The sequence below is a fragment of the Vigna radiata genome, chromosome 11 (assembly GCF_000741045.1).
Source record: "Vigna radiata var. radiata cultivar VC1973A chromosome 11, Vradiata_ver6, whole genome shotgun sequence".
NCBI classification, from domain to species: domain Eukaryota; kingdom Viridiplantae; phylum Streptophyta; class Magnoliopsida; order Fabales; family Fabaceae; genus Vigna; species Vigna radiata.
Window position 1 is genome coordinate 19,371,961 of NC_028361.1, and position 72,089 is coordinate 19,444,049.

The 72,089-nt window shown below is 31.9% G+C and overlaps 3 protein-coding genes across 5 annotated transcripts; 1 reads left to right on the forward strand and 2 right to left on the reverse strand.

Annotated features, from left to right (window-relative positions):
• Nucleotides 1-6,774: 6,774 nt before the first annotated feature.
• On the reverse strand, nucleotides 6,775-30,684 carry LOC106777739. 3 transcript variants are annotated; one of them, XM_022775944.1, is made up of 10 exons: nucleotides 30,286-30,684; nucleotides 28,896-29,246; nucleotides 28,595-28,810; nucleotides 27,112-27,761; nucleotides 21,499-21,595; nucleotides 21,344-21,397; nucleotides 21,137-21,231; nucleotides 20,813-21,009; nucleotides 8,378-8,440; nucleotides 7,525-7,658 (listed from the first exon to the last, which is right to left on the reverse strand). In XM_022775944.1, exons 1-9 carry the CDS (start codon nucleotides 30,472-30,474, stop codon nucleotides 8,379-8,381), a joined length of 1,911 nt encoding a protein of 636 aa, XP_022631665.1. In that variant the 5' UTR covers nucleotides 30,475-30,684; the 3' UTR covers nucleotides 7,525-7,658; nucleotide 8,378. The 3 variants fall into 3 exon arrangements, with proteins under 3 accessions (XP_022631664.1, XP_014520956.1, XP_022631665.1); XM_022775943.1 differs by lacking the exon at nucleotides 8,378-8,440 and having other exon boundaries at nucleotides 6,775-7,658; nucleotides 30,286-30,681; XM_014665470.2 differs by lacking the exon at nucleotides 8,378-8,440 and having other exon boundaries at nucleotides 6,775-7,658; nucleotides 21,179-21,231; nucleotides 30,286-30,680.
• An 11,524-nt stretch (nucleotides 30,685-42,208) lies between these two features.
• On the forward strand, nucleotides 42,209-49,534 carry LOC106776398 (nicotinate-nucleotide pyrophosphorylase [carboxylating], chloroplastic). Its single transcript, XM_014663846.2, has 10 exons — nucleotides 42,209-42,542; nucleotides 43,451-43,587; nucleotides 45,298-45,431; nucleotides 45,530-45,593; nucleotides 45,706-45,788; nucleotides 46,765-46,848; nucleotides 46,941-47,093; nucleotides 47,971-48,147; nucleotides 48,632-48,699; nucleotides 49,249-49,534. Exons 1-10 carry the CDS (start codon nucleotides 42,466-42,468, stop codon nucleotides 49,343-49,345), a joined length of 1,074 nt encoding a protein of 357 aa, XP_014519332.1. The 5' UTR covers nucleotides 42,209-42,465; the 3' UTR covers nucleotides 49,346-49,534.
• Nucleotides 49,535-53,349: 3,815 nt separating this feature from the next.
• Nucleotides 53,350-57,416, reverse strand: LOC106777372 (uncharacterized protein At1g66480). Its single transcript, XM_014664954.2, has 2 exons — nucleotides 56,832-57,416; nucleotides 53,350-53,583 (listed from the first exon to the last, which is right to left on the reverse strand). The coding sequence occupies exons 1-2, from the start codon at nucleotides 57,339-57,341 to the stop codon at nucleotides 53,524-53,526; spliced, it is 570 nt and encodes a 189-aa protein (XP_014520440.1). The 5' UTR covers nucleotides 57,342-57,416; the 3' UTR covers nucleotides 53,350-53,523.
• Between the last annotated feature and the right edge of the window lie 14,673 nt (nucleotides 57,417-72,089).

Below are 72,089 nucleotides of genomic sequence, written 5' to 3' on the forward strand. Positions count from 1 at the left end.
ACACATGACAACAATAATTTTTACAAAAAAAAAAAGTTAAATTGTTTTTAACAGAATTTAAAAAAATTGAAAAAAAAAATAAAGAAGCATATATTGACACGTGACATGCATTTATTTACTTTATTTTAAAAAAGAACATAATTGAGGAAAAAAGTTAAGATGTAACTGAAACTTCTTTCAAAGTGAGAACCAACTAGACACATACTAAAATGAGGACCATCTGACTAATTAATGTTGAGACAAAATCAAACAATACTCAACAAAATATTAATGTAAAAAGAAATGTCCAAATAATTATGTTAGTACATAACCAACAAAATCATCCATCTTAGGACAAAGTAAAAATAAGAGTAATTCTGATAGTGAAAATAGCATCTGATACAAATGCATATTCTAAACGTTATAGAAACTATAAATAGAACACAACATTATCAATAATCATCCCATTAAGCAAAACACTAGCTCAAAACCTGAGTTAAACGATCGATATAAAACTTTTGACAAGATATCTATACCCCATAGCGTCTGAACTAAAAGACATATATGTGACGTAGTATCCAAGCACTAGCCTCACCTAAACAAAGATACAAACGCTCTCATAAGACTAGTGTCCAATAAAGAAGCATATTATAACGTTTGAAGACAAGATATGAAGTAATGCCTTATAGACCAAAATGTTTAAATAAATTTAAAAATCATAAACAACATCTAAGAACAAGTGTCTCTCATTGAAATCCATTAATAGACTATATGAGCAAAATAAGCGAGCTTCTTATGGAAACAAAAGTTTGTTTCTTATATGACACTAAGAGTAAAAGAAATATTTTCATATAGTGTTATATCAAGCAAAGCCTTCTATAGAGAATATCGTTTGATTAGTGACCGCTAAACACTTTAGCTTTGAGAAAGCATATTATATTCATATCATCTGATGAATACACATTTGTCTTACAAAATGATGCACTTATTAATGAAATGAAAAATGATAAAATATCATGAACACGCTACCATACTTAACGTTTATTAACATTTAAATATTTAATGTGTGTACAAAAAAGTGTTTCGATACTTGTATACTTTATTTCTTGATATTTGTGCATATCAATAAAGGAGAAAGATATGATAAAAATCATGACACCCAAGAAAAATATGAATAAAATTCTAGGAATGTTTCCTTGAAACCATTTGTCCTATCACATCATACAAGCTCAAAAGGCTATGAGAAAAAAACTATGTTATCCTACAATATAGACCTAAAACTTACCAAGCTACTGGAAAGTATATCAAGCCTATTTTGATGGTCAACTTAATATCCAATGGCTATCCCACAAAGTAATATATAAAGAACAATAATCCAAGAGAAAGTGTTGTTGAAAAAAAAAATGTAGAAGAGAGAAAAAGTGAAACAAATGAAAAGAAAAGGGTGAATGTGTTCAAGAATAATCAATTCTACTTCACCTTAGTGCATATATAGCTTAATGTTCTTCAACCCAAGAAAAATGATGAAGATATGAAAAGCTGAAGATGAAAATGAAAAGAAGTAAGAGATGAGAAAGGAAGAAAGAGAATACATTCAAAGAAGATCACAAAACTTATGCTTTAAGCTATCACAATTCTTATGTCATCCGATGATTTTCAATTTAAAGGAAAGTGATGAAAGCAAGCTTGAGCAATAGAAGATATTAAGAAGAAGTTATCACTATAAAACTACGCTTCGAGAATAAATCATTTAATGCTCTTCAAGATCAAAGGAATAATCTCATCAGTTATTAGACTACGCCTCAATACTTTTATCCCTTCTTAGAGAGTTACTCAAGTTTGTAACTATACAAGTGTCAGATTGGAAATGTAAACATATCCTCTATATGAGAGTTAAACATCTTTACCTTGTAATATCTCGTAATGGATTCATTATATGTTTTGGAGAGAACTAAAACACTTAAAAATAGGAGTAGGTTATACTCCGTTGCCAAGAGTGGCTATAATACTTAATCAAGAGTGGATAAACTTGAACTAGATAGTTGTCTAGGGATAGATCCTAGAGAGACTAAACTCAGACTAGATATGTTGTCCCACGCCCAATGCCAGCGTGTTGATGCATCTTCACGTTTTCTTTCCTACTTTAACACGTGTTTAAACCTATAAAATGTGAACCTCCACATGGCTTTTGGTGATCAAAATCAAGGCTGATGATCAGCCATGTATGAGGCACAAGCAAGGGGTTAAATCTGATCCTATAATTTCAGCACCCTACACCATGTCAAATTCACTCTTAAGATTAATGAGTTGTTACTCTGTTAAGATTACTCTCCTTTTGAAAGTTAAGGTTATGGATTCCTAATAAGCCTCCTCTAGTCACCTTTTGGTCACTTTATTCGACAACACCTTGTCTTCCAAATCTCCCTTCATCCTTTCATAAACCTCATTAATTCCATTCTTCTTTGCTTCCTTTTATTTCAGCAACCTCAAATTTGTTTGTTTGCTCTCTACACCTCCTCATATAAGAATTTTAAAGGAGGATTTCCTAGTTGTAGTTGAAACGTCTAGTTCTTGATACTTTTATGACAGGAAAAGTGAAGTTTCCATCTTATACCAAGAACCTGGTAAGTATCAAAACTGGCCTTCACGCTCGATGATGAGTCCAAAGGATAATAAGGTTTTGACGATTCTTGGTAGGCTTCTCACAAGTTACTCACTCGAAAGATTCTCGGGCTATTGTTATCTATTCAATCTCATACTGATCTCTATGGTATGCAGAGTCTTCAATTTAATATTCTTGTTTATATTGGTTTTAATTTGGCTGAAAATTTTCATTTTCATAAGTATCATGGCAGTCTCTGAGAGTGACCTACCAAAAGAATCTATTTCCTCAAATTTGGTAATAAATGACTATCGAGGAGGAAGGGAATGTTAATCACATTCCCACGGAGAATCCAATTACAAAGGTGGTTGATTCAGTCTCAATTTGCAACCTCCTCCCATTGACAAGAAAAACACATTAGGAGCATCACTCTCCCAATAGGTCTCTAAAACGAGATCATTTGTACAAGTAGTAGTTTGGTTATGTTGATTTAAGATAAAGATGGGTATCGATGATTAAATCACATGAAGAGGAACTTTTGATGATGATGATGATTAGTAATGAAGAAATAGATTATGAAGAATACTTTAAATGCTAAAAACATTTTGAAGTCTTATAAAAAATTGTGTTAAAGTAGACAAACAATCATGAAGATGGAGAAAATTGTGTTCGACTCTTGAAAATATGATTTTTGTACTAAATAAGTGTAAACTAGAGTTTAAATGATGAGTGAAAGACACTCGTAGCACACCTACCACACTTCCGTATTAATGCCATGATGACTCTTGAAATTCTTTTAAAAAATGTTGTGAAACTAGAATAATTGATTACCCTATAAAAAATAGATTATCACAAAGGAATTTTTTTTTTAAGAACCTAAAAATATTATGAAATGATCGATAATTGTAAGTGATAATCAATTATGCTAACCTAATTTTGAAATCGGCTTTTTCTTAAATGGACAAAAACGTGTTTTTCTTTTATAAATTGAACAAAGCTCTATGTTTTGGAAAAAGAAAAAACAGAAGTTAGACTCTGAAAATTAGCTTTATGACAATATTTGGTTAACCTAGTTTTGAAAGAGTGATTTTTAAATTTCATTTAAAGTGTTCTTAAGTGATAAGGTATTGTTGTTGTTGTTACTGTTTTGAGGCTTAGTTCATCCCTTTAACGGGAAGTGTTCTTCATCTCTTGTGGTTTTCAAAAGAGGTATGGTTTCATTCCTTGTGATATTTCAAGGAATGTGTTTTCATCTCTTGTAGTTGTTCAAAGGAGGTAAGTTTCATCTCGTGAGATTTCAAGAGAAGTGTAGTTTATCATTTTTGTAAGACAAAATTATTAGGGCAGCAGAAGCATGGTGGGCCTATAACCCATAGGTTTCTGGATCAGAACCAGACTCTGATACCATGTTGAAAGACAAAATTTGTAGGGCAGTCGACGCCTCATCATAGCTCATAGATGCTCTTAACGCCTTTTGAAATTGTATATCTACTCTCTTTTCCGTCGTGTGTGATGGCACGTCTTGTCTCCTGATGGCATACCCCCTAGCCATGGTCAAGCACTTTCAAGGAGAGTTTGAGTCATTTATAAAAGATAGGCCTATACTCTTTCTCTTGGGTCATCTTGGACCACCATGGAGCTTCTAGAGTAGGAATAATTTTTGGGCCTTGTATTTTGGGCCAAGTAGTCTATGATTTATTTGGGCTTTATATCATAGGTCAAGTAGTGTAGGTTTTATTTTGGGTTTTGTATTTTGGGTGAAGTAGTGTAGATTTTATTTTAAGCCTTGTATTTTGGGCTAAGTAGTGAAGCATTTTAGACAACTTAAGTCAACAAAGGGCAAGGCCCAATGTTGACCAAGTGGGATGTCTAAGAACAAAGAGTGGACTGGCCAAACCCTTGTAAGAGTGGTCGTGTGTCATGTTCACATTGGAGAGGATTTCCTATAGATATGTCCACATGTTCTATTAAGACAAGATCGTCTATAAGATAGGATTGTTTAACACCTTCATGTTTTGAAGTTTAACAAACAACGATAAACTAAATGAGTATTCGACAAAGTATTTCACCCTTGCTCCTATGTGAGGATTCTTCCTTTTGTTTACCCTTATTTTGATTCTTCATGTATTGGGCAAATATGTCCTTAAGCTCACTCATTTTTATTCCTCTCTTAGTAACCATGATTTCCTCAGACATCTTTTAATTTCGAAAGTGGATTCCTAATTTGAAAAGGTTTAAGATTTCATCAAAAGACAATTCCCAAATAAAAAGGTGAGGCAAAAGTGACTTAAATACCAAGTTTTACTTGGCTAGAATGCGTAAAACTAATTACTTGACCAATTTCAAAAGATTAACTATTGAATTTAAAAGTGGACTCAAACACCCAAAAATGAAAATTAAAACACCTAAACTTCTAATTTTTGGACCTCTAATATAATTTAAGGCCTAGAGCTTAAACTCTTGTAGCCTAAATCAAGCCTATTTGCGTGAACATAAAGAAATAGAGCAAAAAAAATCCTAGAATAAGACTTATAGTTTTGCTATCAAAACACACTCACCAACTAAACTATGTGAAAAGCAAACAAACAAAGAAACTTGCCAAAAAGTTGAACTTTTATAAGAAAACTAAAAGGAAACTGAAACGTAGACAAGACTACGTCACCCTCAAAATATCTACTACATTACAAAACCATACACAAAGATAACAAATATCTCTTCATTTCTTTATCCTATCGACAATAATGTTTATTTCAAGTGACAAAAAAAGCGTTTATGATGAAAGGTGGTTACTTAAAGATCATATCAAGTATAAATAAAACGAATTTAAAGAATTTTAATTATATAAGTAAAGGAAATTTTATTTTATAAGATTGACTAACATTTTTTTGATATTTTTCTTCTGTATTTTATTGTTTCTTTATTTTGCACACAGCCTTTCTTGTGAAAATTGAAAAATGATTAAAACACAACAAATACTTCTATGGATGTCATGTTGAAGAAAAAATCACATTTCAAATTCATGTTTGTTCTTTGGTATGAATATCAGTCCTTATCACACCTTGTTTTTTTGACGAGAGTAAATTTCTAACGACGAGATTAGGTTGAAGATAGTAAACGAAAATCATACAAAAAAACATTGTTAGAGAAACACAAAATAGCAATTAGACTAGAAGGAGAATATTTTCGAGCATATTTTAAAACATAAAAGTTTTCCTTATATATAATTTTTTCCTTTTCTTTTCAAATACGTTGATTTTTAAAAATCTGCAATATTCTAAATTTTTCTAAAAGATATATTTTTTTTTTCTAAATAATTCTAGCATAACTAGGTCTAAAATTGATAACTACACCTTTTATATTCATGCATGAATAAGAAGTGCGAGAAGGTGACGTGAATATTTTTAATGACAAATTTATTTTGGATTATAGATGTAAATTTCCTAATATTTCTCACATTTTAATAATTTTTTTTTCTGAATTTCCTTACACAAACATATTATTATGAAACATAACCTTGTTATCACGTGAAAGTAATAAGAAATACTTTTATTAAACACAGATAGATAATGATTAGTTTTAACATTTATATACTTTACGCATTTTCTAACTTTTATCGTTCTATCATTATACTGATAATTTTTAATCACACGAAGTGTTAGGTAAAAATGAACTTTGTTTATAGAAAAGAGTTTTGAAAATTGCTCATGTCAAATTTATCTTTAGAAAATAACTTCAAAAATATCAGTTTTTTTTAAATAATAGTTTTAGTCGTGACTATAAAAGAGGTAATAAAATAAAACATTGTTACTCTCATTAAATTATTTAATGAGACAATGGTTTAAGATTTTAATAAAACTGAATATTACTTTTTAAATTTGAAAAAACTTATAAATATTTTTCAACAATATTTTTCGTCCACCAAACTATCATAGTTCTAAAATATTATAATATAAAAAATAACCATTTTTTTTTCAGATATGATCTAGTACCAAACTCCCTTATGATAACTATTACAAATAAATAAATAATTTATCACAAACTCATGGTTAAAAAGTATATATACTACATTATATATAGTATTTTTCAATAAAGTCTTTCAAATTTTGATTTCTTAATCATTATCTCAAAATGTCGTCTTTAAAACAATAATTAAAATACCAAATTAAACTTTCAAATAGGTTGTAAGTGGTCAACTTGTTTGATCTACTATGTGTATTAAATTAGGCATAAATAAAAGAATAAATACATTGTTTTTAAAAATAAAGACTACTGCACGCATTATCAAATTTAAGACTACTACTGCGCGCATTATGAAGAAAGTATAGAATTTTCTTTTACACATTTAAAGTATTAAATTATACAATTATACAAAAAAAAAAAAAAAAAGTTGATTATACTACGAGGAAAGTGTTTGAAGATTTGCAGCCTTGAATTCATCAGGGTTGCAAAATCCTGAGTAAAAGAAGTGCCCGTTCCCAGTGTGGTCTGTTTGCAAGAACAATTCTTTTTAAGACCTGCAGGGCTCCGGCAGTCACCAGTGCTGAGTGGTTCTCATTGTTCTTACTCAGATTGTACAGTATTGCCAAGCTTGCTTCAACAGCCCTTTCACTACCTTCTTCAATCAGCTTCACCAATGAACTTATTGCCCCCTCTGAAATAATAGCTTCGTCTGTGGAATCTACCACTCCTTCAGATATTATTCTATTAAGTTCTACAACAGCAGTTTCTTGTGCTTCTGGGGAGAATGAAGTTTTTATCTGTTCTACAAGTCGTGGGATTGTCTCGTAAAGTGTAACTTCCACGTTGATTGGATAGACACTGGTGATGGAGGCAGAGAAAGAACTCAGTTTAAGTAGGCATGCAACTACCGAATCTTTGCTGCGGAGAGGAATATTGGACTTGAGGATTTCGCGAAGCATATCAATGAAGTAGGGGGCATTTATTTTGTTGCGGAACTGCTCGCAATCGAGTAGTATAGTCAATAATCGTGATGCTGCAGATATTGCCAGACCAGCTTCTTCAAATTCAATTGCATATGCTTCATAAAACTGATCTTCTGCATCAGATTCCATGTCCTCTGCATAGGCGTAAGATATTGAGTTATTTTTTAACGTACAGAGAGTACAATCTGAAGAAGGATAATGACATACGTTTGCACAGACCTAGAACAACATATGTATATATGTGAAGAGCTGAACACATATGATACAGGAAGAAATAACCAAAAAGATTGTAATCAAGATCGAGGAGATCAAAGTTTAGAGGGAGACCACAGACAAAAGGACGGAATGATATCATTTGTTGGAATTGTCAAAAAATAAAGGGTAACTTTACAAATCAATGTTGGGCTTCAAAGAAGAAGAACAACAAAAGGAAACAAGATGATGATCAATCCGCAAATGCAACAACAAATGAAATTGCAAAGTGCATTATTATGTAGTTTAGATAGTTTCATTGACTCATGGATTATGAATTCAGGTGAGTCATTTTATACTAAACCTTCCTTAGAACTATTATCTAATTATGTTTTTGGAAAGTTTGGGAAGGTTTACTTTGCAGATGGAAAATCTCTTGATATTGTGGGAAGAGGTGATATTAACATCAAAACCTCTAATGGAAGCATGTGGACTTTGAATAATGTCAGAAACTTGGTGTGATCCAATTGACATTAGCCAAGAATGTTACGTTCAGCATAATGAATGAGAAAACAACCGCAAATTTGATCAAGCATTGTCAAATATGTATGAGAAGTCATCTACAGCCAACAAAGTGTATTTGATTTGTAGACTTGTCAACCTCATTTTGGATTCAGATCTCGTTGATGTTGTATCTCTCCAGTGAACCTCCTCCTCCATAAACCTAACAAATGATGTCAGAGTTAAGTTAGGCTCAAATGAATACAATGGTCCCTATATCGAAAGTCTTCTTGGCAAAATATTTCAGTAAGTGTATCCCGTTAAGATGAACAGCGATACGAAAATGGGTACTTGTATACTTTCGCTGGAGGGGATGTACCAATGTAGAAGGACTCACCCTTGAAGGGAGAGATTGTTAGAATTTCAAGTGAGTCTAAGTCCCATATTGAGTAGAAATGAAAAAGTAGAGCACCATATAAGGTTGAAGATCCATTGACTCATTGTCTTAAGGTTTTAGGTAGAAAGTGGTGTCAATCCCGTGGTTGGATTTAGATCTCATTGATATTGTATCTTCCCATTGAACCTCCTTGTCCATAAATCTAACAATATGTGCCTTTGAGTGCTTTTATTTTGTATTATTGAGTTCATACTTATTATTAGTTTATTAGCAAGTTCATAGATTTAAGTTTTGATTGTGTTTTGTTGAGTTACATATTCTACCTTTTTGCTTCAGTTAGGTTTATTTCCATTTTATGTTTCTTCTTGTTCAAGTGAAAAATATATATGAATATTGTGGAGTAGTGGTAATGTTGCTGCTGGAAAAAGTGCTAAAAGAGCTTCAAAAGAGTTAGAAGAAAAATAGAAAAAAAGTGCAAATAGAGCCAAGAAAAATACATGAAAAATATGTGCACACGACCACTACTACCAAGTGTATTGGTGTGATTTAATTGCTTGAGTTTGGAATCTGTTTTTGGTGCAGTAAAATATATTTTCCAGCAAGCATTGTGTCTCGGGTTTGAGCGAAAAGAGTTACTATATGCACCATTAGCAATCAACCAAAGAGAACAAGAAGCATGCCATTTAATTTCTAATTGTTTTTGGTTTTATTCATCTATTTGTGTGCTTAACCATTTAATTTCTTGATTATTCTTGGTTTTGTCATATCAAATTCCTTGAGCTTAGGTTTCATTCTTTTCAAACCTTTTCTTGATTTTAGTCTTCTATGGCTTCTCGGTTTTGGGGATTACTTTTGGTGTAGGCTCTCTTTGGAAGTGAACCAACCCTTGAGGTAGCATCTTAGGAGCTGGAAACCTTAAGTGGAGTTCCAAGCCTTAGTGAGAAGACAAGAAGAGGAGGAATGAAATGCTTGAAGGGGAAGAGCTAAGCTTGGGAGTTTTAATCTTTTGTTTGCTTTTCATCTTGTAATATTAGTCTAATTAAGTGTCTTGGGGAACCTTTGGCGTTCAATCCCATCTCCAAATTAGAACCTTATACTCTTTTAGTAAATCTGTTTTAGTTGGTGAGTGCTTTGGAGGTTCTAAGTTGTTTATTTTACTTTCCTTAAGTTGCTTTTATTTTTTTATAGTTTAGTGTGAGTCTAGCTTTCTTTTCAAATTTTTTTCTCTTTGAAAAATTTGGTGCAAGAGTACTTGAGGTAAATTTTGACAAGGAAAGACTTGATTTTTAAGTAGTTCTTAGTGATTCACCTCTTTTTCCTGTAAATGAAATTGAGTGCTCTTGCTCCTTAATTCTCTTGAAGAATTCTTTTCTAAAGAAATTTTTTTTGTTTATTTCTTAATCAAAAATCCAAAAATAGGATGTATTAACCATGTTTAAGGATCCTTATTACCAAATTGATAGTGACTCTCTAGTAAAAAAGCTCCACAAAGATTAAACCAAAATGATCAAGAGATAAAGTCACTAAAAATTTGGAGACAGCAAAAAGCTATACAAAAAGAAAAAGAAAAAATTAAAAGAGAGACCTAACTTACCATTCTAGAGGAGGTACATAAAATTTTAAGAGAAAAAGATGAGAGAATACAAGAGAAGATTAAGAGAAGAAAGAAAGAAAGTAAGAAGAGAGAAAGAACAAAAAGAGAAAGAGAAAAAAGGAGGGGGAAAAAAGAAAGAAAGAGAACATAATAGAGAAAAAAATAAGATATTGAAAGAAGAGAAAGAGAAGTGTTAGATATATTATTTTTATTTTATATTTACCTTTTATCTTTAGTTAATTTGTTATTATTTTTTATGTGTATTTTGGGCTTAACCCATATTTCTTATATTTCTTCTATTATAAAGAGAGGACCTTATATATTCAACATAAGGAAGATTAATCTCATACATAGTTTTTCACTATATTCAACATGGTATCTAGAGCATAAGGTTCTTTGTTCGTTGGCCTTGCCCACTATAACCGCCGCCGCTATTAGAGTTGCCATCACTGCCTTCAGAGTTGTTGTAGTCGTCATCGCCGTCACCAGAACATTAGTTTCAATCGATGACCACAATTTTTCTTGTCTCAGCCAAGCAACCACAACATCGTCAAGATCGCTACCATCGAAATCCATACACGCTCTCACGCACCAATCATAGTTTGCTTCTACTATACTTTCTAGCCGCTCGTGATAGCACGTGTGTCGTTGTCTTCGTCGTCAACCACCTTCATTGGACTCATCACAACCTCCCCTATTTGCATCTAGTTTGGTTGTGTTGATTGAGCCTCTTTTGAGTTATAGGTTTTCACTCTCTTGCTTGTTCATGGCTTTTGACCCGTCCATATATGCTAACTAATAACTATGTCAATGTGCATTTATCTATTGATAAGTTAGATGGTACTAATTATGCGACTTGGGCATCAGACATCAAAACTTTGACTTAAGAGTCAGGGGTATCTTGATCATATTACTCAGAACGTGACAATAATTGATTCCACTACGGTTATCCATTAGTTGAAAATTGATGCTCAATTATGCATTGTTCTCAACGGTACCCTTCATTCCTCTTTAAAAAAAAAAAATCGTTTTTTTCGTTCCTATGAAACATGTTTTGAAATCTGGGAACACGCTAAATTATTATACACCAATGATACTCAACGTCTTTATGGTGTTTCTCATAATCTTCTCAATGTTCTTGCTCCTCAGCGTCAGGACTATGGCTCATTATATGGGTAAAATTCATAATTTCTTTCATGAGTTTAATGAATTATTGTCTCCTACTTCTACTCCTACCAAAGAAATAGAGCAATGGTCAAAGTTCTTCATGTCAGATTTTGGATTCACCTGTTGTTCCCATTTTGACTTCTACTTGTCCCACTCTTTTGCGTGAACGTAGTAGACCCATCAATGATACATAGGTTTCCTCTACGTTGGCATCTCAACGTCATGAACTCAATCACTCTAACAAACTAAGAAAAGGACATCTCAAGTGTAACCATTGTGGCAAGGTAGGCCACACGATTGGCAGATGTTATGCATTACATGGTCGCCCTCCTAGATCTGCTGCTCCTCCCTCTCAAGCACCTACTGGGGATCCTCCTTCATCCGATATTACTGATGGCTCTATTATTTTCATTAAATTTCTCAAATGGTACAAGGATCAACAACATTCTAATTCCATTACATCTGTAGCACACATAGGTACATCTTTTGTTGGTCTGAGTCCATCTTCTTCTCTTGGCTCTTGGGTTCTTGACTTGGGAGCCACAAATCACATTACTAGTAACAAATCTTTGTTTTCCTCTTTGTCCTCCCCGAATCCTTTACCTTCTGGTACAATGGTTGATGGATCTAGAGTTTTAGCTCATGGTGTTGGGATTGTTAACATTTTTCCTTTTTTTGTCCATTGATAATGTTCTTTATGTTCTTAGTCTCCTTTTAACTTATTATTTTTTAGTCTTCTGACTTGTTCTCTTGATTGTGATGTTTCTTTTAACAAGGATTTTGTTTTTTACATGACCGGAGATCGAGACAAGTGATTGGCACCGGATGTGAGTCTCATGGTCTTTATCGTCTTCCCCCTTACACATATTGGCATAGTTATGGAGTCTCCATCTCTTTTTCATGCTCAGTTAGGTCATCCCATTCTTGCCAAATTGTAACAACTTCTTCTTAACTTATCCAAGTTGTCCAATTTGGTCTGTGAGTCGTTCAATTGTGAAAACATACTCGTAGTTCCTTTCCTCGTAGTGTGTCACAACGTGCATTGTCCCTTTTGCCTTAAGTCCAGTCTGACATTTCGGAACCTAGTCGTGTTAAGTCTAATTTAGGTTTTCAATATTTCATTACTTTTATTGATGATTATTCTAGATGTACTTGGTTATTTTTAATGAAAAATCATTATGATTTATTGTATCTTTTTGGTTTAAACCTCTTTTTGGTCCCTAAGTTATAAGTGGATGTTCAGTTTAGTTCCCGTTTTTAAAAATGTAAATCTTTGGTCCCTAAGTTATAAAAAATGTATCAAATGAGTCATCTTTTGACTTGAAATACTGTTTTTGGTTGTTTCTTAACAACTGCTACATCTTTAGATTGCTCTGATTTGTTTCTTAATAATAACAGCACTTTATATTGCTCTTTGTACTTTGACCATGAACATCAAAAAAGAACTCATTTGATACATTTTTTATAACTTAGGAATCAAAGGTTTACATTTTTAAAAACGGGGACTAAACTGAACATCCGCTCATAACTTAGGGACCAAAAAGAGGTTTAAACCTATCTTTTTCAAACCTTTTATAATGAAATTAGAACTCAATTTGGTGTTTTCATTCAAACTTTGCAAAGTGATAATGGTCATGAATATCTTTCCCATTCTTTTCAACAATTTATGGCTTCTAATGGTAGTCTCCATCAAACTTCATGTGTTTATACACCTCAACAAAATGGGGTGGTTGAACGCAAAAATAAACATCTTATTGAAATAACTTGTGTTCTTTTAATTCATGGTAACATTCCTCAATATTTTTGGGGTGATATCATTAATATCGCATGCCCTCTTCTGTTTTAGATAATAAAATACCTCATTCTATCTTACTTTCTCATGAACCCGTTCACCCCTTACCTCTAAGAGTTTTTGGATCTACATGTTTTGTTCATAATTTTAGTCCTGGTCTTGTAAGTTAGCTCCTTGATCACACAAATGTGTTTTTTAGGCTTTACTAGATCAAAGAAAGGATACAAGTGTTTTTCTCCTTCTCTTAATCGTTATTTTATATTTGCAAATGTCACCTTCAATGAGTCTTCCTTTTATTTTAATAATCATTCTTCTTCTGATATGTCTCTTAATACTATCAATATTCCTATTGTTTGCGCTCCTCCAATTGTGCCTAGTTCACCGGGTGTTTCTCAACAACCATCAAGTGACTCAATTCAAGTGTCAACTACCTTGTCTCCTCTAGCTCCGATAACTGGGTCTACCCTTCCAATTGTCCTTCGTAAAGGTATATGTTCTACTCGTAATCCCTCTCCACATTATATTACTTTAAGTTATCATAGACTGTCTTCACCTTTTTATACCTTGTTAGAAGTAGACTTTAAGCCTAACTCAACCCCACAAAACCGGCTTGTTAGGTGAGGTTTGCACCTCACTTATATATTATAATTTGACCTTATCTCTAGTCGATATGTGACTTCCAACACACACCCCTCACGACAAGGTATATACATCTCGAGCGTGGGACTAGACATTAATGGGTGGTCCGATAACGGGTGGAACAATATGCCCAACAACAACAAATATCGCTAGGATAGGCTTTTAACGATGACTCTAATACCAACTTGAGAATTAAACTATAAAATAATTCTAGAGGGTTTGATTGATCCCTCTCATAATCTTCTATTTATAAGAATAAATTGATACAAAAGTACATGATAATTAGAATAATCCTAGACACAATATAATCATGATAATTAGAGTAACCCTAAATATAATCATGATAATTAGAGTAACTCTAGACACAATATAGTCATGATAATTAGGGTAACCCTAGACACAATATAATTATGATAAATAGGATAAATATCCTAACATACTTGTCTTTCGTCTATTTCTTTTGTGATCATCCCAATGTCTGTTACTAATGTCTTAGCCCATCCTGGTTGGCATCGGGCCAAACTAAATGAATTAAGTGTTCTTCAAAGTAGTGGAACTTGGGAGCTTGTCCCATTAACGTCTGGAAAATTTGTTGTTGGTTGCAAGTGGGTTTTTGCTATCAAAGTTGATCATGATGGAACTAATGATCACCTTAAAGCTTGTCTTGTGACCAAAGGTTACACAAATTTTTGGGTTGGATTATGGTGATACTTTTTCTCTAGTGGCAAAGACGGCATTTGTTTTTTTATTTATAGTCATGGCGGCTCTTCAGCTATGGCCACTTTATCAACTGGATATTAAAAATGCATTCCTTAATGGAGATTTGCAAGAAGAGATTTATATGGAGTAACCTCTAGGATTTGTTGCTCAAGGAGAGTGTTCTAGGTTGGTATGTCGTCTTCGCATATCCTTATATTGCTTAAAACAATCTCCTAGGACCTGGTCTGGGAAGTTTAGTAATGTTGTTCAATAATTTGGTATGACTTGGTGTAAGGCAAATCATTTAATCTTTTATCGTCACTCAAGCGTTGGATCTGTCTACTTGATAGTATATGTTGATGACATTGTTCTTACAGGCAATGATAGTCATGGCATCTCTTAGATAAAACATCTTTGCAATCATTTCCAAACCAAAGATCTTGGCAAACTTAGGTATTTCTTGGGTATTGAGATATCACAATCCAACGATGGTATTGTTATATCTCAAAGGAAATATACACTGGATATTTTAGAGGAAACTAGGTTGGTGAATTCAAAACCTGTGGACACAACCATGGATCCTAGTACTAAACTTCTACCAAAACAGGGAGAGCTTATGTTAGATCCCTATTAATATAGAAGACTAGTTGGAAAATTGAATTATTTTACAATTACTCTTCCTGACATTTCCTTTGCAGTTAATGTGGTAAGCCAATTCCTTAATTCCTCATGTGAAGATCATTGGAATGCAATTATTCGTATAATAAAGTACATTAAAGGATCTCCTGAAAAAGGATTGTTATATGGTTCTAATAACCATACAAGAGTGGTTTGTTATTCTAATGCTGATTCGGCAGGATCTCCTTCTAATACAAGATTTACATCCGAATATTGTGTCTTCATTGGTGGTAACTTGATCTCTTGGAAAAACAAGAAACAGAGTGTTGTAGCAAGATCTAGTGCAGAAGCAAAATATAGAGTTATGGCTTCAACCACTTGTATGTGACTATCAGGTTGCTCTTCATATTAATTATAATCATGTCTTTTATGACAGGACCAAACACATTGAGATTGACTGTCATCTCATTCGAGAGAAGATTGTATCAGGAGATATTAAGACTGAGTTCGTAAATTTAAGCGATTGGTTAACAGATATTTTCACTAAGTCTTTAGAGGACCAAGAATTGATTATATTTGTAATAAGCTTGGTATATACCATTTGTATGCACCATCTTGAGAGGAAGTGTTAGATATATTATCTTTATTTTATATTTATCTTTTGTCTTTAGTCAGTTTGTTATTTTTTTTTATGTGTATTTCGGGCTTAGCCCATATTTCATCTATTATAAATAGAGGACCCTATGTGTATATTCAATACAAGGGAAATTAATTTCATACCTAGTTTTTCACTATATTCAACAAGAAAGGAAATCTTGTTCAAGGAGGAAGTGTTACTATGACTACCTCTCATCCCCTTCATTGAAACCTGTTAAGATTAAAACAAAGAAATATATTTCTAAAGGGCTTAATAGACCCTCCTCATGTCTATTATTTATATTGATAAAGAGTTGATACAATAGGGAGATGGAAGGTCAAGGAACTGTCCTAGACTGCTAGGTACAATCATTAGAGATAACCCAACACACTACTCCCTACTTTAGTCCTACTGACTGCACTAGCATAGGTAGACTTAGTAATTATTCTACCATTAAGCTCATACACACACAGCTCACACACAACTCACACACACTAACCAATAATTCTAACACTCCCCTCAAGCTGGAGCATGCAGATTACATGAACCAAGCTTGGAATAGATAAACTCAATTTTGAAACAGATGATTTTTCTTCAAGAGTGTGAGGCAGTGTGTTATCACATGTCAACGAACAACCAACAGCAGCTTGTGAAACTTCAACTTCAAAAGTGGATGACGGAGAGCAGTGGTGGACAATGACGGAAAGTAGTGGTAAACAATGACAAACTGCAAAGACGAAATTCCTCATCAAGTAAGGACGGGGGCCTAAAGTGGCTAAATGCGATAAAACTGCAGGGACTGTCATCTCTGAGACTGATGGGTGATGGGGCCTGTAGTGGCTGAAAGCTACAAATCTACAGGGACTACCATACTTATGTGGCTTGAACTGCCATACTTGACTTGCAGTGTCTTGGAAACATAAACATACTCCCCTCATCGTGAATGGTGGAAACAGTGAAATTGTTGATTGGAATTGGAAGCATCACAATTTCTTTGGATAAACACACATAAATGAAGTCGACAAAAGAGATTGACGACCTACAGCAACAAACAACAAATCTACAAGGACTTAATTGTCCTGATCAGCAACAAATCTGCAGGAAATAATTGTTTTGCAGAGGCTTAATAGTAACAGACCTGCAGGGACTACACTACCCTGAAGCAGCTTAAACTTTCTCCCCCTCACGACTGAACGACATAAACATGGAGGAAAAACTAGTGAGAACGGGTTTGTACAAATATGAAGATTTGTTGTTGTTGTCATAGCCTGACTAGCAATAACTGCAGCCACGTTGGCAATAAGGAAAACTGGCCAGAACGCACCATTCGAAAGACTTGACCAGCATCAGCATGGTTTTCCATAAGGTATGCAGCTAGACCCAAATAACCCAATAGTAGGCACGAGAACAAAACAAGCAGGTCCTACTGCAAGTCCCATTTTACTTGTTCCATACTTTTGCAAACTGAACAAAATGACAAGGCAGGCAACTGAAATCATCAACACTATATCTTTCTCGATAGCATCTACCCCAACTTTTAAACCACCAACAGATGACAGTACTGACATTGCCAGTGTAACAACACCATTAGCAATCACCATGGAAGTACCAGTAAGAACTAATATTAGTAGAATCTTCTTCAGAGTCAGAGGATTCTCAAGTCTTTCCTTGATTTTTAATGACCTTTCAAGCTCAGGGGATGGCACCTTAAGCCTAAAGCTTGATATACGGGCATCTGATGGCAACTGATTAGGGAGAAGATTAACCTTAGCATGACGGCAGATCAACGAGTACAAGGCAAACGTAACACCTTCACCATCATCATTGGCCCACAAAACCACTAGGACATACTTCAACAAAGGAATCAAGATTAATGTGTACAAGACAAGTGATAAAGCTCCAAGAATGTCTTCATTTCCATTAATAGGGGCCTTTCTAAACATAACACTGAAGGTATACAAGGGACTTGTTCCAACGTCACCAGAGAACACAACAAGCATCTGAATAGCTAATACAATTTTCTTACCCACACTGATGTCCTCATAGTCACTTCTGTGAGCACCAGGAACTTCAAGAGCCTCCACATCGAATGAATCGTTGCGAGGACCAGTGCAGATGAGTCTCTGCTCAAACCAGAATGCAGAAATGAGAGGTTCGGCGATGTGGAAGCTTGCGGCGAGAAGACAGCAATGGCTGCTACGGAGGGTCAGAATAGAGAGAGGAAGGTCTGGCGAGACGACTGACAGCGACGCGGTGTGATTCCGGCGCCGGGAAGGCGGTGCGTGACAAACACACGTCCGAGCTCAGCTGGAGACCAGCGGTGCGTGGAGGCGCATTGAGCGGATACAGAGACAGAGACCACCGGGGTTAGGTCGCGCTTGAAGAGACGATCCAGATTCGCGGGTCACCGGTCGAATCTATGACGGTGGCCGACGGCGGAAAGTGGTCGACGGCAGACTGATTTGGTGCTCGTGGCGGCGCGTTCGGAGGAGTCTGGTCCTGTCTCTGGCAGGATTGGCCGTCGCTCAAGGAGGCGGGCCAGATCCGCTGGTCACCGGTCGAAACTGCGACGGTGATCGACGACGGACGGTGATCGACGACGGTGGACGGTGGCTGGCGATGGTTGACAGCGAAGATCAATGGAGTTGCGGCTGGGACATCTGTTTCAATGGAGTTGCCTTTCTAGGGTTCCCTGGAGACTTTAGGTCTCTCTGATTCAGGGTGCAAATGAATGGAAGAATGCCAATGTTTGGGCATTAGAGAAGGATCCATTCTAATTTTACTGGGCCTGGAAGAATTCTTTAGCTGTTATCAGAGAAAACAAAGTGTTGGTGACGTTGGAGAAAGGCTAAGTCAGGCACTAGAAGCCTGAAGCCTAATCTTGTGGCTGAGAAAGACATAAGTCTTAAACAACTGTTCACAGAATCACAAAGGTTGAAAGACTAAACTTTTAGGGGGCCGCCGGCAGCCATAACGGCCGGCCGCCGGCAAACAGTAAAGACAACCGGTAGAGGATCAGAGAACCTGCTCTGATACCATGTTGAGATTGAAACAGAGAAATATATTTCTAAAGGGCTTAATAGACCCTTCTCATGTTCTATTATTTATATAGATAAAAAGTTGATACAATAGGGAGATGGAAGGTCAAGGAATAGTCCTAGACTACTAGGTACAATGATTATGGATAACCCAACACACTACTCCCTACTTTAGTCCTACTTACTACACTAACATAGGTAGACTTAGTAATTATTCTACCATTAAGGTCATACACACTGCTCACAACAACTCACACTAACCAATAATTCTACATCCACCTTGCTTGTGTTATATAGCTTGAAGGAGCTTATTCCATCAATACAAGAGAAATATAAAATAAATGATGAAAAACTACAAAGTAACTAATAGCGAATCTAACGAGAACTATTCTACAACAGTAGGCCTATGCCCACTAGATTTGGATCTAATGAGACTTACTCCTAGTAAATTGGACTGTAATGTAAACCATATTACAAATACAAAAAGTAGTACGTGATATTTACAAGCACAAGATAGTTCCAATATGCATTTTATTAACAATAGCAAGATAGAAGATGCCATTTCTTGTGTGTGCACGTCATTTGAATAGTTTGATTATAAAATGCTTCCCATTCACACTAAATAGTATGTTATCATGGGCTACCTCCATGGAACTTTGGTTCTTGAACCAAAGTTACCATGATCATCCAGAGAAGGAAGAATTTGAAGGATCAACATGAAGTTATGCTTAATGGAAGAAGGTTTTTCACTTGAGTGCCTTGCTATAGCAATGTATAGAACCCACCATCTTCTGGCTTCTCATATTGTTGAAGCTCAAACTGCAGTTGAAGAATTAAGGGTGCTCATGGATAATGACTCTTTAGAAGGAAAAAAGAAAAACTTGGTAGGTTGTACATGCTGTTGATTCTACAAATCTTTCAGTCAGGTCTTCGAAAATTTTCGTTAAACTATGATTTTGCTATTTTGTGTTCTTAAGAATCCTAAAAGAAAGCCTTAGCCCATCCTAGTTAATGTCAAGCCATGATTAATGAAATCATTGATATTTAGAATAGTGGAGCTTGGGAGCTTATCCTATTATCGTTTGGGAGTTCATTGTTGATTTTAGGTAGATCTTTGCTATCGAAGTTGGTCCTAGTAGTACTATTAATCGTCTCAAAGCTCGTCTTGTGACCAAAGGTCACACAAATGACGGTGATACTTTTTCTCAATAACAATGTTGATTTTTGTTTGTTTATTTATAGTCATTGTTGCTCTTCAACAATGACATTTTTACTAAGTGAATGTCAAAAATGTTGTTCTTAATGAAAATTTAAAGGAAGAAATTTATATGAAGCAACCTCCAGGTTTTGTTGCTCAAGGAAAGTCTCTTTGGATTGGTATATAGTCTCTGTATTAATGTTATATGTTTATTGTTTGTTTTTCCTTATTTAGTAATACAGTTGTATCTCTTTTTGAGTTTTTATTTTATTTTATTTTATTGTAATACACTAGTTTGTAACCATCCATAATTGGTCATAACTTCTTTCTTTCACTTTATAAGTTGTCAGATTGAACTGCAAAATGTATGGTAATCATTCAACACTTAATATTAAGTATTGCTTTTACACAATCACAAGATTGTTTGATCTATTTATTCTAAATCTATTTTGGTATCAAGAGTTGGTGATGATCGACCATGGTCAATCCCAGTTCTAGTTATGAGAACACAATGAGAACACAATGTGTGCAAAAGAACACAATATGAATCAAGCATAAAATAAAATGAGAACACAATGTGTGCAAAAGAAGAGTTAAAAATATACAATGGCAAATGCCCCTGGTTAGGCACCAGTTGATCAGATCGAACTTATGGTTGGTGATAATAAAAAGTGAGAGATCTAATTTCGTCTCTTAACCCTACCCTCACACCTCGCAAAAACCATACATTTTGAAACAGAAATAACGTTTGGTCATTGTGATGAACATGTTATAACAGAGTGCATGTACTTGTAAAAGAGTGCATGCAGATATTACCTGAAATTTTCAAAATCTTTTGTTGAAAAGCAGAACGGAGACCAGATTCAATATCCAAAAAACAAATTTGGGCTAGAGTTGGGTCACTCAATGCCACAAATTCAAGCACAGAAGCAGCTTTTCCTTGTAAATTGGGTGGAGAGGACTTCAGAATCTCAACAAGCTGTGCAATGAAAACAGAATCCAGTATATTATTCCTGAAAGATTTAACACAAAAAATCAGTGCTAACTACCACTAAGTAGAACACTTATGACTTGTTGCTGGATCAAACAATATAAAGATCAATGTTAAACTCAAAAATCTGGTTCAGTCCCTCTAATAACCATGAGAATGTTTTTGATACAGTTTGTTCAGTACTACTTAACCTGGTTGAAACAGTCATTTTTTCCTCCACCAAATGCCTTCTCAAATCCATTAACTGGTCCATCAAAATAGAAAGGAATCAATGTACTTGACAATCAACTAGAAAGAAAAAATAAATAAAAAAAAAAAAAAAACTCTAAAGTTCCTGCAAGACGTGCAATACAAACCTCCAGTTGCTTTTGTTTACTGAGGTCAAATATCCTTGCTAGTATACTCAAAGACTGTAGAGGAATATTAAATCATCAGAGAAACCTCATTCAGATTTTATCCTTATGTTCTAGAACCTTGCCAGACTTAATAAACACAAAAGAAATAACAATACCTTTTCCACAATAGTTCCCACTGTCCCCGAGCATTTCAAAATACTAACTAAAGGACCTAAAACCCCTTCAGCTTCAATTACCTGGCAAACAATATCGCTGCACCCAGAAAATCACAAAGCAATTATTACAATTTGTTAGAGATATGATTTGACTACTTTAGATATATGAATTGATAATAATAAATAGGAAGATATGACATGATTCAATAGAGAAATATCTTACCAAATATTTCCTATTATTATATATTTATTTTGTTCCTTATTATTGTATCATTTTTCTTCATCATAAATAAGAGGACTCACGTGTGCAGATCAAACAATTACAGCCAATCCTCTCAATATGATATTAGAATTCTACCTCTCTCTTACATTTCCCTCCACACAGTGTCTCAATACTGTCCCATGCACCACCATCTTCTCCAGCATGACTTACTATGACATGCTGATGAAACTTCATGTTTACCCTTGTCAATGACTCATACATTCTATGTAGAGTCTCCTAGATTTCTCATGCAAACTTAATGTCTGCCACTAAACTAATACCTTATCCTTGACAACCGTTAGTAACAGAAGAACCTCATTTTTTTATTGACCACATTTATAGATGTTTTAATTTATTTTATTTTATTTTGGCTACAAGGAGTGTGCTCTCTATGCCCTCTACAAGACGTGCTAAAATCTGTTCACTTTCACTTAGTCACCTAATATCTTTGAAACTTATTTGCATGCAGAGACAGGAATGCCTCTGAAAGAGTGTTCCAATGGGGTTCTTGCCCCTGGTCTTCACTGAATTATGGAAGAGGATAGTTGCCTTGAGTATAGATCTCTCTCGCGATGCTATATGGTCAAAACCATCATGGACACCTATGTTATTCCTTGGTATAGAAGTGGCACAATCAAAGGATGGTTTGGCCATATCTCAACGAAAATACACTATCAATATTCTACAAGAAAAAATGATGATAAATGTGAAGTCTCTATAGACACATCAACGGATCCAAGTTTCAGACATGTACTTGACCAAACAGAACCTTATTATGACCATAAGAGATCCTGATAGGTTTCCGATAATGAAACCTAGCCAAGAATGCTCTCTCTCACACAGAACAGGTAAAAACAAAGAGAAAAGAATCTGAATTCATATTACTCACCAAAGAATTGTCTGTACACCACAAATACAAAGGGCCTAACCCCTTCCACAGGTCTGAACCTGTTAATCACTCAACTTCCCAAAAAAGTCCCTCCTCCACTCAAAAAACCACTATTTATACAACTNGTCTACCTTTTATCCTAATCCCATTTCCCATTATACCCTTATATCTCAAATACCCTATATCCTAACATTACACCTCCCTACAGAACAACCTTGTCCTCAAGGTTGGAATGGGAAAGCTTGGTCTCATGGCGCCTCTCCCTCATCGGGTTACCATATGAAGGAAACCCACTCACTTTGCCCCTTCAATTCAAATCAGGGGGCTTGGGTGGTGGCAAGTTTGCCTCTTCTTCGGCAAATATTAGCATCCTCAATCCTCTTTCCAGACAACGGTGGCCGGGACTGAATGGCCCTCCGCATCGGAAACATCGCCCCTCCTTTCTTCTTTTAACGTATTCCAAGTAAGGTAGGTTCTGGACATTTGTCCTTACTATTCCACTGGCCTAGGTCGCTTCTTTCTTTACTGACATCGTGCTTTCCGCCATTACCTCTCGTCCTTGGGTCTTGCGACTGGGTTCGCTTCTTGATACAAAAACTTTCGTCGCCCCTCCCCAGGTACTCTGAACCTGGATCGTCGAACCGCCCCCGCTCTTCGAATGTGTGCATAGTTTCTCGACGTCTCATGCCACTCGCATGGCGGACATTAAATCTTGAGGATCATGGGGTCTTACGTGATCGCACACTTCCTCGCGAAGGCCCGCCATGAAATATCCCAAGAGTTGTTCTTCTGGAATCTTCGTTGTCTGCCCCACTAGAACATCAAAGTCCCTAATGTATTCATTCACCGTCCCCACCTGTCTAACGGCGGCTAGCCTTTCGTAAACTGACCCTCTACCCCCTTCTCCGAATTTGATCATCAAAGCCCTTTTTAAACCTTCCCAAGAATTGTTCTTGGTTTTCTCCCTCCAGAAGCGAAACCAGTAGGCCGTGTATCCTTCCATACTAATGAAAGCTAATTGCAACTTCTCCTTCTCGTCTACCTTTTGCACCTCGAAAAATTTCTCTGCTCGACTAATCCAGATCACTGGATCGCTGCCTTCGAACGCTGGGAGCTCCACCCGTTTCCGCCAATCCACCTGACCTTCTTGATTTCCTTCGCGACCTCTTTCCCTATCCCCTTCCGGTCTCCCGTCGTTTTCGTTGACAGAGGATTCACTACCCTCACTACGCGACGCGTGAGGATCTTGTTTGCGATCTCCCAACAATTTCAGAATCGCCTGGATATCTTGCCGCATTGCTTCATAGTTTTGCCTCAATGCCCCAATCTCGTGCCTCAAGAAAACCGTGTCGGCTTTCGTCTCCTCTATCTTAATTTCCACCGCCTCCAATTGTCCCTCTACGGCCAACATTCTTCCCTCCATGACGCGAGTTCTTCTCCTCTCCAATTGGGATCCGACAGGTTGGACCAATTGATAGGTTTCCAATAATGAACCCTAGCCAAGAATGCTCTCTCTCACACAAAACAGGTAAAAACAAAGAGAGAAAAGAATCTGAATTCGTATTATTCACCAAAGAATTGTCTGTATACCACAGACACAAAGGGCCTAACCCCTTCCACAGGTCTGAACCTGTTAATCACTCAACTTCCCAAAAAAGTCCCTCCTCCACTCAAAAAACCACTATTTATACAACTTGTCTACCTTTTATCCTAATCCCATTTCCCATTATACCCTTATATCTCAAATACCCTATATCCTAACCGATCCAGATCTTACAAGAATTAGATTTTCGATAATCAGGTTACTCTCCACATTGCTTCCAATCCAATGTTCCATAAGAGAACTAAACACATCAAAATTGATAATCAATTTATTCAAGAAAAGTTGTTGTCTAAAGAAATTTGCACTGAATTTGTCAAATCAAATGATCAACTTGCAAATTAATTAACAAAATCTTTAAGGAGTCCTTGAATTAAACTTATTTGTTCCAAGCTTGGTTTATACAATTTGTATGTTCCAGTTTGTATGCTCCAAATGGAGGTAAGTGTTTAAATAAATTGTTATAATTAGAGGAAATATCTATAAAATCTTCTTAATTAGAGAAAATATCTATAAAATCTTCCTAATTAGAGAAAATATTTGTAGGATCTTCTAGATTATTTTCCAGTATATTGTTTCCTTATTTCCCTTTCTTAGAAGATTACATTGCTACAAATAAAGGTAAGGAGAATGTAATTGACATGAATGAAAATAATAAAGTCACTCTCTTTTTCAAGTTGGTATCAGAGCTCCCGATCTTAGGAGCTCCATTTCTGCTGCAACAATACCCACTATCGCCGCTGTCCAATATCCTATCATTTATGACTCTTGGTATGAAAGCTTACAAGGAGGAAGTGCTTGAAAGCAATGGTTGAATCAATGAGGAAAGCCCTCTAAGTCATGTACTCTGTCCATGAAAGGTAAGATTTGTTTCAATATTGTTGGCCAAGTGTCTCAAGGTATTTGGATTCTTGATTTAGGAGAGAAAGTATCATATGACACCTTTTCGTGTCTCCTTCGACTCATACGGTAAAACAAATAGATAATAACTTATTACAGTTGCGAATGGTCATGATATACCTATATGCGGCTTTGGGAATATAATTTTGGACTTACCTATTGTATAAAAAGATGTTTTACATGTTCCACAATTAGCCAACAGTCTTATCTCTGTGAAAAAACTCACAGAGGATTTAAATTGTTCAGTATCATTTTTCTCAACTTATTATGTTTTTCAAGACCCTATCACAGAGAAGACGATTTTAACGAGCAAAGTGGGTTGTATCGATTGGAATCTAATGACCAAAGCAAAACAAAAATTATGAGTCAACAAGTTATATCCGAGACATGGGCAGATTCTCAAATATGGTTACTTCATAAAAGGCTTAGGCATCCTTCATTCAATCTTATCAAGTCCTTATTTCCCCATTTGTTTACCAAGGAATCTATTAAGTCTTTTAATTGTAATATTTGTCAATTGTCAAAACACCATTGTGCATCTTATCCTATTAGTAATAAAAAGAGTACTTCTCCATTTGATTTGATTCATTCTGGCGTTTGGGGAGCTGTCATAGAATCTATTTCTGGAGCTAAATGATTTGTTACTTTTATTGATGATTGTACCCATGTCACGTGGACATACCTTATGAAAAATAAATTAGAAGTTTTTCGAATCTTTGCTAAATTTTTCCATCTTGTCCAAAGAGAAGTTGCACATCATTACCAAAGATATCCTGTGCTCTTTTCCAAAAGGAGGAGCACGTTTTATAAGGTCTCGAAATTTCTAAGACCTCTTGTTCAACAGATTGCCATAGGACAATGCATAATTGAAAATCAAGCTTCTGCCATTGAGATTCCTCTTCATTGGGTACAGTGGAAATATCCTGTTCAAGATGATCATGGTATCCTTAACCATGGTATCCTTAACCAGGAAACCGTAACTCCACAGAAGAAGACCAAGATAGATAGTTTTTCCAACTGAGTTTTGCATAAATAATGGTAGGGGTAGCAGATAAAGAAGGTGTTCCAAAACCAGAAGCCGTTCTAATGCCAAACAGAAGAGGGAAAAACTGACTTAAGGGTAGAAACCCTAGATCGGAGCTACTATCAACGGATCAGCAAAACAGCAACCACAACACACTCAGGAGACTAAGGAAAAATGAAGCGGCGACCACTAGGGATGGGTAGCACTTGTCGAGGCGCACCTAACCCTTGACTTCGCCGGAGAAAAAAGTTGCGATGGTGGCTGCGGCGGACAGTGACGACAACGATGGACAGCAACGACAGACAGTGGCAACGGACAACGGCAGTGGACAGCAGACAACGGACAGTGGCAACGGAACCTGGCTGGCTCTAGATACCAACTTAAACAGTTGAGAGAGAAACTGAATTTTTTATTATTATTGTTCCCTCAACCCTAATACACATAATACCCTATTTAAGAGATAGTGGATCAACATAGAAAAGAAAAACAAAAGGCTCCAAAAAGGCCTACTCTAAAAAGCCCGCTAGAAAATACATTATATTTTAACACATATGATTTTACTTTTGTCTTTTTCCTATTTTCTTTTCCATGTATATTTCCTATATGCTATTTAAAAAAATACATACTTTACCACAGGGTCTATTTTGTACCTTGTATGAATTAACTTCTTACTATACACTGATATTAGCTATTTGACACATTTCCAATCTATAATAGAACAATAATTTATCACTAACTATAACAATCATATCCCAAATTTCATGGTTTACAGTGGAAGATGTCTTTACAGCCTTTTTAGTAAGAGATTCCTAAAATATATATTTTAAATAGCAATGAACTGATATATTCAGCATAAAAGAGTCAATTCTCCTCAATATCATGAATACAAACTTAAAGCTGCAATTATAAAGCTATGAACAATATTTTTATTATTTTACCTAACAGACAGCCTTTCCAAAGCTTGTGTTACCGCCAACTGGACTGCATCGTCATCACACTTCAAAAGCCTTATTAAATGCTTAATTACTCCAGCCTCCCTGAATGCAATACGCATATGTTCATTGATACATGCAGTGGCAATTGACTCTGCAGCCTTTATTGATGCAGACTTATCTTCCAGTTCTAATATCAGTGCTAACCGAGCAACACCATCCATCCAAGGTAAAAGTGTAAACCTCTGATCATTTGAGCAATCAGAATTAGGTATAGTTTTTTCTTCCATTTCTAAGGCTCCAACACGAGCAAGGAATTGTTGTTGGCTTCGTCCAATCATTGCACTGACCTTTGCTTCCTCTAAGTTAGCATTCTTGTCATCAATATTTAATCCAAGAAGTAATTCCGAAGCACCAAATGGTGATGGCTGTCTAGAAGTCCTTTCAATTTCAGTACCATCAGGTAATGTGGGCCACAAATGTAAGCCTGGGTTGAATGACTTAAAGGCTGCAGCACCAATTGATGGGACAGGAACCAGACCTTCCTCCATAACAAGAATTTTATAATCATTGTCCTTAAAAAGTTCTAACAATGCATTCCTTGCTTCCTTCCTAAGAACTTTAGATCCTTCCAGATTAGATCTTAAGAACTTTGCCTGAAGTAACATTAAACATAATCACATTCTTGGCTATTGTAAGCATCAAGAGAAAGGAACTTTGCCAACTACAATGCAAATATCGATAAGTTTCAATATATAATTCCTTCTAATTCTTACTTCTTTTTCTGGTCAACTTTTATTGGAAGGCATTACTGCTATTGTTTAAGTTGAAAACTAGGGATTAACGAAAAAGACTAAAAAATAAAATAAAAACAATGTATATACTATTTCTTTCTATACTGATGAGAAACTGAATAATTGTAAATTCACTGTTTACTTAAAAGGTTGAGTCATTCTTTTTTATCTCTGATCTGATATAATTATTCAATATTTTCGACACACATCCTCCTTTTACTGGACCAAAAATTCTTTCACAAATTCCAAATATAAGGTAACTTGTGTCTTTCTTTCTGCAAAATATAAAGTTATGTTTCTAAGGAGCAGTAGAGGACCTAGGTTGACATGGAATGGGACTCCCCACCAATTTGGCAAAGAGACTTCCATTCTGAGAAGAGCTTAGTGTAAATCCAGGAATTATTGTTTACTCCTAGCAGAATTCATCTTAACATGAATCGCACAGTTCATAGATAATTTTGAAACCCAGGTTGACGTCAAATGGACTCATCACTTGACCAATGAGGCTACAACGTCAAGAGCTATATCATCAAAATCCTAGCGTTTTAGGCCAAAACCTAAGAATTGTTGCTTTATCTCTAGCAGAATTAATCTAAATAGAAATTACATACTGCTCATAGATAGCTAAGCATGTAAACCAGTACAGCATGCAAAGATAACCAACTTCCAATTACTAAACCCAAAGAAAGTCTCACCAATTTTGGTATAACACCCGCTTCAACCATGATGCTGTGGTTAACACGACTCAGTGCTAAATTTGCCAAAATGCCCCCTGCAGCCTCCTTCACTTTAATGTCCTCATCTTCAAGGTACTTAATAGCTACAGGAAGGATCTCAGTCTTTGAAATTTTAATCCAGAGCTTCTCATCAACAGATAAATTCCAGAGTGTAGTCAAACTCTGCTCCTTTACCTGCAAAAAGGGTTCTAGATATTCTAATTTTCTACACCAAAGAAATATGTGCACATGAACCCAAATTTCCGTATACCCTCCATACCTCAGGAGTCAAGGAAGATCGTCTCAGCAATCTGTTTATCTCTTCTATCGCTCCACTTTCAGCTACAAAATTTCTGTACAGATTGACTGAAGACAATGATCGCAGAAGGCCTGCAGCTGCCTCGCATGCTGAGGTAGACTCTAATCTGAGGAGGTTCACAACAAGATTAATACAACCAGGAAACTGCATTATAGTGTCTATACACTTCTTTCCACCGAGTGAATACTTCCAAAGAGCAATTATAGCTTGTTCTCTATCCAGAGGATCACGATCAAGGCCTAACATACGAACAAACAAAGCCACATAACCATCACCAAGGCCAGAAGATGTACTTGTTACTGCATCAACACCCTGAAAGCAAAATTTAATCATTGGACATCACATGAAACGTTCTGAAAATCTATTATTTTAGCTGCCTAAATTGTTCCCCCGTATGGTCAAAAAGCATAACATCTCAGACAAATATCAAAAGTAACCAAAACTACTTTCAAAACAAGATGGATACAACCAACAATCAAAACCAGGTATAATTTGAAACTATGCACATGTTTGCAAGTCTTCTAAAAATGCTACAAATATACTTCTTTTATTTAAATATGTTTTTAATTACAACGAAAACGACACATTTTAATTTAAATCCTTCAGAAAATTTTTATTGGCTTTGCTCCATGTTAATTCATTTTTTTAAGCAACTCCTATCATCATTTAGTAGTGATGTGGCAAGCATCTACGCACACTACATCAACAACCATTTGTACATGGAGAGTTTAAACCACTTGCAACCACGATTTTGGCCACTACATCAAGATTTCTGGCTGGTGTATATATGATCATATCAGTCACATTTGTCCATAAGAAAAATCTAGAAAGAGACTCTCATTGGTTGAAATTATTGGAAATCACAAAATTCAGTAGGTCGTACAATTTATACACGACTCACTCTCTTTCTCTCTCTACACTGCTTTTTGTCTTATCCAGTCAATTTCAAATTTGAAAATGCCTTCCAAGCACTCCTCTTGCCCATAACTTCCTACAGTATCAAGAAATGCTACGAACCCGCAACCGATGAGATAATCCAACAACTTTGACAAAGAATTTAAACCTAAGATTTATTCCTTTCTCAAAAAAAGAAATCTCGAAAGCAGGAGGAAAAAGAATATTTTATTATTTCTGTAAAATAAGTTGCCACACACACTCAGTCTACGCATGAGCATCTTCTATATTAAACACAATGATTCAATTAAAACACAAAATAATATGAATCAGTAATCATAGACCGGAGCACACATACATCAAAAATCAATAAAACTTCCCAATAACCACCAAAAGAACGGTTAAATAACAAAATTAAACAAACAAAAAAGAGAGGTGAAAAAAAAACGTTGTGTACCGGCGAAGAGGTTGCGTCAACGGTGCCGTCACGGGCGTCATTGGTGGCCCTGGCAACGAAAGCGAGTTTAGGGGTGGATTTGGAAAAGATTGCGACTCTGTTTCTCAGAGGAGCTTCTGCGACGGTGATGGGAGGGACGAAATGCGAAGGGAGGAGCTTGGAGGGAGGTAGGAGTGTGGAGGCCAACATGATTTCACCACCGTGGATAACCGTTATACACTGCCTGAACCGGAATATATGTGTCGCGGGGGTTCCTAGCGAAAATAAGATAGATTTTTCTGGAACCGTGGCAATATTGTTTTGTTTGATGTGGTGGGATAAATTCTTTCAGGTCTATTATTAATTTTGTTAATCAGGCTATTTCATATTTAAGTAAATATTTACAAGGTGACATTTTTAGTTTTCGTTTTTCATTTTTTTTAATTTTTATCCAATATTGTGGAATAATTTTTATAGGTTAAGACATGTGTTTTTACTTTTTGTTATCATGATAAAATTAACAAAATTATTATTATTTTTATAATTATAAAATTAAATTAATTTTTATTATTTTATTGTAAATAATTTTTATTTATTTGTTAAATATTTTATAAACAAATTTTGAAAAATGTTAAATTTTAAAAAATGATAATTAACAAAAATAATTATTTTAATTTAAAAGTTAATATTTGTTAAATGAAAAAATTAAAAACAAATAAACTAAAAAAAAATAAGAAATTTCCTCATATGTATAATATATATATATATATATATATATATATATATATATATATATNTATAACAAAGAATAAACTTCTTATACTTTTCACTATTAAAATATAAATATTTAAATAAGATAAACGGAATAACAATATAAAATGCAATGGAACTCTGAATCAAAATCAAAAGCATAAAAGACAGAAATCAATATTTGGTATATATATTTTAAACATACAGACATTATAATAAATTCAACATATGATTTATTAAATACTCTCATTCATTTTTTTAATTACTAAACCCATTTTTTCAGATTATGTGAAAATATTATTCAATCAATTACATGTATTAATTAATGAATCCAAAAGCAATCACTTTTAATCCTATTTATAGGCTTGTTCACTTGAAGAGATACGGGGGATTGAGTGGATTTGAGAGGATTTGAAGATATTTTTTTTTTGTTTATTTGAATGGATTTGAAAGTAAGTGAAAGTGCATTTGGAAGTAAAGTTTGTGAGAATTAGTGTATAATTTAATTTATGTGACAGATTAAAAATATTTACTTCCAAAATCACTTTTATTTATCTCTAAATCCACTCAAATAAATAACAAAAAAAAAATTATATTTAAATTCACTCAATTACTCTCCTCCAAATATTTTCAAGTGAAAAAGACATTAATGAAATGATATATAATAAAACTTTATACAATTGGTTGTAGAATGTTATAGAAATATTAGAGTTTATTTTATTTATTTTATTAAGAGTGATTTTCATAAATAGTTATTCAAGAATTTAATGACTATATCAAATCACTTTTTTATTTTATGGGTATTGTTTGTTTGAGAAAAAATATTCATTCCTTCCATCATTTATATTCACTTTTTTGTGTTTTCTTGAATTATAAAATATAATTTGAGATATATTTATTTCGTGGTTATAACTCTTGATATACTCAATCAAATTGAGTGGTTTTTTAACTTAAATTGAAGTTCAAAAGAGAATTTTAACATGTTTTGAAATCATCTTATTTAGAGTCTTACATCTCAATATATCAATGGTTCTTAAATATTGTTCAAACTTGAATTTTGAGTCTTTCGATCCACCTTCTCAATAACTTTCTAAATTTTCTACAAGGTTTTAACCCTAAAGATCCTAAGGAGGTTATGATGTGAATTGAACCAATGATGACAATATGCCACTTTGATGTAGTTTTTAAGTAATTAGTTTGTTTAAATAATGGTTCAATCCTTTGTAAAATTCACTTATCAAAATATGTTTTGGATTAATCAATTAATGGACTTTAGTTTGATTTTATTTCAATTTTTAATAAAGGCCTATTTGGCAACTTAGTCATTAGACTTTAGGAGATTAAAAGGATATATATATGTGAATGCCTATGACTTTTTGTTTGTCACAATTTTACAATCAATCATTAGCCTAGTTTGATCATTATTAGTTTAGTGGATCATGATTAGTTCAATGGGACAATTATTTGCTTAAGTAAAATGTAATTAATGATTTTTTTTTATATTTTTGATGGCTTAATCTTCTATATAAGTTGAACCATTTTAATCAAATAAATACGACTTGAGTTTTATTAATAAATATTAGAGTTTTATCTCTTTTATTTTAGTGAGAGTGTTAAGTTCTTATTGATTTAGGAACCTTTGACTGTACTAAAAGATTTTCATCCTTTATATATTGTTTCTCTTAAATAAAGTGATTTTTTCCTTTGACATTTCTTTCACTTCTTGTCTTTTCTTCACCAGAATTTAGAAAACTAATTTTGTTCAAATTTCTTGCTTAGCATTCCAACCTAGACAGATCCGTAAAAAAACAAATCTATCCCTCTAGATTCTCATCAATTAAGACAACCTTTGAAAAGAAAAAATCATGTCTTCTTGAGTGAAGTAATCAATATGTATATATAAGATATTATTGCATTGTTCAAAAGCAACTCCCAAATATATGCTACGTGTCACAAACAAAGATATGATTGAGAATATTTTGAATTTCATATTCAAAAGATACATTATCCCCACCAATGTCAACCAAAGTCTTACATTGTTAGATTAAATGAAGGGTGGTATGATTGTTGACATTTTCAAGCTCTTTAACTCCCTTCTTACCACATCATAAATGTTTGATCCTTTTATCATTTACAACTAAGAACATTTATCATTATGTCTACAACGTGCATATCATTAAGAATACTTATCAAGTTCAATTTCATTTAGTTAAAAGTGAAGCTTAGTGATCACATGCAACATCAAATTTCATAACAAATATTCACATGTACCGTAAGTCATTTAGAAGGCCACCACTACTTATTTTCATATGGATCAACCAATTCAAAATAAAATAAAGATATGTTTTTGTTGTCGCAACGAAGGTCATAACAAGAGAATTATCTATTTTTCCAGTAAAAATTCATTCTTTGTAATCTTAGAGGTGTAGCTCATCTCATGTCCAAAATAAAATGGGTTGAGTTGAAAATTTCAACTTGTTAATATGTTTTGGCCTAGTCTCTCATGCCTATCAATTTGATAGGCCAAAATATAAGCTAAGATGGCTTGAGCATTTAGCCTATTTTTTTATAATTAAAAGTTAAAATAAAATATAATTTAAAAAATAACTTTTTGTATTATATTCTTTAAGGTATAAATATATAATAGTATTTTAATTTAAAATATTAACACTTACAAATAAGTTTCAATTATTAATAATAAAGTAATTTAACATGTAAATGTCATCATTATTTTAATTTTTCTAGTTACAAACATTAACTAATCAATTAAAAGTTTAAAAATTATTTTATATAATTAAAATTTTTAATATTCATTTATATATATATATATATATATATATATATATATATATATAAACAAATTTTAAAAATAAAAGCTTAAAAAAATTAAAATCAAATTAGAAAATTTGAAAAATAAATAAAAATTGAAAAAAAAATGTCTCTCCACAGTTCAAAGTTGTTCTTCCCCCAAAATAATTTGTCGTGTCAAACTTGGAGGTCATGTCTTCAACTTCTTAAACTTTTTTTTTTTCGCACAAATCACTCCAATTATTTGGTTAACAAAGTTAACAAGCATGGAAACTCAAGAACCAAATTCAAATAAAGCATTTTTATTCAGAATATACAATATCCTCTATAAACATAAAGTTCTCTCTCTGTATATAAAATCTAGAAAATAAAATAAATTGTTAAGACTATTAAGCCTAAATAATACATGTGTCAAATTATCTATTCGAACTTAACATAGTTACTTTTCTAGAATACCATCTTTTATATTCTTCATTAGACGCATGATTTAAGCGCAATCATCACAAATTCAAAATTCGAAACAAAAAAAAAAATGGTGACAACTTCAGAAAAATTAAAACTAAATTTTAGATATTTTAAGGATTAGAAGTATATTTCATAAAAAAAAATTATAAATAAGGACTAATTTTAATAAGAAAAATATATCTAGAGACTATTTTAAAGATTAATATTTCTAATTAGAAACTAACTCATTTGATAGTCAATACCTTAACATCAAATTTTAGTGACCAGTAGTTTAGAGGCTAATTCATAATATAAATTATTTTAGTTACCAATTTAGATTGATTATAATTTTTTGAAATTATTTACCAATAATTTTTAGTTTATAAAGTGATATTTATATTGATTATTACAGTGACTAATTATTTTTTATCATTAAAATTAACTATTATTCAAGGATTTTTTGTAGTATTTATTTAAGTGCGTGAGTTGTAGGGTTTTAGCTAAGGATGATTAAATTCTTATGAGCAAGATTTTTATGGTTGAACACGTGCTTCAAGTCATGTTCTGCTCTTTTATTATAAGAAGCAAAACCTATGTTATTATGTATTGAAAAAAATAATTTTGATTGTTAAGCATAACTTGTTTATCAAAAGGGTTAAATATGTTTTAAGTCCCTATATTTTGGGGTGATTTTGGTTTTAGTTCCTCTTTCAAACTAAGGTACAATTTAGTCCTTCAACTTTAGAAAACTCTGGTTTTAATTCTTTTTACCAATTTTTTTTTTAACTTTATTTGTTATTTCAAATGCGTTTCTCAGTTAACATTGAAGCAAAAATGTGTCAAACAGTATAAACAATCCAAATGCTATAATGAAACATGCTTGAAACAGCAAATAAAGTTAAAAAAATTTGGTAAAAGGGACTAAAACCAGAGTTTTCTAAAGTTGAAAGACTAAATTATAACTTAGTTTAAAAGAGGGATTAAAACTAAAATCACCCCAAAGTATAGGGACTAAAAACATATTTAACTCTTATCAAAAATAATATGCTAATTATTTTGGGTCATTGATGAGACTAGCAAGTTGAAAAGTTCATGTTGTAAATCCTTTATTCATTTGAGTTAATTAGAGTGGGTAATTCCACCTCCCAACTCTTAAAATCTGCAACCCAGAAACCCTAATTCTGAACCACTTCATTATCAATTAATATTTTGCACACACTTCATATAGTCTCCTCAAACTCACACAATTATAGATATTTTTTCCTTTATAAGAAACCAAAAAACTAAAGATAATGGTTAGAATCAATCAATACATTCAAATTATTTTTCACTTTCAGAATGTAATAATGATTTTGTTCTGATTTTTTTTATTAATTAAAAGAAGAAAGTATTAATTATAAAGACTTTTGGAACAATATGTAAAAGCGTATATCTATTTCCCTACCATACTCTCTTGTGCACTACCTCTCCCTTTCTTTCTCATCATCCTAAAATAGAGGAAAACATTAAAAAACAAGAACTAAAAAAAAGGCTCAAACTCAAGCATTAATAGACTAAAGGGGAAAATATTTTAGCAAAAAAAAAAAAAAAAGTAACGAATGTGATAATGTTTTAATAATAAATTACAAATCACTACTTTATTGATCTATTTAAATTTATTGAATGTATCACAACTCATCACATAAACGTTGTAAAAAAAAAATTTAAAAAAACTGTTAAAAAAACATTTTTCCAAAAGTAAATGCCTTGTTTGATAATGAGTGATGTGCTATACCTAACAACAACAATAGCCAAACAAAAAGAAACTTATTACAACTCAATTGAACACATGTTTAAGCTGAATTTGTCCTCTTACTGTAATGATAACAAAAGGTAAAGAAAATGAAAACTAACCACAGCATATATATTTGTCATGATTGACAAGTGCTAGGGACAAACAACGTAGGAATCCTCGTCTTGGAATGAAGATTTGTTGTCTCTGTAAGGACCAAGCTTATTGTGACATTGAGAGGGACCAGAAGGTGGCACTGGCCCTTTTGCTAATTGGCTTTCAAACGTGCTTTTGAAGTCCCTTAATTCTCTCATACACTCACCTCTACTTAAAGCCCCCAAGAATACCAAAACTGCTACAAGAAAGAGACTCAAACATGATCTCCCCAAACACGGCATAGCTAGTTAGTTAGATTCCTGTCCTTTCTTCCAATTCTCCACAACAAGACAATGGCCAACTCTATCTATGCTTTATGAAGGATATATATATATATATATATATATATATATATATATATATATATATATATATATATATATATATATATATATATATATATATATATATGATACACTATTGATTAGAAAACGGTGGAGATGGGGCATTGAATTTTTGTCCAACAAGGAAAACGATTTTCAACGACCACACATCATAAAACATCAAAAGAAGCTTTTTTGGAATATTTAAATATCATTAAAGAGGAATTTATTTATATATTAAAAATTAAAAATAAAGAAATTATAAGAGAATTTACAAATTAATTTATATAATAGCTATTTTTATTTACAAAGAATTTTACTTTAATTTTTTAATATTTTTTAGAGATTTAGAAAAGGAAAAACTTTTTTTAACAACACTTTTTTAACAACTTTTTGACAACGCATACGTGGTAGCTTGTATTTGGTCTGTTTTAAATATTTTTTAAACATAAATTCAAATAGACCAATAAAATGATAACACGTGTCCCGTTGTCAAAAGAATTGTCAAAAAGTATTGTCAAAATATCATTGTCCTTTAGAAAAACCTGTTCAAAGTGTCTTGTCTATGAGAGTTTGAAAACGTTGTGGTGATTGGAATATTTTAATGGCTTTATTGCAGCAGCCGATTTAGAAAACATGGCGATAGTTTATAAAAATGGAACTTTTGAAACTAATGTTCACCAAACATGAACCGTATAGTGTGTGCTCTTGAATTCAATTGAACATATTCTACATTTTAGCGACAAAAGTCCATATGATGTGATAAAGTTATATTTTTTCTTGTGATTTCTTCAGAATGTGAGTTGTTTTTAACCAAGAATTTGGAAAAGTGGAAAGGTAGATTTTTTGTTTAAAATAATTTCAAGTGATGTCGTTAAAATAGCAAATGATCATTTATACAAATTTTTTTAACACTTAAGTCAATGAGATATTAAAGAATTATGAGAAAAGAGTGAGAATGAATTATGAAGTAATAATAATCTGTCTTTAGTGGAGATGTTTTTATATAGATTTTTGAGTTTCTTACAAATAAAGATAAATACAAAAATATAATTAGGTTTGGTTTAAGATATTTTGTTAATTATATTGCACTTGTTCTTCGTAATAATTTATTATAAAACAACTAATTGACTTCAACTAATTGACTTTGATAAGTTATCCATAGATATTTTTCGAAATACTTATAAACAGGGAGATAAATTCCCCAAATTTAAAATATCAATAAATGTTACTATAAAAAGGAATCATTTGATTAAATTCCATTTTAAGATAAACTATTTTTCTCATTTTATAACATTTTTCAGCTCATATGTACATGACAGAATTTTACCTTAATTAGAACTCATAATTCTAGGTTTATTATTGACCTCAATTTTGATTGGGAATATTTGAAATGATCCTAATTTGTTTTTGTTGTTCAATGTAGTCTTAAAGATTGTAATTTGTGTTCAATTTAGTCTTTTTTGCAAAGGTCGTTTAAATTGTTAACGACCAGATGTCCAATTGTGCAATCAGTGAATGATGTGGACACTTTAACTGCTGACTTGTCTTGACTGAAACATGACGCAACCAATAAGGGACTGCCACGTGACAGCTCCTTTCCTACCCAAAATTAGGGTTTCAGATTAGGGGAAAGGGGAAAACTTAGTGGCTTCTTCCTCCTGCATCGCTCACTTGCATTCATGGTTGAGCGTAAATGAAGAAGCGACGCTACTCAAGAGTTGATGGTAATGACACATTGGATTCATGAAGCGCAATGAAGATGATGATGGGTCTGTTTCATGGTTCAGACGAGTTAGGGTTTTGTTGATTTTGAAATTTGCAGGTAAAAGATGTTGGCATCGCAATGGTTTTTTCTATTACGGAGGCTTCTGCTGCTAGGAATTGAAGAAGACGAAGATGGTCTTCTATGATGGCGGTTGAAGCTTCATGCATCAATGGAGTTTGTGATTTTTTGGTTCTTCTACAAGTTTCTGATGCGGTTGATGATGGTGATGCATTGAGGATTGCACGTGACGGTCACGAGGTTGAACAACAATTCAATTTAGGGTTTGAATGACAGCACTGTAGTGACGGCTTAGAAAGAAGATGACTGTCTAGGTTTCTCTACAGGTGGGTTCTCGCAGGCTGTTGGACCGCCATGGAGATGGTTTGAGAAGGAGATGCAGTGGCGTTGATGGAGATCCACGGTGGAGGAAGGAGAAGATGGTCTTGGTGGTGTTTTTGGATGATTGCTGAATATTTGACCGTTAACGATTTAAATTATAAAAATGATTAAATTGAACACAAATTAATTTTTAAAACTACATTGAATAGCAAAAGAAAATTGGGACATTTCCAATCAAAATTAGGACCAATAATAATATTAAACCTAAATTATAACTTTTCAAAATTATTCAGTAACTATAAAACTATGATTTCATAAAAAAAAAAGACAATAGAATATTAGAATGATTTATTAAATGTCATCAAATAATGTGGAAAATAATCCGTTATTAAAGTTAATCAATCTAATTCTGACAGACACAATATAAAATATAAAAATTGAATGAGTTAATAAGTGGACGCAAATTAATAAATAAAACAAAAAACTAAGAATGTGGATCAAGCTTTTACAAAATATTTTTCATTAGCATATGTTTCGGTTCATCAAATGCTAAAATAAAAATAAAAATATTAATAAAAAACTGGCCAAACCTTAAACAAATACAAAGTAAATTTTTATCAATACAAACATTAGTCTAACTTAGGTAGAAAAAATAAATAAATAAATAAAACATTAATGAAAGAATGAGTCAAGCTCACACTGGATTCCTAGTGTTAAAAGAAGACTGGATTTCCTAACAGTAAAGGTAATAAACATGTTTGCACCCACTGTTGAAGAAATAGACATATAGTGGATGTATGCTACCAAAAGCATGGTTTTCCACCTACAAAGCTTTCAACACCAAAATCAAAAATTTTGATTCCAAAAATGATGAAGAAGAACAATAAGTCAGACTTACACAACAGCAATATCGATCCTTGATGGCTTTTATCAAACCTTGAAATGAAGCTGACACATCTCATAAGACGAGTCATCTTAGTAGTCATGAAATGAAGACGAGTCATGTTTGATGTTTAGGATCAAACAAGCAAAAGGATGATTTGTTCAGTTAGTTTTCAAGGCATGTATATTATATCTGATAGTACATGTTCTGTTGTTTGTTGGAAGTCTCACGTCGACTAGAGATAAGACCAATTTATAATATATAAGTGGGATGCGACCTCATCTTTCAAACCAGCTTTGTGGGATTAAGTTAGTCTTAAAATTCACTTCTAACATGGTATCAGAACTATAAGAAGGTTTTGTCTTTTACAGAAAATATTCAATTATATAGATAACATTGTGATGTGTGCCATATGACTAAATAGAAGAAACTTTCATTTCATGATAGTAAATCTTGTATGAATAAGTTCTTTTGATATGTTTCATGTTGATATATGGGATCCTTGACCCGATTCTTCCTTACATGCCCATCGTTATTATTTAACTATTGATGATGGGTTTATCTAATGCATAATAGATCTGAAACTAGAAAACATCTCACAAATTTTATTAACCTTGCTGAAAATTAATTTGAAACCAAGATAATTAAAGATCATTAGAAGTGATAACGATAACAGTTCGTTTTAATAAACTGTTTAAGCGAACTTGTATGTTTTTAAAATGGTGTTTTTCATTAAAAAAAAATGAATCAACATGTGTAACATTGTTTAAAACTATGAACTAAAATTAATGCTTTTAAAAGTAAATGGATTAAAAAAAATCAAAGTCTCCAATATAAACCATTTTCAATTTTTCATTTTTAGGAAAAAAACATATTTAATCTAAAATTAAATTATATATTTAATTAAATAATTTATAAAATACAATACCTAATAAAAATATTCATAATTTAAAAAATAATAATTAAACTAACAAGATAAGAAGAAAATTCACGTTTGACAAAAAAAAAAGAAAAGATAACCTGATCATACTTTTGAGTTGATTTTCAATATGTATTTCTAAATCTCATTATGCTTTGGTGATTAAATATTATTTTATTACTATTTTTCATATTTTTAGTTCATTCTATGTCAAATAGATTTTTTTTATGACAATTAAATATTTGTTAGATATAAATCTAATTTATTTTTCAAATATAATATTCAATATTTAAAAATACTTTTTCTCATTTATATTATTTATTTTAACTTTGTAATAATAGTTTTTAAGGTTTTATTAACATAACTTAATTTGTAGGCTTAATAAGTTCCAATTTTTGTTAGCTTTCTTTGAAATGATTCTAATTTTTTTTAAATGCTTAATGTAGTTCTAAATATAGTAATTTGTGTTAATTTAGTTCTTTTTGCAAACGCAGTTTCACCAATCAGTGAATTACATGGCAGTTATTGGCTGACGTGACTAGGACTAGAGTTGACTAAGGATGGTCATGCCAATGAGGGCTTCACATGTGGAATCCTTTCTTCATCCAAAAATTAGGATTTCATATTTGCATCTATATATTGGGAAAAACTTGCTGAGAAAAAGAAGGAGGTGAATGAAGAAGGCGTAATGAAGAAGCTTGCGGAGAGGTGTTGGTGTAATTTGGGTTTGGATTTTTGCGATTTCGGTTTTTCTCGCAAGAGGTTGATGATCATGTTGGTGGCTCTTCACCGTTGCGGCACAAATCGCGCTTCTAGTTTGAAGGAGATTTTTGGTTCTGTGCATTTTGATTTTTTGTGTTTCAGGTTGGTGGTGGCTGGTGGAGAATGAAGAAACTTCACGACGTTGCTCAAAGGCGCGAGGATCTTGCGATTCGGTTTTGCGATGCTTGTGGTGGAACATTTGGAATAGCGACACGACCATCTTGTTAGGGTTTCGAAATGTCTGATGATGGAAGTGCGAAGTGGTGGCTGGTCGTGAGCGTGGCAACGACGGTTAGGGTTAGGTGGTGGCTAGGGTTTCTGTGTAGGGGGAAATTAGGGTTTCTGAAGGTAGGAGATGATGATAACGTGTCAAGGGTGATGTGTCACTGATTGCACAAGTGGATATTTGGCCTTTAACAATTTAAATGACATTTGCAAAAAGACTAAATTGAACACAAATTATGATCTTGAGGACTAAATTGAACATTTAAAAAACAATTAGGACCATTTCGAACAAAATTGACAAAAATTAGAACCAAGGTATTAAACCTAATTTTTAATAACATAATCCAACATAATTTATGTTTTTAATGCATTATTTATTTTAAATTTTATCATGAATAATTATAATGTAGTATTTTTTTTCTTAATTTTTATGTTCATTACATTATTTATATAGATAATTATTTATAATAAAAATTTTATTAAAAATTAATTTAAAAAACCTTTTAATATTAATTTAAATTAAATATTTTTATTTTACTATTTAAATTGTTTCTAATTTAATTCATTATTTAGAAAATGAAAGACCAAATACAAAATTTAAGTTTTTAATTCTATTAATTATTTAAATTGTTTCCTTTTTATTTTTGAAAGGAAAAGCTAGTTAAAGAACTTATTATCTTGCATATTAAACAAATGTGCTAATTTCGAACAAATTTCATTTTATTTTGCTTCCCAATAATATATTCTTCTTCTATAATTTTAAAACAATAAGAATAAAAAATATTCCCCTGCATCCCAGAACAAAGTAAGCATACACAGTACACAGTCACACCCTTCTCACAAGAGTAGCTTTGTCACGCAAAGAATGAGCTTTTCCATTTCAGAATCAGAATAAAAATTTCAACTTCCCTTCATAGCCTTTCTGGAAAAGAAGATCCAAAAGAAAAGTTGATGCTAAAATACACACACTTTTTTATTCTAATGTTGCGTGAAACACTACTCAGTTTTCGCAATTCATGAAGAGAGAAAAATAGCCTCAAGTCGCGTTTAAAAATGGCTATAAGTTGCAGCGTTCAAGGGTTTCCATTACAAACTGCTTTTCGCACCGCAGCGTTTGCACCTGCGTTAAGGTATTCTTCTTCTTCCCCTTGTCCTATAGCAAAACGCAGCGTTTCATTTCACTGCTTTTGAATTGTTGTAAGAAACATGTCTCTCTCTGAAACATTCTCATGTTTTTTTTTTTTTTGGTGAATTTGTTATAGCCTCCCACTTAAACTTCCACCGCAATCACTTTCAAAACTCGGGTAAAAATGATTTTTTACTTTTCCTAGAAAAAAATAAAATAAAATCTCTGACTGAAAATGGCTTATGCATGAATTAAAAGTAAAATTTATAGAGAATATAGGTCAAAAATTTTATAAATTAAGCTAATTATTTTTTCTCTGTTTCCAAAAAGTCATACCCTCTACCATTGAATATTGTCTGTCCTTTGTGAAAAGGATCTTATAATATTAGTTATAATTCTGGAATAGGGTATAGAGAGAAGTGTTGTGTGTTTGTTGATATTTCAAAATATTGATGTGTCTATTTAATTAAAATTTTAAAAATCTTTTGAATTTTATTTAGATTTTATCCTTAAAAACTTAGATATTTTAGCTTACTTGTTGTACTTGACTTGTCTTAGGTGGTTTTAAAAAGTCTATGTTTTCCATTATAGATATATGTTTCTTGTGTTTTGATGAGCTCTGGTATCGTGTTTTTATGGTTTAAGAAATTCTTATCTTACCACTAATATGAAAATAGTTTTAACCCTGTTACCTGTTTAATTGTGATAACAACTTAGATCTAAGTGGTTATACAGGAAGTACTTGTTCAATAAGACACTAATGCAACTGTTTTTCTAAACAAATCCTAAATGCATGGAAACTCACTAAAGAGTGTGTTTGTTAATCATCGTAGATGGTAGTTTTTTCATGTGCCACTTTATACACATTATGTATTTTTTGATAAAATTGTTTTTAATCATGTACAACTGCAGGACGGTTGTTAAAATGTCTGCAACTGCAGGCTCTAGGATATCATACGAGTCCTTGGCCATAAAGCCCCCTGAGCACCCAACTTATGATTTGAAGGGCATTATCAAGTTAGCGCTTGCAGAAGATGCTGGGGATCGAGGTTTATTCCTGTACTTTTCATGTTTTATGTCTTTTACTAGCTGCCATGTTTCTTCTTCAGTTTTAAATCTATAATTCACACTTTGAATTGTTATTCTTCATTGATTATTATAAGAAAATGTGAACTCTTCCATGCTGTTGGGCTTGTGCAGATAAATGATACTGTACACACATTTTTATTTGGTAGATATTGTTCAATATAGTGAAAACTATGTATGAGAGTAATTTTTCTAGTGTTGAATATACACTTTAGAATACTCTATTTATAATGGAAGAGAAATGAAATAAGTCCAAAATATAAATAAGAAATAATAACAATATAACTAAAGATTAAAGATAAGATATCTATATAAAATATCTAATAATCTAATATATCTAACACTCCCTCTCAAGCTAGTGCATACAAATCGTATGTACCAAACTTGTTACTAATATAATCAATAATTAGTGAATATCTACTTTTCGACTCGAGTGACATCAAATTGTTAATGAAGGACTTGAAGATGCATCAAAGGGAGGAGAAGTGAAGGTTTTATTCACTTGGAGTAAGCAAGCCTCGCCCAACGTATTTGGAGACTCGCCCAACAATGCGACGCTCAGCCTAAACCCGCACATGCCCAACCCTAGCGGACAAACACGGCTCTCCACATTTTCTGCCTTTTTTTCCATGTGACTAATGCATGAATTATCTGACTATCCATGTGGCATTTGTTCTATGTATAGTGCCTGGAAATCAGGGGCACCCTAGGCTGACAGAGGAGGGTTGAATGCACCTATAAATTCACCTCCTCCCCCTCTTGTAAATCACTTTGAGATGATATAGAGAAATGATGTTGAGATGACTCTAGCTCTTTCCCTTTGCTCTTAGTAACCGGCCTGAGTGAGTTCTACCCTCCTCTAGCCTCCTTCCATTGCTAGCCTAGCTTGCCTGCATTGAAACACACCTTACACCACCAAAACACTTCAATCTGAGCCACTCCTTTACTATCTTCATTGTTCCGTTGCTTCCATGTTGTTTCTGCATAGTTTAAGTTGTTCCATAGCTCCAGTTCTGCCCTTGGATGGAGTTATCAAAATGGGACGTGCGACCACACACGACGAACCTGAAAGAGGAAAAAGAGCAACATCGACGCTTGAATTGTTGTTTGAGAGGAGACGGGACACCACCATGCACGACAGAAAAGGGATCAAATCTACAACTTCGAAAGGTGCTGAGAGCGCGTAGGAGCTCCAATGAAGGTATTATTGAAGGCACGGTGGTCGCCTAGCTAAGACGATCAAAATTGTGTGCTTTCCGTTGAAACTAGAACTCCAGCAGTGGAGGCGATAGACGATGCCGCCGTCGGCAGCCACGACAGGTGCCAGAGTGAAAATTTTTTTTCCTAAAGAAAAGCTTGGGCTCTAATACCTTGTTAAATATAGTGAAAAACTATAATCTCCCTTGTGTCTAAAACACACATAGGGTAATATATTTATAATGAAGAATTATACAAATATATATGGCAACTAAACATCAATATGGTAAATAGAAGATATTGTTAAAAACAATATCAACAATACCTACTTATATCAAACAATATCAAAAGTCTACGTTTCCCAAATTAACATATAACGTAATGTATCTAACATCTATGATTCTCTAATTAAAATAAAACACAAAAAATTTAACATATATAATGCATTCATGGTATCTGTATTATTTCAATTGTAGGTGATGTAACATGCAAGGCCACCATTCCGTCTGACATGGCAGTGGAAGCTTATTTTTTGGCAAAGGAGGATGGCATCATTGCTGGAATTGCACTTGCGGAGATGATATTTCGTGAGATTGATCCTTCTTTGAATGTATAGAAGCAATTCACAGAATGTCAATCATTATATATGTGTTCAATCATTATATATGTGGTTGGCTAAATCAATGTAATATTACTTGCAAATATCAGGTGGAGTGGTGTAGAAATGATGGAGATTTTGTCCATAAAGGCCTACAGTTTGGAAAAGTTCATGGTGAGATAATTATTAGGAAATCAAAATTGCAAAAGCAAGTGGAATGAAAACATTATTCATTTCTATTTAATTCATGAACGGCTTCTATTGATTCTCAATAAGTTGTGGACAGGACGGGCACATAACATTGTTGTAGCTGAAAGAGTAGTACTAAACTTTATGCAGAGGATGAGTGGTATTGCAACTTTAACTAAGGTAATCTGTTGTTTACTTTATCCTTTTTCTTTTGTTAACTATTCTTTTCTATGCTTGCAACTACCTAACAGAATAAGACAGAAATCGTATTTAACACAGTTACCTAACACTATATTCTGTTAAAGGTCTGTAAGGCTATTTAAAAAGTTTGATATCAATTATTGGAAGTGTAGAGAATATTGGATCATATTTGCAAAATGGCTGAATTGGATAGATTTCTGAAGATGATTTACTTGGGTTTGTTGCTTTTGTGTTGAGCATAGTTGCTAATATCATGCCATTATGACTGCTATAGTGTTCAATGGCATAGGTTCTTGCACTATGATGCATGTATAATGTGTCAATTGGTTGATTGTTGCTTAATAAAAAATAATAGTCCAGTACTTTACGAGATGAAACAACAAGTCTTTCATTTCTTGGAGATGAGTCCTTCCAAGTCTGGGAACATAAACACATAACAATGATTAATCAAAAAATTGATTAGCTGTTTTGGGAGCATAGTTATCTTCTCAAATGGTGTTAGGAGAAGAGGAAATTGAAGAAGGGGGAAGAGGAAATCGGAGATGAGGAAAAATGAAATTGGAGATGAGGAAAGATGAAATCGGGGAAGGGGGAAGAGCAAAACGGAGAAGGGAGAATATCTACCCGTAGTAACCTCTTTTAGTACACAACACCTAAACTTGCCATATCAATGGTGAAAAATCTAAACTTGCCTGTCCTCAGTTTAAATGCTGATAGGTATTCAGACCTATAACGAAGAATCCCTTAGATTCTTGGGATCTTTATTCAAACAACACAAAAGAATTTCACCAATGTGGAGGAACCCAACACAGATATGGAAAATAACTTGACTCATGAATTCAGATTGAATATAATATATAGCACTGTGTTACCTTTTACTGGCCCAGTAAATAGAGAAATTATCCTTTATTATCTTATAATTCTTGATTGCTTTACAGATTGTGTTTTTCCACAGGCAATGGCAAATGCAGCATACCCTGCATATATGTTGGAGACTAGAAAAACTGCTCCAGCTTTACGTTTAGTGGATAAGTGGGCGGTCTGGCCTTTGGATCACTTCCTTGCAATTATTAATCTTATGCTTTAAAGCATAAAGTTTACTCAATAAACGACGAACATTTGCTTTTACAGGTATTAATTGGTGGAGGTCGGAATCATAGGATGGGTTTGTTTGATATGGTGATGATAAAAGATAATCATATATCAGCAGCTGGAGGTGTTACAGGTGCCCTTAAAGCTGTTGACCTGTATCTGGAGCAAAATAGTCTTCAAATGGAGGTTGAGGTAGTGTTCTCTCATTGTTTTACTCATTTCTTTTCCTTTTTCCATTTCTTTGAAAGTTCACGGAAATTGTTTTGCCTGCCAGGTTCCAACTGACTTATTAGTGATGTGCTATAGGATAATTTAATAACTATTTGTGTAACAAATTATTTGTTGATGCATAAACTATATGATGGGGCCATATCTTACTGATAAGTATTAATGGAGATAAATCATTACAAAAGAGAAAATCCTGCTTTATCACACTGAAAAACAAAAAAGCATGGATAAAAAGAAATACTTGGTGATTGTTGACGGTCTACTTCCTTCCCACCCTAGTGCCATAACTCCTTATTGAATGATTGATCGGTTTCCTTTCGTCCCCTAGCCAGCCCTTTTATCATTTCCCTTACCAGATTTCACAGCTCTGTTGTCTCCTTTCGTACCTGTCACATGAGTAGTTGTTACAATTGAAATTCTTGTCCTTACGGCCTTTGTAACCGTGTAATGATGATACTCTGTCAGGAACCAAGGGGATGAATATAACAATGAATAGAAGAGAAACGCTCTAATTCCCTTCACAAAAATCAGTTTACAATGACAACAAATCACAAACTCTGTTATCCTTCTCCCCTTTACTTAAATCTAACTAACCCGTTAAACTGATTAACTAACTGTATCATTTATATTCTAACTGCCGTAACTAATTCCCCCTTCTTATATTCTAACTGCCGTAACTAATTCCCCCTTCTTATATTCTAACTGCCGTAACTAATTCCCCCTTCTTATATTCTAACATGCTCTCATCCAAAATTCTCCGTGTTATCAGTGTGAAGGTTTGGGTACATGTCTTATAACAGTTGACGTAACTTCAGAGGTCTCCCATTTGTGTTTTTTCCAGGTTGAGACCAGGACTCTTGAGGAAGTGGAAGAAGTGTTACATTATTCATCCCAAACAAAGACTTCTTTGACTCGAATTATGTTAGACAATATGGTTGTACCTCTACCTAATGGGGATGTGGACATATCCATGCTTAAAGAAGCTGTGCAGTTGATCAATGGGCGATATGAGACTGAGGTATTCACGATCACTACTAAATTTACTTAGTTAATCTTTACAGTATATTTTGAATTATTTGTTAGAAAAAACGATGCACAATAGTTTGGTACGGATTTTATATCCTTTTTTATTTCTATCATTTTTCTTCGTTTCTGTCAAGTTATTGATGAACGAGCATGCTTTCTCAATTTTCTAATTATCTAAAGACGTATATGGAAATATGCTAAGCGATATGTAAAACAAATTAAGGGTTTGCACTTATACCTTGAGGTAAATTTATTTATGGGTTCATGCAGTAAAAGATATTGTTTAGGTTGTTGCCAGCTTGCGTAGTCATACTCCATATTTACTTTGGACTAGTTAGCTTCTTTTGCATTATTGGGATCATTATTAATTTGGACTACTTAATAATTTCAGAATCTCAGGTATTTTGTGGATACCATAAATTTTGGATGAGGATAATTCTAGTTTCTAATTTCTAGTTTCATTTTTGGAATCTCAGGCATCAGGCAATGTCACACTAGATACTGTACATAAAATCGGGCAAAGTGGAGTGACCTACATTTCTAGGTAAACTTTTAAGTTTGGTAGTTCCACATCATTTCATAGTATATATGGTATTATGACCTCATTTAGAGTTATTCTGCTTTTGGAACTTGTGTCTCAAGTAGTGATGTTTCAGATTGAAATGTTTCACAATTTGTAAACAAATTGATTCCTTCAATGAGTTCCTTTTACTTCACATCTGAACTATTTTTTAGTAAGCAGGTTAGCCTAACCCTATCCATATATATGCAGACCAAAACAAGATTGACCCATTTATCCAATCTAAAAAAAAAAATCATATTTGAAGATCTCAATATCTAAGCTTAATATAAATAATACATGGGGTTCAACTCTTCAACAATCATGGCCAATGAGTCAACAAATATCCTGTTTTTATAGAGTACAATCTTCTGCATCATGTATGTGGGAATCCCTTTCTTGCATTTTTCAAGCAAAATAATTACTATGGTTTTTTTCTATTTTGGTATAGCATGGTTGCAATTGTTTAAGAAACTTTTTGTTGTATTTCCTGAAAGTGAAAATTTACCATGCTTGTGACTTGTTTTGTGGCAGTGGTTCATTGACCCATTCAGTGAAAGCACTAGACATCTCTCTCAAAATAGACACCGAATTAGCACTCAAAGTTGGAAAGCGCACTGGACGAGCTTGATTAGTCTCTTCTTACGATTTTATCATCTATCAATACATGTATGCTTTCTTTGAGCTGGTTCTCATTCTGTTGCATGTATTTATTGTATCAGTTTTTCTTTTCTATTTTGTGAATTTTCAAGTGACGAATTGCTTCTCAAATAAAACAATATATCAGTGGTTCCTGTCCTGAAAACATTTGTGTTAATTGAAGATAGCTTAGGTCACACCATAAAAACATATATCAGAATAGTAATACAGAGAAATAGAGTAATTTTCATATAGGTTAAATATGTTTTTTTTTTTTATTTTATTTTATTTTATTTTATTTTATTTTAAACTATTATACGTAGAGTATTTCTAATGCGAGAAACGAAGTTTTATATTGGACTATAATATAATTTTTACGTGCTATTAGTTGGAGATACTGTTTTACATTATTTTTATGAATTACAGGGATGAAATACTTTATAATTTAGTTTTAGGAGAAAACACAATTTTTTTATATCAGTTAGAGATTAAAAACATTTTTTTTATAACATGTTATTTCTGTACCTTTTATTAAGACTAAACATATTAGAAATGGCGAAGCATCATTGTACTCGTATTTTCAATAATATTATGTATTCAAACATGTTCTTAACAGAAGATCATATACTTAGTACATGTAGAGAATAAACCTGACCATAATCAAACTAAATTCTTATGAAACATAATATTATTAGAGATCTCACTTAATTAAAGATAATATCAATTTATATATATGTTGGTACAATTCTTATCTTATAATTAGTTTTGTAAAATTAAGGTTTAAAATTTACTTTTTAATATGGTTTTAGGATCAATAGTTAATCTCGATGACAAACTCATATTAGTATGCTTAGTGGGATATTATTAGGTATACAAGTATTAAGTCTCAACTTGAGTAAAAAATGAAAGAGTTAAATATTATATAAGGATGAAAAATTATAAATTCATTGTCAGATTTTGAGTTGAAAGTGATGTCAATTTTTATGTGGGTTGGATTCACGTGAACCAAAAAAGAGATAAAAAATGACTCTTTGATATATATAACTTTTTTACATTCATTTGATACTATCCTTTCCTACTTTTTACTCTTTTTTTTCTTAAAAAAAATATAAAATTTTACACTTTTATGATCATTTTATCCTTATACTTTGTGTTAAATGAATGTAAAAGTGTGTCATAATACTGTTACTTAAAAAAAAAAAGATATGATAGAATGTTATGAATTAACAATATATGAAATCATGACATCATTTTTACCTTAAACTTTCAAGTTTTTTATATATTATTTATATTGGCCATTTTTATTTAATATAATACTTTAAATTTTGTTTTGAATTCTATAGAAATTCAGTAAAATATATAGTAAATAAGTAAAAAGAAAAAAGTTGTACAATCTGGTCTATTGCATGACTTTAGTAAGTTATGTTGAGTTTCTGAGAGAAGTGAAGCAAGTCTTGCACAATACCTTCTTAAATGCAAGTATGTGCTAAATTTTTAAAGGAAGAAAGATTAGTTTTATATGAATACTCTGAATTTACATACAAGTCTAATACTTCCCAATAATAAGGTCATGTTAAGTCTAATACTTCAATTATAGTAGTTACAATAAAAGAACAAATAAAGATTGTCAATTACATGAACTATGTATTAAAAATTTTGAGTGTTGTCAACATTAGGCTTTAGGTTTAGCATGCATTTACAAGCAACAGCATGACAAATAGTAAGCTATGTTTTAATTTCTTCTGCTTAACGAGTTTGCATTTAATGGTTATATTGATAATAAATATATAATGTAAAAGTTTTTAAATGGGACAAGTTGATATTAATTCATATATGATAATGGTTAGGTGAACCTTTTTGTATTTTTGTTATCAAGTCAAATTAAGCATATTGCATGTGAAATGAATATTTTTCCAGTATTAAATAGTTTTGGTATTGTGAGTTTTAAAAACAGATAAAATATTAAAGTAATATGAAAAAATATTTAAGGTTTGTCCGTATAAAAAATATTTAAATACTTTTAACAAATTAATTTGATCAGTGTTACATAATATGGTTTGAACATCATAATCTTATATACATACATATATATATATATATATATATATATATATATATATATATATATATATCATATAATTCTATTATTAAAATGATTTTAAAGAAATCAATTATTCTTATTAAAATTGGAATTAATATATAGTTTGTGAGCATGGAAAAAAATGTCATGTTAATGTTGTTTGACTAATATGTATTCTTACAGTAAAATTAATTTGCATCGTTTATCTGTTTACGATTACGGTTTCATTTATCATTTTGAAAAGAAAAAAATGTTATGAAAGATTAAAACGAAAAGTGAGATAAAATTTTAAATAAAGAAAAATTATACATTGAAAACAAATTAAAATTTATGAAATTGACTTGAGGCGACTTAGGAGTGTTAACACATTCTAATATTATTTATCAACAATTGAAATTAGTAAAAATAACAAAATTACGATTAAAAAGGGAGGCTCCCAAAATGTTACAATAAATTTCACTAAATTTTAGACAATTATAAAAATAAATTTAAAGAATAATAAAATCAACAATCTAACACATTATATATAATCAAAATAATTTTTATATGCAAACTAAAATGAATGTAAATTTATTAATACAAAATACGTGAATTTTATTTTCTATACGGACTAAAATGTAACGGACAAGTAAACTAAGATCTATGGTATCTCTAATAATAATTATTTATATGGTTTCCTTTTCAATAATATTTTATAAAGATAGTTCTTTCTATAGACAATCTTCTTATAGTTTAAACATCCCATATTTATGGAATTATATTAAAATATTACTTTTATTAAAAAGAAATTCATTTCATTGAAAGTGGACTAAGACTTCACTGTATAACAGTCTTTGCACATCACAGATACAAATTTTTATCCACTTTAAGTTAAGTCTTCATCAATTTACTTTTGAAATCACTTCAAAAAAATCTCTTATTAATTATGTTTATATAAACTCATATTTATCTCTTATTTTATTTTATTTAAGATTTTGTTTGTACTTTAACATTTAACATTTGTATTTGTGAGAAGACCTTGTCACTCATTTATACATCGTCAAATAATGTGGTCTATGAAAATGAGACCAACTAATTAAACCTAAAAATTTATTAAAATATGAAGTATAGAAAACTTTTGAAATGGATATGGATTGCAAAATTTAAACTTTTTTTAAATATTAAAAAATGTGGTATACTAACTTTGGTAAGTTTAATCTCTTTTTTCTTTCTTTCTTATATATACAAGTTCAATTCACAACAAATGTCAAACTCTTTTAAAACACAGTACCTTCACAAATAGTGAAGTTTTACAATTATATATATTTAATCATGTAATATTATACGTATCTATCAATTTAAAATTATATATATATATATATATATATATATATATATATATATATATATTTAAAGTTATGGTTATATATATAAGAATTAAAACTGTTGTTTGGCATCTTTTTAAGTGAATTTTGGATTGCATGCTCAAATTAATATTTAGATTAAAAATTTGATTCAGAGCATATATGAGGAAATTGAAATCTAGAGGTTTCAGATTTTTTTGTGTAAAATAAATTATGTTTGGAAACCAGGAAAAAGTATTGGGTGTTCTTTCCTGCATATGTATCATATTTCTTCATCCACCCTGTCATAAAATTGACTATGATATTTTAGTAATTACTTTTAATAATTTTTTAACAATAGGTATCATTATTTTATTAATTTGTATATTTAAAACAGACTAATCTCAAACTAATATATAAGTGGTTATAAAAAAATTATTAAATTTTTTTTTAAAGATACATTTTTCTTATAAAACCATCAGAAATTATTTTCCTTAGCATGGAGAATGATTTCTGTCAAGAAAAAAATTTCAAGAACTGTTTTTGTTTTTCGGAAAATCAATTCTGAAAATGTTAAAATGAAAACCACATACATTCACTGTTATTGACAACTACAAAGGTATTGTTTATAAGAAAACAGCCATATAATTATTGCAACAGTTTGTGATTCATACACAAAAATATATATAGCAAGAAAATGTAAACAACATCACTCTTAATCATATTTAACTAATAAAGCAGCAAGGCTAATTTATGTAAAATAACTGTTCATGATGCCACTCCTATAGGATTCCCTCCTTCACTGATTGCCATAAAACTCACTCTTTTCTGCAACAATTCATTATCCAAACCATCAATTCATAATCCGAGCAAAAATAAGATGAATTTGTACTTTATTTATAGATAGATACAAATGTTAAGAAATAAATTTTAAACTTAATTCAACCCTATAAAATTAATATGTAAAATAAGGTTTGCATCTCACTTATATATTTTAAATTAGTCTTATTTTTAGTCGATATAAGACTTCTAACAATAAATATCTCAATTTACAAATTTATCTTTTAAGATTAAATTAAATTTAAAATTTATTTTTTTAAATAATAGACTTATTCAACCACTTATTATTGTTGGATCGTCAGAAATAGTAAATTTTACACTTACATGTATTTCAATTTAAAATACATATAACTTGGTCTAAGAAAATGTATTAGATGTTTTACATAAATATATAAATTAGTGTAAACCTATTTTATTCGTAAGTTTTGTACGATTAAATTAAATTTAAAATGCAGAGAAACAAACTTGCATGAAATAGTTTAATTTTGACAACCACTCTTGATAATCAATGATAGTCACCATGCAAGTTTGTGTTAATTATTAAAACAAAGGTTATATATAATATCTGTGGAAAAATCTTTATTCTGTGCAGACCCAACAACTTGAAAAGGACATTACGCTTAACCTTTTGATATGAGTTTTTGTACGCATGAAATGATGTTTAAACTGCTTTCCTTATCCATTCTGTTTTGCTTGTCGTCAACTATATGAATGTGAATTCAGAGGAATCTGTTCTTGTGTTTTCTTAAAACTGTCATTGCTCTTTCATTTCAATATATATTACATAGCAGGTGGAGATTCAAATTTATAAAAACAGGGAATATGCAATCTTATCATTTATATATATTTTGTATTAATTTGAATTTAGGTTTCTTTAAATTAAGAACAATGGCTAGAAGTTTCATATCGACCGACTAGAGATAAGGCCAATTATAATATATAAGTGGGATGCAAACTTCATCTTATAAATCCGTTTTGTGAGGTTGAGTCAAGCTTAAAGTCTATCTCTTAATATAATATCTGATTAGAGAGTCATGATTAGAACCTATCCTAACAATACTGATGAAGATGAAATAATTTTGGTGACAAAATTCAAAAAATTTTGTATATTAAGTGAGTGTTTGTCACTAGTAAAAAAAGAAATATGTGTTTTCATAAAATACTATATTTCTTGATAAAAAAAAATTCCCTGAAATAATAAAGTTATAAGTCTTGTAATGATTTGATAAACCTAACCATTCTAGTATGCAAGTGTTTAAGTATACCTGAACTCAATTTTACAAATTGAATAATTCTTTTTAGTAAAATATAAGTGTTATCTTTCTTTTATAAATTGTTTTAGGAAATGAGTTTAACTCTAATTCATCATTATAAAATTATCTTATTTTTATTTAAGGTGAGATATATATCCAACATAATAATCATGTTATATCATGATATATATACATATGATATACTCATATATTATATATTATATTAGAAAATGAATTTCAATTTTACTAACCTTTATTATAAAACTAGTTTATATAAAATTCGAATTGTTTTTATTTATATGTTATAAATTAATTTTATTTTTAGTTGATACGAACATGAATGTAACTTGAAGAAAGAATTTATAATATTCTAAATAAGGAAAAATATTAACTGAAAATATTATTTTTAATAATTAAAATGTTCAAAGTGAACTTTATGTATTTATAAAATATCTCAAAAACTTTCATAAGAAAAAGCAGTATTGAGTTTTGTTTATTTGAGTGGATTTGAGAGAGAGTAATTGAGTGAATTTGAAGATAATTTTTTTGTTGTTTATTTGAGTGAATTTGGAAGTAAACGAGAGTAGATTTTTAAATTCACTCAAATAAATAGCAACAAAAATTTATCTTCAAATCCACTCAATTATTCTTCCTCACATCCACTTAAGTAAACAAGATCGAAATGATTACTGATATAAAAAGTTTATAAAGAAAAGGTCTAAATTACGATAGAGTAAGTATTATAGTGAATACCAATATACAACTTGTATCACTTATTACATCTTTTACATCTAGTCATTCATGATTAATTTCGTATATAAAAATTGTAAGTATTTTAATAGAAATTATAATTTTATATACTAAAAGTTAAATAAGTGTTTACAGTAAGAAATGCTCTTAATGATAAATAAATAAATCAATAAATACTAATAAATTTGTTTTGTGTGAAATATACATAATGATTGACAAAAATGTTTTCGTATTTTTGTCCGTTTTAGAATTTTTCTATAAATAGTTGACCATGTGACCAGCAATAATGATATATAAAAGAAAAATAAATAATTATATTTAATAAAATAAAAGGTGATTGAACCCGCTACGTCTAACTTATTCACATAATCAATTCTACTACATGCATTGACCTTAACGTCACGGGTCGAATAATGTACGAAAATATACTTAGTTTGTGGAACATATTATCTTTCAATAACCTTTTTAATAATTTTTAATTATTGATTCATATATTTAAAACATAACAATAATAAATTATCATATAAACAGTTATAAAAAAAAAGTTTTACTTAGATATGCTTTTGTCGCTGACAAATTACCAAATTTATTTTTGGTCTATAACAAAATTTTTCAAATTTGTACTTCACCTTTTTCCTTAAATTTTTTCAGACAAGATTTTAAACAGTAAAATAAAGGAAAATTTGTTAATGCTTTCATCAGCAAAACGAAATGAAAAATTCAAATACAAAATTCGATAATTTATACTAGAAAAACCTATTCAAGTCCATTAGAATTTAATCTGTTCAAGAATACACATAAAATCGAATGATTAAGCAGTGATAATATTTAATGATGCTACTTATTAAGAATTAATGCATTTAAAAATATAATCTTGCATGGCAATATATATATATATATATATATATATATATATATATATATATATATATATATATATATATATATATATATTCTAACGTAGTTTTTTTTTTTCATTTATTTTTCTTTAAATTATATCTTGTATTTATTATACTATGACTAAATTATTTTTTAATTATCCATAAAAATAATCAATAACTTATTTCATACTTACAATTACATCATCATGTTTTAAAATGATATATTCGGTTAGAGTCAGTCAATCAACATTAATTAATGGTACTAATTATATTAATTTAAAGAATTTCAGATAAAAAGAAAAAAACAGATGTTTATAATAATTTTACATTTTACTTGCATGAAGAAACGTACCTGACGAGCTTTTGAAGCCTCGCCGCTTTTGGCCATGCAGAGTCCAACGATCTTCTCCGCCGCCTCGGCCTCCGTTTCGCACCCACGCATCGCCCTCTCCACCTCCGCCTTCGCCACCCGCATCCTCAGCCGTACTCCGCCGTTCTCCGCTCCTTCCATTCCCTGCCCTTTGATGATGGTGAGGTCTGAAGCAGACCTCCGCGCCAGCACCAGGCTCTCCAGCCTGTCCTTGGCGCTCATGTTGATCCCGGACCGCACCCTCCGTGGCAGCACCGCCGGCTCGCGCGGCAGCTCCACGAGAAAGTATAGCCTCTTGGGCGCCAACTCCCGGTTGGCCTCGAGCGGCCTGGCCCTGACGCCGTAGTGCTTAACCGCCTCGGATTCCAGCAGCACGAGCCCCGGGTGGTCCTTGAGGACGTCGCAGACTCTGACCGGAGTCTTGAACTTGAAGGTTTGGCCGTCGATCTTCATGACCTTGGTCGTTTTCTTTCCTGCCAAGGCATTCCCCATTGGAATTTTATGAAGTAAAGCTTGATTATTTGATTCCAATGGAAGAAGACTCACATGTGGGAGCTGCTGCTTGTTCAAAGTTTGACTTATTTTATGAAGTGTGTGTTTGTGGGTGGTTGTCGATTTATCTAATGTTTGGTCAATAAAATAAGGCTGTCTTTGAAAATCTTATTATAATCCATAAATTAATAACATGCTTGTTACACTCTAATTTTACACTCAATTATATAGGTCAAACTTGGTTTCATATTAGGAAAATATATTTTTAATAATTTTTTTTATAATTTTTTTACAGTTAATTATGTGAAGTCTTAAATATACAAATTAATAAAATAGTGTTTATTATTAAAAATGATTAAAAAAGGTTATTAATATATCGTATAGTAAGATTCACACCCTTATAATATGATAAAAGAAGAAAAAATGAAAAGAAAGCTCCATATGAATATATGTATTTCTAAGTGTAAACTAATAAAGTTGTTAAAAAGTTTTGGATTTTTCCTATAAAACAACTTAAAGAGTCAAAGTAAATTTTTTATTATTTATATAGTCCAACTTGATTAAAAGTTTCAACTTCTTTAAACCTAAAAAAGTGAAGCTTGAATATCTCTTGTTTAACTCATTTTGCTTTATAAAAGACTTAAAACAATTATTCATAACTTTATCCACTAATAACGTGATTTTCTGTTCACTAAATTTTTATTTTAATAGAACTTGCAAAAATAATGTAAAGATATACAAAATATGTTTTAAATAAAAACACTGCTAGTAAAATTGAAATATTATAAATATAGAAGATGTTTTAAATATTATACATATATTTAACTATTTTCAAAAAAAAAAAAGAGAATTTGAAATAAATTTCTCCGAAAACTACAACAAGTTTATGCATAAACTAATTTATATAATTTTTTTATGTAACTTCTATAACTTTCAATCTTTTTAATTTATGTATGCACTAATATCATCTTACAATAAATCTGATTTTATCTCTTTTACTTATTTTTATGAGTATTGAAGCATACATATCAGACCCAATATATTAGCTCTCAAACCACTTTTATATATATCGTGTTGATTCATGAGAGGGAAAAGACAATATTTTATTATCATCTCTCTTTATTATGACATTATTTTCTATATTTTATATTTTTATTCCTTGGTTCTCTTATAATTGTATAATTTATTGTATGATTTGATTAATGTTTGTGAAATGGAAAACACTAAATTATGAAGAGAAAAATAGAAGAATTGCTACACTGACACTCTCTGATCGAGTTGGGGTTTGGTTGTTTTCCAACAACTCTGCTTTCATATTCTTATCCCTTCAACGATGCCACAAACGCCAATCACGGAAGAACAAAACAAAATTTCTAATAACACCATGCTTAGATCAACACACGAAGGTCAAATTTTATTCAAATGAAATATAATATGGTGTTGTGTTTAACTCTTTTAACTTTTTTTACCACAATAACAAATATAATTAAAGAGAGATAATTGGGTTGTCACAACCCTTATACAAAAAAAGAGAAGAAAAAAATTGAAAACATCCAAGAACCAAATTTCTTATGGATACCTTCTTAATGTAAATCAAAACAAAAATATAAAAAGAGATATTAGACAATTGAGAAAATCGAGAAGGAGGTTCACCTAAGAAACATAAACATCAATGAGATATGAGTTCAACCATATAAGGAATTGATACTGCTATTTACTAAAAGGTTAAATATATGTTTTGGTACTCATATTTGTACCCAATTTTCAATTGGGTCCTCATGTTTTTTTTTGTCCCAATTGAATCCAAATATTTGTTAATTTGAGGCAATCAAGCCCTCTCCGTTAACTTCCCACTAACTCCGTCTAACTGTGCTGAGCTGTTCAGAAGTTAATTGGTCATTTTAAATGATTTCATTACATGGAAAATTTGCACGTGCAAAATTAAATTCCTCCAAATTTTTTAGCCCTAAACCCTTATTTAAATTAAGACATTGTTTCCCATTCCATCGTTTCACTCAAAGCCACTTGAGACTCAAAGTCGTTCCTCTGAGCGAGAAACCCAGAGAGGGGTTTGCTTCCCTTGCACACTCGTGTCACCGCTCCCATCAGGCCAGCCACCACACCACCACCCTCTACTCAGTTTACAGTGTCGCCGCCACCGTCGAGCCAGCCGCCAGGGTTTCTTTTCATGCTCATCTTCATGCGCGAGAGAACATTGTTCTCGCCTCTCCACCCCGCATTCTCGCTGTCGCGACGATCTTCGTGCTCGACCTGAGGCGCCGCCGGCGATACAAGTTGCCACCGCAGTCCTCGCCAGTCGCCGCGTCCGTGCCAACAATGCCAACTTCCTCCTATTCCTTCACCAGCGACAAAACCCTCTCTTCCGATAAGTGAATCAGAAATGAAACCCAGTCCCCGACATTGCGTCATCCCCATTCGACATCCACACTCGCCGCCGACAACTATCTTCTTTTCTCAACATTTGTACTATGATGGGTTTGGCTCTTGGGGTTTTTGGTGGTTGATAAGTGAAGTCGAACAGGATGTTGAACTGAGTTGTATTGGCGGCTAGGTTTGGGTTGTTAGGATGGATTGGTGTGTGATGATGGGAAGCGTGGTGGAGGTTATGAAGTTGATTTGGTCTTCTCTGTTTTAGTTTGAATGCAGGGGAAATAGTTGAGAAGTATGAGAAGGAGGATGGGAATGAAAATTTGGTGGAGATGGAGATGGTGGAATGTTATTGGTAGAAGTTGTGAGTGGCAAGATGGCTACGACTTGAATATGATTTGTTATCTTCTCTGTTTTTCAATTACTAAACAGTATGGAGGGGAGAAGATTATCCTTTTTTGGGGTTTCATCGTTGGAAGAAGATGGAGGAAAAAAATGAAAATAACTGATGATCATGAAGGCCTTTTTGTGCGAGAAGTTGAATTTGGGTGTGAGAAGAATCCTGTTGTGTGTGATATGTGTGGGTTTTTCGCTCTTAGAAACGAAATATGAGGAAGAAGCATGTGGTTGTATGTGATGGTTGCAGGGATGAACTCAGCTGGAGGGTCTGTGCGTGAGGGAGGATGGTGATGGTGATGCTGGGTAAGGGTGGAGATCATTAATAAAAGGCAAAGACGCAAACAGAGGAGGATGACGAAGAAAGGGGAATACTCCGGCAACCTCCTTCCTTCTTTTTGCTGGCTTCATTTTGCTCTGTAGGTGAAATGGGAAACAATGTCTTGATTTAAATAAGGGCTTAGGGCTAACAAATTTGGAGGAATTTAATTTTGCACGTGCAAATTTTCCACGTAATGAAATCATTTAAAATGACTAATTAACCCCTGAACAGCTCAGCACAGTTAGACGGAGTTAGTGGGAAGTTAACAGAGAGGGCTTGATTGCCTCAAATTAACAAATATTTGGATTCAATTGGGACAAAAAAAAACATGAGGACCCGATTGAGAAGTGGGCACAAATATGAGGACCAAAACATATATTTAACCTTACTAAAACCTTTAATTAAGAGAATGAGTTAATGGGTCTTTCATCTTTATATAATGTTCTACTCTCTCATTTCTATACAATGTGAAGCTTAGACTCACTTTGATTCCCATAATTTCCCTTTTAAAGGTGAGTCTCTTTCACATAAGTACACTTCCCTTACAGTACAAGCAGTCATAACCAACTACAACCACAAGTAATTTTTTTCATCCGTCGTTCATCCAAGTGTGATTATTATCACACAAAACACACTATTTATTTTCAAAAACTATTTTCCCTTTTATCTCTTTTGACCATTTATTAATGAGCAATCTCCATGCAAAAAATTGAGTAGATCGTAGGGCTTTAGTCTTTCACATGTTCTTCTAATATCTCTTCACCACGACTCATGATTAGAGTCTTTTACCTCATTTAAGGCTCTCTAGATTCATATTTTCAGTGTATTTCTCCTGAATCTATGATAGCATTAAAATCTCCTACCATACACATACCTATCGTCGTTTTTACACCTACTTATTTCTTCCTACATAACCTTTTATTCATTATAGTCACACCAGAAGTATACATTTACCACAGTCACTGGTGTTGTTTTTTATCTTCCATTTTCCTTCAAAAGACAACAAAACATTTTCCCAATTTTGATTTTATAAAAGTGTAAATTCGCTTTTATATACTCAATAAATCCCAACACCATTATGCACCCATTCTATATTATTGATCGTCCCAAATTGTTTGGCATTTCTTACTGATTATGTGTGCTAATTTGTTTCTTGAATACATGCCATATCTACCATATGTTATAATTAAGAGGGTTTATATAGAAAAAAGAGTTGTTAATTGTAGGTTTAATCATTCAGCCAATCCTAATTTTCGCGTGGAATCTCAATTTCGTCCCTTTCTTTTTCGTTTTCTCAATTGGGTCCTAAATTTTGAAAAATTGGATCAATAAGATCCTTTCCGTTAAGTTGGGGCTTACGGTGTTAACTGTGTGTGTGTGACGCGAAAACAAGAGTGAATTAGTTATATTAACGTGGCTGACTTAGTTAAAATGGAACTAAAACTACTATTTATTAAAATTGAAAAAAGAGAAAGTTTTATTAAAATTGTAAAAAACAATTTATTAAATTGGAAGAAAAGCAGCAATGTTGATGTGACTAATATTTTCACAGAAATTTTGATGTGACTAATAAAAAGCTGAAAAAAAAACAATTTTTTGAATTTTAGAAAAAAAAACTCTGCAATTGGAACAGACTCAGGTGATTGATGAAGAAGAGGACTAGCCCCCAAACCCTTTTTCCTTTTCTGACTTTCTATAACCACACAAACCACAAAAATCCCATGAACTGGGAAGTTTGACGACTAAAACTTTAATTTTCATCTGATAAAGATTCAACCTTTCTTTGTTTAAGGTAGCCCAAAACAACCAAACCGAAAACTTCAGATAAAAAAAATGAGCAGTGCTTTTCGCAGGAACTCTGTTAAGATTTCTCATGTCATGGGGATGCAGAGGCGCTTCATGTTGGTGAACCATGTCATTCATCCAATCAAAACCTCTTCTTTTCTCTACAACACAGTGCACTCTAAACCTTTCATTCGATTGACACATTTCTTCAGAAAACCCAGAGAATATGAAAATTCTTTGTCTTTGTTCTGTTCATCTTTTTGCTCTTCTTCCTCTTCTTCTTCATCTACTGTTGCAACTTCCCTCTCACGAGACCCCAAATGATGAAATTGATGACACTTTTGACGAACCCTAGCAGAACAAATTTCTTCCCCTCAATCCCTAATTTGAAAACGTACCCTCCCAATCCCAATTATAAATGTTGCTGCTTTTCTTCCAATTTAATAAATTGTTTTTTTACAATTTTAATAAAACTTTGCCTTTTTCCAATTTTAATAAAACATTGCTTTAGTTCCATTTTAACTAAGTCAGCCACGTATATATAACTAACTGACTCTTGTTTCCACGTCACACACACAGTTAACACCGTAAGCCCCAACTTAACGGAAATGATCTGATTGATCCAATTTTTCAAAATTTGAGACCCAATTGAGAAAACGAAAAAGAAAAGGACGAAATTGAGATTCTACGCGAAAATTAGGATTGACTGAATGATTAAACCTTAATTGTACTTAATATATATAATGAAATATTTGTTTATAAAAATATAAATGTAATCATGCAAACAAATTTAAATTGTTTGGTACGTAAATTATTCTCATACTTACTATACGATATCTTTTCATGCTGATAATGAGTATATCGTTTTTAAAATTACTATATAACATTTCATTGAGTATAGATTTGATTTTGTTATTAATTTTCAATGAAGTATATGTTATGCGTTTCAAAGTAGAAGCTAGAATTTGTCGGTTGTGCAAACGTGTTGATTGTTTGAAAACCCAAACCAAATTCCACACACGGAAAACACAATTATTCCACTTCAATTGATTTGGTGTATGTGTAGTGAAATTGGTTGACCTTTTTCTTGCAGGTATCTTTCGAACACTCTAAGTTTCACCACCAAAGGGCTTTCAGAGTAGTTCAAAAGTGATTTAGGTTCAAATCAATCTTTCTTCACAATATTCACAAATCTGCTTCCAAAAATTCAAATAAAGTAAGCATGGAATTCAAGAGCAATGTAACATATTTTCAAAATGAAAGAAAAAGTTGTGAACCACAAAGATCAAATATTATATATATATATATATATATATATATATATATATATATATATATATATTGTATTGTATGACCACCTTGTATGATCCCATCCAACGAGAAAATGGCGGACTAGTTTGGAAATTATTCTAAACATTAATGGACAGTTAATGAGAATAATGGTTTTGATTGACAATTAACAGAAATAAAATCATTTATTGATAATTAATGAATCAGACCTAATGATAAACTTATTATAATATTTATGAATATATGATTATTCATCTTTATTATAGAATATTAGAGTAAATCACTGACTTGAGCATAGGGGTGTCTTTGACATGTACCCATCTCAATGTCAAAAACATAATAGAATATTTGAATAAATCACTTACTTAACCGTTCGTGTCTTTAAGAGATACTCTCCCTCGTACCAAGGATAAGGAGAAGAAAGAGAATATATATATATATATATATATATATATATATATATATATATATATATATATATATATATATATATATATATTAAATAAGCAATATAAATATTGATGTATTTTATTTTTAATATATTAAAAAATATTACAATTTTAGTATAAAATTTTACTTTTGTTAATTATTAAAATGATTAAATATCTCATTAAATTTTAGTAATTGTTACATATCTTGAAAAAGTTAAAGTAAAATATATTAGTATTTATTGTACTAAAAGGATTACTAGGCTTCAAATAAATAAATGATTTAAAGTTTGATTAGAATCTAAAGTTGAAAGGTGAAGTTGAAATTGATGGGTGGGTCATGAAATTAGAAGTGGTGCATTCATTAGTCAAACATTATATTAGGCTAAGTGTGAATTTTTTCACTTCATGTTGAAAAGTTACACTTTTGCTTTCTTCTTTAGCTGACTCATTGTGCATCAAACAAATCTATCTATAATTGGAAGCTTCTAAAATGACAGAAATCTCCCTCCCTTTTTTCTCCACAATAACATGTAGGTAGAAGTGAAGGCAAAGAACAAACACGTGTTTGGAATAAAATGCACAATTTTTTACTTCTTTATTCAAAAGTGAAGCATGCTTAGTCCACATTGTGTGAAGCCAAACACGCCCTAAAAGGCAATTTAGCATACCCAACTCACCTTCAATTTCTGCTATAGTTTTATGGGTTTAAAAAGAACATTGTAGTTATGTGATTTTTTTTATGTTTGTCATAAATTTAGTTTGTTTATTAAGTATTAAAAAAATTATAATTTTTCAGTTGAATTTTTTTGTTTTTTCTATTAACTGAGTTACATAACTATTATCTTATTATGTTATCTTAATTTATGTTATTTTGTGTTAATATTAAATGATGTAATTTTGTTCTTGATACAAAATTAATGTGATCTTGTTGAATGAAAGTAAACAAAATTGCAAAAGAAAGTGGTATTGAAAAGGAAATAAAAAAACAAAATTGTGTTCAATAAGGATAAACGAAAATAAATAGAAAACTTAAATATTGAAAGGTTGCCAAATAAAAATATGTTAGACCATAATAATAATAATAATAATAATAATAATAATAATAATAATAAGTCATCCTTTAATAAAAAAAAAAGGTAAACAATTTTTATACTCAACTATACTGATTGAATGTTTTAAATAGGTGTTTTATTTTTTAGGTAGCTAGTGGGTATACCAAAATTAAGTTTTTTTCGAGCATTATTCATCAGATTTTAGTTACACTACTTTGATTCCTGAATATACAAAAAGGTGCAATTTTAGTCTTCATCAAGTCACTGTACATGACATCAATAGATTTCAATTAATTAGTACAACTAATATATGTGATAAGAATAACTGACCTAATTAGAACATGGGAGACTAAAATTACTACGTAAGAAATTAAAATAATAACAATAATATAATTCAGACCAAAATAAAAATATATACTTATCATTTCTTCTAGATACTCACACCAACAACATCACCTGCTGGTTTTGTTGGGTTGCTAGTTTTTAATACCATCAAGATATCGTGTACTAATTTAATGCTTAGAAATGTTGTTTCATTAATGAGTATTTATTAAACATCAAATTGACTTTTCCAATAACTTCAAATGAATAATTATTAAATAATAAAAAATTGTTTGGATATCCCATAATGGGAATTATTGACTAAGAGCAGTTTGGCTATGCATTTTAAACAACTCATAAATTAGTCTTATAAGCGTCACATTATGAAATTTTGACTAGAAACATTTGTTGTCACAGTTTATTGTTAAACAAGCATCGGTAGAAAACCCACAGAAAAGTAGAAAAGTTTATATATAGCAGATAGAGTAATAATACTATAATATACTTTTAAATTCATTTGACACAAAATATAAGAATAAAATAGTCTAGAAAAACGTAAAATTTTGTAGTTTTTCAATAAAAAAGAGAATAAAAAGTAAATAAAAATAATGTCAAATGAATGTAAAAAATTTAAGTGTGTCAAAGAATCATTTCTCATAATAGGTATTAGAAACAAGAGCAGCCAAATGGATCATAATGCCCTTGAATTATAACAAACTCTTTCATAACCATGGATTAATGATGTTTGCTTAATTCGAACAATGGAAATGGAATGCTTTTATACATATGTTGTATCTCCTTTACTTACTCTCACTTCTTCATTGTTTCTTTTTGAGTTATTATTGTCTTAGCTTCTTCTACTTCTGGGTTTGTTTGTATTGTCTAAGTTCTGGTTTTGTGGTGAATTGATGGTAGTATCGGTGTATCGGTGGTGGTTTTGGATGTTCGTGCTAATAATTGTTGTGGTCTGATTCATCGTAAGAGAATATTGAATCTAAGTTAAGAAACACAACTGACATTGGAACAACGGTTAAAAACTCGTTAGTGTTTGAACGTTAATTAAAAGATACCATAATTTAAAATATGACAGAACTTTAATCAACTTTCGAACACTAACAAGCCCTTAACCGTCATTAAAAACTGGTTTTCAAAATTTGGTCGATTGATTTTCGAATACCGATTAAAGATTCAATGTGAATTGAAATGCAATGGTCATTTAAATTTTATTTTATTTTGTTTATAATATATTTGTTTATTTTATTATATCTCAATGCTTTTTTATTTTATTTGTAATATCTTTATATTTATTATTTAAATTTTAATATGTATTACTTTTTATTTATTAGTTATCTTTAATTTTTTTTACTTTTATTATTTATAATTATATTTCTGTTTTTATTTATTATTTAGTTTTGAATATTCTTTTATTATTTTTTACGTATTAGTTAATTCTGTATTTACCAGTTAATTTTTATACATGTTAATGTTTTTAAAGTTGCATTTAATTTTTGATAACTTTTTGTTTTTTTATTTATTATTTAGTTTATAATATTTTTTTGTTATTTTTTATTTATTAGTTAACCTTTTTATGTCTTAATCTTTTTAACTTTTGATTCCACTTATAATGTGTTTATATTTTGTAAGTATTATTTCAATTTTAAAATGTTTTATTATTTGTTATTTATTAGTTAATTTGTAATAATGTTTTTAGCATTTAATTTAATTTATAATATGTTAATTTTGCTTAATTATAATATAATTGATATTATGTTTAGTTGTTTTTTATTTAATTTTTAATTTATGTCTTAATGTTTATAATTTTTTTTATTTAATTTATAATATGTGTATGTTTTTTATTTATTATATAATGATTAATATGTTATGTTGTTTTTATTTATTAGTTAATTTTTAATATTTGACAATGTTTTCAATTTTTGATTTAATTTATAATGTTTTTTTTAATATGTAATGTTTTTTTTTATTTTTAATATGTGATGTTTTTTTATGTATTATTTAATTTTGAATTTATGTTGTTGTTCTTATTTGATTGATGAATATTTAGCAATAATTATGTTTATTGTAGGTTGTAATTATAAGATGAATTTAACTATCCATTCGAATTAATTCATTCTAAAAATAAATCCGAGTTTTGTGTTCAAATTTTCTTTTTTTTTTTTAAATGAAGTGACTGAGGGTGATAATACAAATAAATTTTCCGCTTATCGAATATTCTCCTCATATGATGATTTAATTGAATGGGTTCGAAAGATTGCATTCGACCTTGAATTTCTTTTTGTCATTACAAGATCTAACACAACAACTATTGAAGCTGGAAGAATGACATTCGTTTTGTTAGGTTATAAAAGGAGTGAGAAGCCTAGAAAGTATAAACCAGATGTTCAACCTAATGTATTGGGGACAAAAAAAATGTGAGTGTCCGTTTAGGTTGAGGGGTAAACCGAAAGGGTTGGGTTTTAAAGGTTATGTGCGACATCACAACCATGAATTAGCAGAGACTTTGGTTGATCATCCTTTTGCTGGAAGGTTAAATGGTGTTGAATAATCAATTGTTGTTGACATGACTAAGAGTCGAGTTAAAGCCTTCAAATATTCTATTGACTCTAAAAAAACATAATGATAATATTGTGACAACTATAAAGCAAATATATAAGTGAGGTATACATACAAATGTTTTCTGAGAGAGTCAATAACTGAAATGCAGTAGTTGATGACAATGTTAGATATAGATAAATACATCCAATAGAGTAGATATTTGGACGATCCCAACGTGGTAGTGCCATCTAAGCTTATGTTAACCATTTCTAAGCTCTCTCCCCCAATAAACAATTTTTCGGCCAGAACTACATGATCCTTGATTCTCCATCAAGAGTGGAGATACGTAGGAGCAAGGCCAGTCAGTTCTCTTCTCAGGTTCAATTCCCAAAATCCAAATCTTTTCCAAACAAATTTTCTGAATAATTTCCCAAACAAACTTCTCAAATAGAATTTCAAAAGAACTACGTTACCTTGATTTCGCATTTTGAATGAGAATATGTAGGAGCAAGGTCAATCCTTGTCGGGCTCCAAAATTATAAAATATCTTTTGTTTCTTTATAGTGTCATTTTTAGGGATAATTAAACATTCTGAAAACCACATCACATTCGCGCATTTAATTAAAGATATTGTCTTAGGGTAGGCGTTGTAGGGGGTGCTAATACGCGTAACCGACTCCCGAACCTAGAATCCGATTTTAGCAGACTAAGTCTTTTTTTATGGTTTTTCTGTAGTTTTCCAGAATAAACTATGTTGGCGACTCCAAAACTCTTTTTTCAAACTTGTTCCTCTTTTTAGATCGTTGTCCCATTACGATTCTGGTTGTGATACCCACCATCAACTTGAACTTCTTAAACATCTCAAATGCTTTTGATTTCTTTTGTAAGAAAGACACACAGGTCCTCCGTGAGAAGTCAATGAAATAAAGTATTTTATACCAATGAATGAATTAAGAGAAATTAGTCCACACAAGTCATTGGGTATTAGATCGAGTTGCTCTTTTACCTTGTACATAGTTGAGTTTGGAAACTTGGTTTTTGGTTGTTTTCTGAGCACACATTATAAAAATTCTTCTCAATTTCTATACTGGGTAGTTCGAGTAATAGTCCCTTCCTTGACAGCTCAGCCAAGCTTGCAAAGTTAAGGTGTCCAATCCAGAAGTGTCATATCATAACTTCATCTTTCATGTACAACTTCAAACACCTCTTATGCAAGATCTTCAACTCAAAATTTATACATCCCGTTTTTCTTCATTTCTACCTAGGCTGCAAGATGGCCATGCTTATTCTTCAAATATAGTACTTATTCCTTCATTATAACTAAGTTTCCTTTTTCCATCATCTCACTTATGCTAAAAACATTGCTCTTTAGCTCAAAAACATAGTTGACGTCCCTGATTTCTCCAACTCATCCATTTTTCTATGTGTCAGATTGTTCCACCCCCTTTTTTCATTCACTCTAGAATAATCTCTAAATGACGTGAATCTGGCCTCTACCTTGGTGAGTTTATCAAAGAAATTCTCATTTCCACACATATGATTGCTAACTCTAGTGTCTGGATACTAAATCGAGTTGGTAGAATTCTTTTCAGCCTTTGATTTCAATCATGTCACTACATTTGTGTTCACCACTTTTTATTTCGAGTTCTCCTCCGTCATTTTTTGAATAGTTCCTAAGCCTTGTTGAGCTCTTCAATCGTGTTGTTGAGATTTTAAAGCATGTTGTCATGCTTTACTAACTTGATTATGGGCTCTATATAGTCGATTTCTTAAGTAACTCAACATCTCCTGACTTAAGCTCGTCACAGCTCAGCCTAACAAGTTCATAGCTCGGTAGTACTTCGTTTGAGCTCACCACCTTTATTATTGTGTTCCCTATCTCTTTTGTCGGGCTCTTTGGCAACTCAGCCCTAAACAGATCGGTCTCCACCTACTTAGTTTCAACCAACTTGGGACACGCTTCTCGACCTCAAATACCCTAGCCTTCACCAGCTAAACTTTAGACAACCTAGACTTCATCTGCTCGGCCTTAAACAACCTAATCTTTTGTTGCTCAACTCTAGACACCCTGGTATGAATTTGCTCAACCTCAAACAACCCGATCTTCTTGTCCTTAGCTTCAAACAATCTAGTTTGATCAACCCTAGGTCTCCTTTTTAGGAGCATGATGTCCGAGCTTTTTGACAGCATTAAAATCCCCATCTCCTTTTCATCTTCTGTTTACTAAAATTATAATATCTAATTTATATTATACAATTTTTGTAATAATAATAATAATAATAATAATAATAATAATTGTTTCGGTTAGATTGGTCTGATGTTCGATCGTCCTTCCTTGCGCTTGTTCTCTTCTGATCATCCAATCCTCTCCAAGAACGTAATTCACCATGGGTTGTTGACCTGCAGAAGACACTCTGATGCTCAAGTTAGATATATTTCATAAAGAGGTCACTATTTTATTAAGATAGATCAAAGATATCTTTACCTGGATATCAATTGTATATTTATAGGACTTGTGGAAGCCAAACCCCTTGATTAACCATTAATGCAGTATATTTTTAGGCAATCAAACCCAATAATCAATTATTAATACCGAATATTTGTATAGCATAAGGAAATCTGATCCATTAATACCTGTTAGCTGCTAAAAAACGACCATTAACTTCGATCAGTATATTTCATATAGTACATAAGTCCCCCAAGTCCAAGCAAGCTCTTTATTGGAAAAGGTGCACAAGGATTATTATGAGCTTAAGAGAAGTCGCTCATGTTGTGTTAGGAAGTCTATTTTCGAAGCGCTTTAAGTCTTCATTCCTTTCTGTACCGAGCGGCGAACTTTAGGAGTTCTCTTTGGAACTGTTCCCTAGACTAAGCAGAAAATGCCAGGAGTTCTCTTTGGAATTTTTTCCTAGGTTGAGTAGTAGATGCTAGGAGTTCTCTTTGAAACTTTTTCTTGGGCAATAAATTTTCATTCTAAAAACTATGCGTTAAAGAACATAAAATAAACGCTTCAATATTTTATAATCTATTTTTATAATGAAAAGGCATTGGAACCTGACAAAGCTGAACGTAGGTGGTCCGAGTGGGAAGGGACTGAACTTGATGAGTAGTCGACCAATAGGAGTTCTTTTTTGAACTTTTCCTATGTTCAGTGAAGGCACTATAAGTTCTATGTGAACTTTTTCTCTAGGCCGAGCAGCGACTATTAGGAGTTCTTTTTTAGAGTTTTTTCCTATGTTGAGCGAAGGCACTAGAAGTTCTATATGAACTTTTTCTCTAGGTCGAGCGACGACTGATAGGAGTTCTTTTTCAGAACCTTTTCCTATGCTGAACGAAGGCATTAGAAGTTCTATATGAACTTTTTCTAGTGAAAGAAATCTTCACTCACAACAAATATACGTTAAACAAAATAAAATAAATTCTTTATAATTTATTTTTATAATGAAGAGCCATTAGAACTGCCAGGGCTGAGCGTAGGTGGTCCAACTAACCGAGCGGGAATGGACTGAACCTTCTTGTGCAGGATATTTTTGCTCACAAAAATATGCGTTAAATAAAATATTTAATATTTTATAATGAGAAGTCATTAAAACCTGACAAGGTTAAACTTTGGTGGTCCAATTGACTAAGTCGTAAGGGATTGAACCTTCCTATGTAGGATATTGTTACTCACAAAAATATGCGTTAAATAAAATATTCAATATTTTATTTTTATAATGAGAAGCCATTAGAACCTGACAAGGTTAAACTTTAGTGGTCCAACTGACCAAGCGATAAGGGACCGAACATTCTTGTGCAGAATATTTTTACTCACAAAAATATGCGTTAAATAAAATATTCAACATTTTATTTTTATAATGAAATGACATTAGAACCTGATAAGGTTGAACATTGGTGGTCCAATCGACCAAGCGGTAAGGGATTGAACCTTCTTATGCAGGATATGTTTACTCACAAAAATATGAGTTAAACAAAATAAAGCAAATGCTTCAATATATTATAATTTATAATTTATATTGAAAAGTCATGGGAACCTGACAAGGTTGAACGTAGGTCTGAACCTTCCTGCGCAGGAAATTTTTACTCACAAAATTGAGTTAAACAAAATAAAGTAAATGCTTCAATATATTACAATTTATAAATTATAATAAAAGGTCATTGGAACCTGATAAGGTTAAACGTAACTTTGAACATTGTTGTGAGAAATATT

Coding starts and splice junctions, on each gene's coding strand:
- LOC106776398 (XM_014663846.2), top strand. CDS start 42,466: ATGGCTATAAGTTGCAGCGTTCAAGGGTTTCCATTACAAACTGCTTTT. Junction 42,543..43,450: donor GCGTTTGCACCTGCGTTAAG/GTATTCTTCTTC, acceptor GTACAACTGCAG/GACGGTTGTTAAAATGTCTG. Junction 48,700..49,248: donor GGAGTGACCTACATTTCTAG/GTAAACTTTTAA, acceptor GTTTTGTGGCAG/TGGTTCATTGACCCATTCAG.
- LOC106777372 (XM_014664954.2), bottom strand. CDS start 57,341: ATGGGGAATGCCTTGGCAGGAAAGAAAACGACCAAGGTCATGAAGATC. Junction 53,584..56,831: donor AGGCTTCAAAAGCTCGTCAG/GTACGTTTCTTC, acceptor GAATTGTTGCAG/AAAAGAGTGAGTTTTATGGC.
- LOC106777739 (XM_022775943.1), bottom strand. CDS start 30,474: ATGTTGGCCTCCACACTCCTACCTCCCTCCAAGCTCCTCCCTTCGCAT. Junction 29,247..30,285: donor TTGACGCAACCTCTTCGCCG/GTACACAACGTT, acceptor TTTTGCTTTCAG/GGTGTTGATGCAGTAACAAG. Junction 21,010..21,136: donor GTATCAAAAACATTCTCATG/GTTATTAGAGGG, acceptor TAAATCTTTCAG/GAATAATATACTGGATTCTG.